The sequence below is a fragment of the Dermacentor variabilis genome, chromosome 9 (genome assembly GCF_050947875.1).
Source record: "Dermacentor variabilis isolate Ectoservices chromosome 9, ASM5094787v1, whole genome shotgun sequence".
Lineage (NCBI taxonomy): Eukaryota > Metazoa > Arthropoda > Arachnida > Ixodida > Ixodidae > Dermacentor > Dermacentor variabilis.
In genome coordinates, this window is record NC_134576.1 from 114053335 (window position 1) to 114122178 (window position 68844).

At 45.3% G+C, this 68844-nt stretch overlaps 2 protein-coding genes across 3 annotated transcripts; both read right to left on the reverse strand.

Moving 5' to 3' along the window:
• Positions 1 to 24780: 24780 nt before the first annotated feature.
• On the reverse strand, positions 24781 to 47385 carry LOC142557313 (uncharacterized). 2 transcript variants are annotated; one of them, XM_075669049.1, is made up of 5 exons: positions 46867 to 47385; positions 31650 to 32037; positions 29218 to 29464; positions 26082 to 26274; positions 24781 to 25034 (listed from the first exon to the last, which is right to left on the reverse strand). In XM_075669049.1, the coding sequence occupies exons 2-5, from the start codon at positions 31904 to 31906 to the stop codon at positions 24829 to 24831; spliced, it is 903 nt and encodes a 300-aa protein (XP_075525164.1). In that variant the 5' UTR covers positions 31907 to 32037; positions 46867 to 47385; the 3' UTR covers positions 24781 to 24828. The 2 variants fall into 2 exon arrangements, with proteins under 2 accessions (XP_075525164.1, XP_075525163.1); XM_075669048.1 differs by lacking the exon at positions 46867 to 47385 and adding an exon at positions 40371 to 40518.
• A 938-nt stretch (positions 47386 to 48323) lies between these two features.
• Positions 48324 to 59837, reverse strand: LOC142558148 (uncharacterized). Its single transcript, XM_075670308.1, has 6 exons — positions 59655 to 59837; positions 55488 to 55633; positions 53328 to 53405; positions 51841 to 51879; positions 51071 to 51121; positions 48324 to 48618 (listed from the first exon to the last, which is right to left on the reverse strand). Exons 1-6 carry the CDS (start codon positions 59809 to 59811, stop codon positions 48589 to 48591), a joined length of 501 nt encoding a protein of 166 aa, XP_075526423.1. The 5' UTR covers positions 59812 to 59837; the 3' UTR covers positions 48324 to 48588.
• Between the last annotated feature and the right edge of the window lie 9007 nt (positions 59838 to 68844).

Sequence of the window (68844 nt, forward strand, 5' to 3'; positions counted from 1 at the left end):
AACGATCGCCGAGGAACGAGTGCAGCGATTGAAGAACGTTAGGATCAAGGTTAAGTTTACTTATTAGTAAAAAAAAATCTGTTGATGAGAAACCTTGTCAAACACTTTCGAAAAATCTAGGAATATACAGTCAACAATAGAACCCCTGTCAATTATGGAATTTAGATCATGTGTAAAAGATACAAGTTGAGTCGCACAGGAAAATGACTTGAGAAATTCATGCTGATTTTCTGTAAAAAAAGACGTTTGACTGTAGGAATGATGCAAGGTGGGAGCAAATGAGATGTTCCTTAATTTTACAGAGAATGCACGTAAGCCAAATGGGCCGATAATTATATGGCGAATGGCTATCTCCAGACTTGTGCAGGGAATGACATTCCCGACTTTCCAGTCTTCCGGAATGCAGGTTGTCTGAAGAGATTGCTGGAATAGATTAGAAAGTATTATAGCACTGTACACTATAGTACTGATTAAAAACTTCGAATTTATATTTTCAATGCCATATGGTAAATAAACTTGCAGCTTATCTATTATTCTTTCTATGCCAGCAATATCAATGACAATAGGGTCCATTGGTAAAAAGTCAGTACCGGGATGGGTAGGGGCTACGGAACGCACGTTTTTTTTGGAAAACGCTGAAACAAATACAAAGTTAAGAACGTTCTTGCATTGATCAAGTTGGATAAGTTGATCACTTGAGTCTTTAAGGAGGACAGCGGAGTTGTTGTTGTTGTTGTTGTTGTTGACTACGCTCCGAAATTTCCTAGGGTTAGTAATTGGAAGAGATGGTAATGAAGTATTGGCATGCTTGAGAGCTTTTTTTTGGTATTCGGTAGCCACGGCCTGATAAGTCGTCCAACGTTCTTGGTTACCAGTTAGTTTTGCAGAGCGAAAAAAAGACTGAATGCCCTCCCACTCTGTGAAGAAGGATGACCAGCGAAACTGTGTGTGTGGGCCTTTCAATGGCGAACTGCATCTTCGCCGCGGGTCGGCGCTGCATTGCACTATGTTCGGAATCGGCGCACGTATGCGAAGTTTTTTGCTCACCACGCCAGCACCGACACGAAAACTTTCTTGGACGGTAGAGGTATACGTTTTCGCTGTAAAGTGTGTTTTTTTTATTACACAGCTTTATTAACGATTTAGCGAACCATGGCGATTTCCAGTTTGACGAAATGACTGTGCGGGGAACGTATTTCTCAATGAGCGATGAAAATTCTTCTCTGAATAAATTCCAGTTAGTGTTCACGGAGCGATCATGAAAGTTACCCAAGTAGTCAGCTAAAAAGTCATAGAGCTTATCGTTAATAGCATCGTAATCAGGGTGTTTATAGTCAAGGATATATTTTTTGTGGTTGCTCTTAGGATACACACTGCAGGCAAAAAGAAAAATGAAGCAGTAAGTGATCGCTCAGCACCGGTAGGTATGATATGGGACGAGAAATATCAGTACTAAATCGAGTACTAAAGTACTGAGTGCTAAATCGAGGGTGTTAGAAGTAGTAGACGTAATTCTAGTGACCTGCATTACAGGGTGGGACAAGTTGAAATCATTGCACAAATTCAGAAATTTGTCGCATTCACTGAAAAAAGATGACAATAGGAATGCACATTAGATCATACTATATTAGGAAAATTAAAGTCATCTACTAAATTGAACAGGCTATTCGGATACCGCAGTGCAATCATATGGATGACATTATGAAGGTCGTCAGCAAAGGCGGGTGAACAGGCCGGTGGACAATGACAAACGCCCAATACCAATTTCATAGAGTACGTTTGTATTTAAACGAAGACAAGTTCTAAGTCGGTAGTAAGATGGATATGAAAAGATAAAATAGCGCCAGAGACTGCTATAGGCATGCCTCCGCCACCCCTGTCACATCGGTAAATGTTAGTGTTTTTTTTTACAATCAAACAAATTGCTACTATCAATCTTCGCGGATAACCACGTTTCAGTAAGACAGATTATGTGGGCGTCAGAAGCATCAATGGCAGAGCAAAGAGCGTCGAGTTTTGGAAGTATGTTTCGGATACTTGTGAATAAAATCGAAAGTTGGTTAATGACCGGTAACTTTGATCCACTGCCCTTCGCGTTGTCCTATTCAGTGGTGGGTGCCGCAGAAGCTGCACAAGATTCCACCGATGGCATGAAGGCATTAGAAATTTCACGCACACAATCATCAGAGGGATTGTGGGTGTAGTACCTTTTATTTATGTACAGTTTGTTGAAGCTGTAAGTTGAAGTTCCGTAGTAGCTTATTCAAATTTCACAGGTACATAAATGCATCAGGGCTTCCAAAGGTGTGGCTAGAGAATCCATTTCTGCAGTTGGTTCTCATCAAAGGGTATTTTGTTTTCGTAAACATAGGTACAGCTTTACCTTAACATGGCGCTTTGTGGCCTTCACTTTTCATCCTTGATCCCCGCGTCATTTAGCACCGTTTGAAAATTATAACAAATTTATTTCTCGCCGTAGATGGCTGTGACGCAGCCATTCGTCCCACATAAAGTGTCAGTTTTCTCTAAAACCAGTGGCAACAAGGTTATATGCGGACTTTAGATGTTGCGTTGCCTACGTGTACATTTTTGTTACACCGCTTTATTCTGGCTTATTATTCCCGGCTTAATTTTGATAACGATAAAAACTGTTCTCCACGGAGGTGGACACAGGGTTTGAAATTCAGTAACTGATTTCCATCACGTCCGAGTGGGAACAGACGCAACGCCACTTGGGCATTGACTAACAGTGCTCCTAGTTATTTTTTTATATTACTGCGACAGCGGTTAAGGAAGCTTAAAACTGGCTTTGCTGTGTATGTCCACCTTTCCCGTTCTGCCATTGCCGTGTCGTGACGTAGTCAGGACACGGTAATGGACACGAATGAAATGACGTTCTCAGATTGTTAGGGCACGTACAGCATTGCGAAACTTACTCTTGTGAAATAGTTAATAAGAAGCCTTCTACGCTGTATTCTTCGACGGTGGAGTGGCCGGCTCCCGAAAGAAGGCGATGTGAATAAAGCTGATGCGCCACGGGCCTTGCACACTATTTGATTTTTGAAGAGGTTGTAAAGTTTCCTCCTGGATGCTTGGTGCCTCTCTACCAGGTCGATGTGCGGAAACCTCCAGCGGTTCCAGCCAGAGAGGTTGAAGAGTGCCTGAGGGATCGTGACTCGCATTGGAGGAAGATTAACCTGGGTTTATTTTACGAATTTCTGGGCATTACGCCAAGAAGGAAAAAGAAATGACTGAAACAAATATGAACGCTCTCAAGGGAGCAGGAAAACGAGCGCTGCTCTCGGAAAAGGTCTCGGAATTCTGTCGCACAAACACGCGTTGCTGCTTTTAACCGCTTTTGCCGCCACCAGAGGGAAATGGGATTATCTTCTAGTGCTTCCTGTCAATTTCGGGTCGTGCCACTCCCCTGCACGTTCCCTCAGTCGCTCTGTCCCGCTGACGACGACTTTTTCGCGTGGTTCTAGGTCATTCACCGCTCACAGTGATGATTAACCATCTCCGCGATGGCATCGATGAAGTCGCTGTGAACGCTGAGGAATCAGCTTCTCTCGCGGCCAACCTTGCAGCGACTCGTCGAAAGGGAACGCGCACTTACGTGGACGCAAACAGGATCAACACACGCACGCGCACGCACACGCACATGCACACGCAAACGCACACATGCACAAGCACACCATTACCGTGCATACGTTCCTCGAAGATCTGTAGCGAGCAGCGCGACGTCGTTGCGTCGACAAGCCCTGCTGTCTTACACAAAAAGACCGCTGGCATGGGCTTGGGACGGCGATGGGTTTCTTGCGCGAAGCATTGAAAGCAAGCAAAGAAATTATATATATATATATATATATATATATATATATATATATATATATTAGTCATATGAGAAGTCAACAAACGCTGACACCAAGGAGAACATAGGGGAAATTATTGTGCTTAATAAAGGAAATAAACAAACGATAAATTAATGGAAATTGAAAACAAACATTGAAAAAGAGAATAAGATCACGTTCTCGTGACGCCTGCGGCAAAAAGGATGTTCCACGGCCGCCGCAAAGGTCTGTCAGTGGTGGCGCTGGCTAACACTCCCAGAGTTCTACTAGTGCACATAAATACCCAAGAAAGTGGATGGGGAAACGCCGCCGCGGTAGCTCAATTGGTAGAGCATCGCACGCGAAATGCGAAGGTTGTGGGTTGGGTTCACACCTGCAGCAAGTTGTTTTTTCATCCACTTCAATTTCCATTAATTTATCTTTTCTTTATTTCGTTTATTAAGCACAAGTAATTTCCCCCATGTTGTCCTTGGTGTCAGTGTTTGTTGGCTTCTCATGATTTGACTAATAAAAATCGGGCCCCTCGGTTAACTCCCTTTCTTCTCGTTTATATATATATATATATATATATAACCCGCCGGGGTTGCTCAGTGGCTATGGTGTTGGGCTGCTGAGCACGAGATCGCGGGATCGAATCCCGGCCACAGCGGCCGCATTTCGATGGGGGCGAAATGCGAAAACACCCGTGTGCTTAGATTTAGGTGCACGTTAAAGAACACCAGGTGGTCAAAATTTCCGGAGTCCTCCACTACGGCGTGCCTCATAATCAGAAAGTGGTTTTGTCACGTAAAACCCCAAATATTATATATATATATATATATATATATATATATATATATATATATATATATATATATATATATATATATACAACAAAATTCCTTACGAGCTGTTAGATAGGGTGAGCAAAGCGCTTGCTGCCTATGTTTCCGTCAGCAATGTAAGCATATATATTGTTATTTCGAGGGTTACCTTAAGAGGGTGCTTTAGCTGGCAACCAAGACCGATTTCGCTATTCAAACGAATGTGAAACATAAAACTGTTTTTATCAGACAACCAGCTGAAACTATTTGAGTGAAATCGTTTGGGCTTAAGGACGTTAATTATATCATCCTTGGAAATTCGTTTTGGTTTAGGACTTCCATTTAGAATTAAATTTGCTGAATATTACGAATCATTTTTTCTATATTTGAAGAACGAAATGTACAACTCCATGACTGTGCACCGAAATAGAGATATAGCAGTTCTGTAAACTGCATTAGTTAGACATTCGTGATATAATAATCTACAGCTTACGTGAGATTGCTACAATGTTTGCAAGGTTTTAGCAAAAATCTTGCCCTTAAGTTAGAGGTACATTTCCGAGAGTAGTACAACATCGATTTTCTTCGCCTTAGATATATGATTAGGGGAATTGCAGATAACCGTGTTATCGTTTTGTATTGTAGATTTACGGAGTTGTAGATAGCTCCTGGAGATTTTGTACATATTACAAAGCTCAAGAGTTTCTATTTAAAAAATTGAAAAACTGATGACGTACCTAAAGATTCGCTGTCTGTAGGCAATTCTAGATTACTCTTTTAACTTCAACAAGCGTCTTTAAGATCAGTGTGGTCATTGCCGAGAAAGACTATTTATACGTTCTCGTGTATTTAGACAAAAGCACCCAAGTAAAAGCATTCTCTTTATGTATAGTAGTAAAAAGGGCTTACATAAATGGGTGGAACCCGGATTAATTGCAAATAGTGATGGTTTGTGATGGATGTTTCCTCAAGCTCAGGTGCATAAGTCAGATTTACGGTCAGTGTGGAGGACGGACGCTTTGAGCAGGAGCTTGCAGATTTTTTGTGCTTCGGCAGGTGGGGATTGGCGTCTAGGATCAGGCTTATGGAGTTAGGGCAGCTTCCACCAATGCAATTAAAGGCTTTGTGTATGGTAAAGCCGGGAGTGCGAGCGGGAGATATACCAACAACCGCCTGCTTTTTTTTTTGTGCCTTTAGAATGACGCGTAAATAATTTAACACTTCAGTGTATAACTGTGAATTTCGTTTTAATCTAGTAGATGTAACGCCACTTCGCAATGGAATGAATCGCTATGCATACACGTCCGTTCATTTTTTGGTGTCTCCTTGTTTCGGGGTGTTCCCTATCAACACACCTTGCTTTTTAAGCTAAGCAACATCATTCACGTAAAAGTCTCTCCGGCACTTCCAGTACAAGTCAGGTATCTTGACATGACGCATCCCCGTAGACTGTCACATGTCAATAAACATGGGCTTAGCCTGGTAATGAATAAATGCAGTAGCATCGACTGTAATCCACTCGAGAAATACATTTCCCAGCAAGGGTACTCGGTAATCCTACAATTCGAAAACAGAAGGGATGTCGTTCGTACCACCTCACAGCTACAAGCACTGGCGAAGCATTATATTGTTTCGAATGCCATTGACCCGATTTGTTCGTTCTGTTTCGCAAAGCCACCAGCCCGTTCGCTAGCCTGCACATCAAAGGTGGTCTGATTTGGGCGCGCTGCGAGTAGCAGCTGATTAAAACAATGAACGCCGTCAAGTTATTGGGATCACTATAAAACAATAACAATAAAAGGAGGCGTGGTATGTCAAGGGGTCAGTTACATCGCAATCGGAGCTTGCGTACCATTAGTACGCGGTCTTTGCTGTCATTGCATTCCAAGCTGTGTGTTACTGTATGCGGATAAACGGCTGTATTTTGTCGTCATGCAAGCTCCTAAAGTAGACCATTACATTGCTATCAGTGATGTCAACTCAGCGATAAACAGCGTGTCCTATTGAGCTGCGCACGATAAACAACTCCACGCCCGAGTTAAGGCGATTGTGTCGAAATGTCTCGCTCTTGAAGTTTGAGCGAGGTAGTTGAACGCTGACACAAAAGTAAATTAATCAAAAGAAGAATACGTCTATCGCCTGCGCTGTGTCCCACGCAACTGTACAGAGTTCTGTGCGCACACGCATGTAACACTGTGTGTTGTGCCGCATGTGACACTACTGTCGTATCTGTGAACCACTGAACGCCCACCACAACATAGAAATCGCAAAGAGAAGCAACACGAAATATGCACGTACCCTAAAAGAATTACGCAGAAATACACCATGAAGACATTTTCACCAACCAACATTGGGCTAGTAAAGATGGCCCAGCTCCAGCTAGCAGCTGATGCGGAGAGTCACGTTTTGAAAGCTAAATGAGGCAGGCACGGCGGCGCCGATATACACGCTGCCGTTTTATATTCGATTCTGGTACGTAGGATCCCAGATGTTCGTTAAGCCAGAAGAGAAATGTAAAGAAACGCACTTGCGTAGTGTACGTATTCTCTCAACTACTTCTTGGAAAACCTTCGTGCGATTGTAATCTCGCCCGCAAGTTGTGGCCTATCAATGCGCCTACGTATTGAGCAACGAAATCGAACTCAAGAAGGACAGCCAAGATTTTCAACGAGAACGCAAGAGTACTTCACGTTCGCGCAGACCCGCCGTGGCTGCTCAGTGGCTGTGGTGCTAGGCTGCTGAGCGTGAGGTCGCGGGATGGAATCCCGGCCACGGCGACCGCATTTCGACGGGGGCAAAATGCGAGAACACCCGTGTACTTAAAGTTAGGTGCACGTTAAGGAACCCCAGGTGGTCAAAATTTCCGGAGTCCTCCACTACGGCGTGCCTCATAATCAGAAAGTCTGTTTGGCACGTAAAACCCCATAATTTGATTTAATTTAACGTCCGCGCAGTATTTATCGCAGCGAAATTTGCGTTCTGCAGCTTTCACATGGCGCTTGGAAAACGTGTTCCTCGCTCAGAATACGCGCTTAATTAGCAGGTTTCTCGAGCGCATGCGTACGTTGCTTGGTTCGGATAGAGCTGTTTGTGACGGATACCGGAACTATCTACCCTGGCAAACCTTATATGCGCCACTACATCTCGTAAAAGAAAACCGCCGCCGCCATGCCTGTTCAAACGCGCCGCACAAGCCCGGTGGCTGTGGTGTTGCAGCTCTGTTCGAAGTCGCTGGTTCAGTCGCGACCTCGGCGGGCTGAATTGCGATGAGGACGGAATGCAGAAACGCTCGTTTACCATTTATTGGGCGCACGTTAAGTACCTCCAGCTGAGGAAAAGTTAATCGGCACTCCTACGCTAGGGCGAGCCTCATAATGAGATCGTGCTTTTTTGAACGTAAAACTCCAGAACTTCATTATTTCAATAAAACTTCTCAGACTTATCAAACTTTGCGGAATCGCAACCCAAATTCCAAGGAAGCTGTTTGACTAGGACCAAGTTGTTAGTGCAAGCAGCAAGCTACAACGGTGGTTATAGGATAGATGCGTGACCATTTGGGAGTACGCACATTTGTTTGTGTCTCTTCCTAAAATTTCTGACTACTTCCTTTTTTTGCATTACGAATACTTTGTTGGTTTGCGAACATGGATTCCGTCTGCTCTTTGGTGCGCGAAGTGGTATTACCTATACTTTTGTGGGCTTGTGCAGATAATCTACGTATGAAAATGCCTTATGCCCAATGCCTTATGTCCGGTCGTTTCGTCCTGCTTTTAGTGCTGTTTACTTCCATTTCTTTCGAAGTAGCCTACGAACTAGCTCATCAACTCGCATTACTGCAGTAATCTTTTGCCACTGATCACCCTGCATACTCAAACATGGTTTTAGGTAGATGTGCATCAAATAATAGATTGGATAACTGTTGCGGGTATGTGGAACACTGGTGTGAATAAGGTTGCTCATTTCAGTGTAACACAGTTTCGCGTACTTATTTATCCGTTTACTTAAAAATTAGAAAGTTATCTAATATATGGAAGTCTGTTCCACATATATTGTGTTCTTATGTGGCATGGCACTCCACTTAGGTAAGTGGTACGGGCGTCGTCCATTTATGCATGCTTCATTTGAAAGCATTTAACGGCCCATTGAGCCTCTGTAGCCTCTAAGAGCGACACAGTACCTAAATTTCTATTGGCTGCCACGCCACGTTACGACCGCGCCTCGATGAAGCAGAGCGGGCGAAAGGGAACACCTGATGAAACCATAGCGCGCCAGGTATTGCGTGAGGGGAGAGGGTGTCGCCGCGGCGCCACGTCACCGTCACTCTCACAAGCCGGCGCACGGTACGTACCTCTCTATCACCCCACTGGGCTTAGCTGCTGCGCGCGCCTGCCGGCATTGTTGGCCGCTGGTGCTTCCTCGGTATCTCGTCGCGCAGGAAGTCCGTGGCACGCGGCGTTGGCACTGCCGGCTACTGCTGCTTGCTGGCTCGCGTAGTACGTGCCGCTATGGTACATTATTCTCAGCGCAATACTCGAAAGACGTCTCTGCGGCATTCAAGTGGACATTCATGCTTTCGCATTCACAGCTCATAAGATGTGCTTGCGTATCGACGGATTTTTGTATAGAGAGAGATAAAGAGGAAAGGCAGGGAGGTTAACCAGATATCAGTCTCCGATTTTGCTACCCTACACTGAGGATGGGAGATAGGGGTTAGAAAGAGGACATAGAGGAAAACGTTAAAGACACACGCACACACGGAGGCACACACGCACAAGAGGCGTTCCAGTTAACGACGTTCACAAAGGCCGGTAGTTCGCAAAAAGCGCAATAGTGCTTGCACGGTCTTTTTCTGTGACGGTAGGTCCTCGCGGCGGTGTAAAATTCTTTTTTTCCGATAGCGGTTGGTCGTCCAGCTGGTCAAGTTCGTGGCGAACGCATTCCCTCTGTGGACTGCACTGCGGGCAGGCGCACAAAATATGTTCAATCGATTCTTCATGGCCGCAGTGGTCACAGTTTGCGGTGTCGGTCCTCCCTATGCGGAATACATAGGCTTTGGTAAAGGCAAGGCCCAACCACAGACGAAATAGAAGCGTGGTGTCTCCACGGCGAAGTTGTGATGGCGCTCGAAGACTTAATGTTGGATCAAGTGAGTACAGTCGCATATTCCTTAAATGGGGTTCATTCCATTGCGACGCGGTGCACTGCCGAGCAAGTAGTCATAGCTTCCGTGCTGCGTCAGTTCTAGAAAGTGGAATTGGGACGTGGTGCTCTTCAGTATGGGATGAGCGGGCAGCTTGATCTGCCCGTTCATTGCCGATAATTCCGCAGTGACTTGGCAGCCACTGGAAAGTTATTTCATGGCCTGCATCACTTATATGGCGTGACGTCTCTATAATGTGAAATATTAGTTGTTCGTGCGGTCCGCGTCCTAAAGGTGACAGTAGAGATTGCAGTGTCGCCTTCGAATCGCAGAATACCGTTCACGTGTGTGGTGGTTCGTCACCATTGTGATGAAGGGCAGTAAAAAGCGCTGCGAGCTCTGCTGCCGTCGATGTTGTCGCGTGGGTCGTCTTAAGTTTGATTGTTGTAGCTTTCGCGGTTAGGACAATTGCCGCTGAGGAGCTGTTTGGAAGGACAGATCTATCAGTGTAAATATGCGTAGAGTCACGGTAGTTCTCGAACAAATATAGTAGCGTGAGCTCTTTAAGGGCTGGTGATGATAGATCAGCTTTTTTCGAGATGCCAGGTATGGTGAGATTGATTTTTGGCTGAGCGAGGCACCATGGAGGAATCGAAGGTCTCGCAGCCGGAGGGAAACAAGCTGGCAATGATTCATCATATGCGCTTATCGTTTGGCTGAAAGATGTGTGTGGTCTGTCCGCTGGTAGAGAGCCTAAGTGGAGACGAGGAGTCCTGGCTAGGTGTCTGATGTGGGTCCTGAGCAATTCAATTGCAATGTGGGTCTTGAGAAGGTGGCCTCTAGCGATTGCTATCGTAGCCACTGCTGAAGCACTCTAAGACAGGCCTATACAGACCCGGAGCGCTTGAGCCTGAAGACTGTATTGTGCGTAGAATTGTTTTACCTGTGCTGGTTATTACTGCCAAGCTGTATCGCAGAAATCCCAGAAAAAGCACCCTGTACAGTTGTAACATGGCACTTGTCGACATTCCTCACGTCTTGTCAGAGAAAAACCTGAACAGGTGGCAGATGCCTGTCAACCGTTTTTTCACGTATGATACGTGAGGGCTCCATGACAAGTCCCTGTCGATTATGGCACCTAGAAACTTGTACGATCGGACCCGTCGTATTATTTGGCCATTTATCATTACGCTGTAGTTTGCCATGGTTTTGCGCGTAAATGGCACTAGTGCGCATTTCTCGGAGGAAATTTCCAGGCCTCGATTGCGAAGGTAGATAGCAGTTTGGGTGGCGGCTCTCTGACTTCTTGCTCGCAACTGTAGGCGTGTTACTGCAGACGTCCATATGCAGATGTCATCTGCGTACATTGATAGCCTGACTATGGTTGGCACGTGCTCAAGGAGAGCAATTGGTGTTAGATACACCACCCTGTACACCACCCTGGGGGACGCCGCGGTGGCTATGATGTAGAGAAGTATGGCCTTCCTCGGTGCTTACAAAAAAGGATCGCATGGAGAGATAGCTGCGTACCCATTGAAACATCCGACCACCCACTCCTACCTCTGCGAGAGCAGGGAGGATGGCTTCATGCGTAACGTTGTCATGCGCCCCTTCAATGTCGAGAAATAAAGAAACGCAGAGACGCTTACGGCATTTGTCATGCTGAATGTAGGTGACCAGGTCGACGACGTTATCGATCAATGATCGACCACGTCGAAAGCCCGCCATGGCATCCGAGTCGGTGTTGTGGTACTCCAAGTACCACTCCAGGCGTCCTAGGACCATCCTCTCCATTACTTTGCCCACACAGCTTGCCAAAGAGATCGGGTGATATGATGAGTTCCAACGGCGACTTACCAGGCTTCAGCAGTGGAACAAGGCGACTTGTCTTCCAGGTTGTTGGTAGCGTGGCATCTCTCCAAGATTCATTGTACAGCTCAAGGAGAGCACCTCTCGGTCGCTCACCCAGATGATACAGAGCTCGGCAGGAAATTCCATCAGGTCCTGGCGCTGATGCACGGTCACACAAAGCTAATGCTGCCTTTAGTTCATGGATTGAGAGTGGTAGATCCATGCGGTGATCAGCTGGTGGCGGACTCAAAGGCGTTGGAATGTTGGAACGCGTCAGTTGGCCAGGTAATCTGGCGCAAATATCCTCTGCCAAGTCAATCTCCGAACTCTTTTGAGAGAGGGCAAGAGCCTTGAATGGGAATCGCTGTACGTGCAGTGTCCGGAGACCGCGTACCATTCTCCATAGTTGCGAAAAAGGCTTGCGTGGATCTAGCGATTCACGAAAGGCAGCCCAACGTTGCGATTGGAGCTTGTCTAACCGGCGCTGGATCTTCTTTTGCGTGCATGTGGCGGTCCGTAAATCGTTCATTGTCTTCGTACGTCGGTATCTTCGTTCAACACGTCGTCGGATTGCTCGAAGTCGTTCTAGTTCCACATCAAATTCCGTCAGTTTCGAAGAGCACGTGAGAGTACGCTTAGTGTCTTGCACCGCGCTCTTCATTGCCTCTTCCAAATCGAAAGATGGGTTGGTGTCGCACTGTTCTTCCGTGATAGACTGAAATTTAGACCAGTCCACTCTTTGGATCGTATCCCGCATATTGGAAGGGGACAATCGTCTGATCTTGACGTACGTGGGGATATGGTCGCTTCCGTGCGTCTCTATGTCCGCAAGCTACCCTGCACGTCTGACAAGTCTTCGCGATACGAAAGCCAAGTCAAGACAGCTGCTGTATGTGGCGCCACGTAAGAACGTACTTCAGCACATCATTCAGCAGCCAAAGTTCATTACTGGAGGCGAAAGATACCAGAGCTCTGCCTCTTGCGTTGATCTTCGGACTTCCCCAGAGTGTATAATGGGCGTTTAAATGTCCAATAATGACCCAGGGATTTGGGAGCTGTGGAAAGGATGTCTCGTAGTCTTTTGTGATCAAATCGATTTGACGGAGACATGTAGGCGGCCACAAAAGTAAAGGCCAAATTCTTTTTCCTTACGTTTAGGCATATTATTGATTGTCGTCATTAGGTGGTAGAGGCTGATGAACGTAGCTGAGGTCACGGCGAATAAACACCAAAACTGCAATGTTTTCACCAACAGTTGACGACATAAACGATTCATATCCAGAAAGCCTGATCGTGTTCGGCAAGTTCGGCTCACAAATGATGATAATGGGAAACATATCGGCATACACGAAGCGACGGAAATTCGAAAGGCGCACTTTGAGTCCGCGGCCATCTCACTGAAAAATGGCTGCTTGTTGGACCTCATCCCTAAAAGACAGTGGCTGTGGAGCCGTGATCTACTCAAGGGTTGCCAGCACCGGGCTCAGAGCGTCCAGTACTTGAAGCGCATTTCTGGCCGACGGTGTGTGCATGTTGCCTAGCAACACGTGAATGGCATTCATTAAAGGCCTAATAAGAGCTATCACTTGCTCATCTGTTTTCCGCGACTCCTCGGATACAACACCTTGCTTTACTGGAGACGGCTTCTTCTGCGACTCTTCTGGCGGTCGTGTACGCGGAAGTGGCGGCTATTCTTTTGTACGGAAAGATGTGGCATTTTCCTCCCTTCCAAATTCGGAGTTTGGAGTGCTGGAAACTTCCGCTGATGGTGCAGCTTGACGAGTTGACTTTTCTTGAAAATTTGATGTTTTCCGTCGTGAAGACCTTCAAAGGTGAAGTCGTCTTCGCCGAACTTTCACAGCGGGCTCTTTGTGGGAAGAGTTGTCTCTTCCCACATTTGTTTAAGAATAGTGATCTCTTTCTTGATCTGGGGACAGTCTTTGGAAGAGGCGCAGTAATCACCCTGACACTCCAACGTGGTTGAGTTGCAGTTGTCTTCTGAGTGGGGCTCGGCGCATCGAGGGCACACAGCCGAATTTCTGCAAACACCCTTCACATGGCCAATCTTCTGACAATTGAAGCATTGCAATGGTCTTGGAATAAATGGTGGAACCTGGTGGCGAAAGTGGCCGACCTTCATGTAGGATGGAAGGCAGTCGTCTTTGAACGTTATCCTCACACAACGCGTGTTTCCGAGGCGACCAACATACACAATGACGTTGTGTTCATTTGCTGTCTTTATGAGAACTGGGAGGTCTGCATTAGGTATTTCATTGTCAATGTCATAGATGACTCCTGTTATTGTAGCACCATTCGATGGCACGATGGAGCGGACCTTGATGTATCGCAGCTGCGTTACATGTTTTAGTATGTTCAGCGCACTCGGGTTCATCACATCGATTGCCAGGATGTTTCGCCTATTGTTTATACTGACATCCTTGATCTCGTTCGACACGGTGTTTTCTAGATACACGGAGAGTGCTTGCCTGTTGAGGACGCGCAGGTTGTCAGTAGCGTTCTGTGCCACAAACAGGATGGAATGAGGTCATTGTTGAGGCGCTGTTTTCACGCTGTTCGAGTTGCACGCCGATGTTGAGTTGAGAATTTTTCGTTTGGCCTTGCGGTACTGGACAAGTCGAAAGCTGTCTTCCGAGGACTCGTCACCTGATGCAGAGTACAGCTCTGTGTCCTCGCTATCACTCGACGAATTTCCTCGCTTCCTCGAACCGATGTCCGCGGGTGAACGGGCACCGTGAGGGTCCTTGGGGTGCTGTATATCCATCACCGCGATGTAGGGGGCGGTAGACCCCACAGGTGCAGCGGGAAATCCAGAAAAGCAGAGACGGGCGAGGTGTGTAATTTCAGGGTATCGCTGCGGCTCGCCTTCATTCCAGTATGTACAATGCTATTCGCGTCCCGCACGCAATGGTAATGGAGAAGATGGTTTTGCTGTAGAATCGGCGACAAGATTTCAGAAAATTCCAATACCGAGAGGAGCGTCTTGCGCCGAGCGATGTTTTTGTAATAGTTATTATCCGGGGAAAAAAAAACTGTCACCAGAGAAACTGTCACAGAGAGGGCCCACGATGCGGCGGTCGGGCAAGGCCTGACTGTCTCAACGTGGTAGCGGCCCGCAGCGCGCTGAGTCGCGTACCTCAGGACTTTATTAAAGTTTTTCATCCATCCATCCTACCTGAGAAAGCGAACCAATACACGTGCGTCAATATATTCAATGGTATCTGCAGCCTAAGTTGAAAGCAACTAATAGTGCAAGCCCATCGCATCTGGTAGCGCATACTTTGCTAAAATCTAAATACTAAAATGCTACTAGGGGGAACTCTGTGCTGCAGTCATCCAGCTACCATGGGAGCGATTCTTATTGAATTTGTGGGATCTTCTTGCTGGTGGCTTCAGACATTCTCGTGCTTTTGTCTCCAAGAGTTACGTCACAAGGGTCCACGCAAGCCTTTCCAAAGATGGGAGACGCCTGCGTCAGTCAGCCGTCTATTTTGTTGCCGGAAAATAATTACGCGTGCACGTGTAGCACATGTCGTGGCGTTGACTCAAATGTAATGCCGACCTAATGCATGTTTGCCTAGTTTAAAAAAAATCAGTTCTGTTGTTTTAGGCACCCAATACACGTTGTCATTATAAAGCTCGCTGTATTAAGGGGCTGCGAACTACTCTTAATCACCTGGTGTTCTTAACGTGATCCTAGGTACACGAAAGTTTCTGTATTTCGCCCCCATCTGGTGTAGTCGCTGCAGGCAGAATCGAAACCATTCCCCTCGAACTTCAGGGCGCGCTGTCATATCCACTTGTCTATCGCAGCGGAGGCGTAATTTAGATAATTCTGGGTTGCGTTGTTCGCTTAACTACCAGTGGTCCCTTCTAGTAATTTTTTTTCTTAAATAAGATCGTTCTTTGTATAAGAACACAGGTTGAGAGTTACCGCTCTTGAGGTCCGCACCATCTCGTCGGTGCGTCGTTTTTGCTATACCCCCAGTATGAGTTGCCCGATATCACTGAGTACGGTCCGCGTCTGGTCCGGTCTCATGAAGGGTGGGTCATGGCGGCGAGATAGGAAGATGCGTGAAAAGGTGGGCACGCGTATCCTGACGCAAAGACCGAGCCGTACGTTGCTTTCGTTGCGTGGCTGGCGACGGCGCCGCCATAGATGCAAGCGGCGTGTGGTTGGACTTATGCGGCCTACAGGCAAGCTAGCAGGGAGGCTCCTCAGTCAGCTTGACTGCAAAGGGAGAACGACGCCATCGGAGTGGGCGCACCGTGAAGCATTGCCTCCGGTATCGAAGTAGCGCACTCCGCCCGATCTCGCAGGCCATGCTTCAAGCTTACGGTTTCCTTCGAAAACTACTAGGGTGATTCACAGCGCTATAATACCTAAGGGAGCTGCAAGTACAACGATTCAGCCAGTTTGGAAATGTGAGCAGTGAATGAATTTCTCTAAGCTTCCCTTCATTTATGTCAACATAGCGCTTTAGCGTGTCCAGCTCACCGGTAAAGGCAAGGGCGTTTGCCTATTACTGGGCTACCGGACGCTGGTAGTGGCACCTTGTGACGCTTCAGCTAACCACAATGCCTTGAAGAGGCGGTTTTGGTGTTCTATAAATGCAATTGTTAAAAAAGAAATTCCCCGACGATTACGATACCTCCTAATCCGAAATTTGAGCGCAGCTCTATACGTGTTGTCATTCCGCGATTTCGCGATATATACATACAAATAAATAAAATTGGGTGGTGTGGACAACCTGTCTCGTGCGGCACGTTGCAAATGCATCAAAGCGCGGCGCGACCGCCTCGCTAATCGGGAGATCGCGAGAGCCAGCGTGTGGGTGAAGGCTGTTTCACATGCTGCGACTGCAACGACGAAAATCGGTGCTGTCGCACGCGTCGCAATGCGATTTTTAGAGGGCTCATTTCACATGATTGCGATTTCAACAATGCGACTGGTGCGACGCCCAGGGTTGCTTACTGCCAGGTTTCGTGGCACACGCTGCATAATCCTTTTATTGTAGTAAATAAAACGTTTACACTATAATATTATTGACTTCTCTTGATTAAAAGCAAATAATATGTACGTTTACTAATTTAAAAATGTTAGTTAAGATTTGTCTTGGGGTGCGCGACGGCGGTTTCTGTAGTTCAGTGCGACATCGCGCACGTAAACAGCTGTTCGCAGGTGGTTCAGTGCTGTGTGTTGTCTTATCGGTAACACTGAACTTAGTGTCACACATTACTTCCCCCCTTTTCTCCTTCTATGACCGTTTCGTTCTGCCTGCGCTACAACAGTCTACAAGATGACCTATCGACAAGTTCATATAGCTGCCCTCACCGTATATGCAGTATTCGGAATTCGGCTGCCACGAAGTTGTCGTGTCAGCCCAACAAGATCCTCGCGCTACCCGTGCTCGGCGTCAGCTTCTGGAGAAATGATGCGTGTATATTGCCCGTCATTGCGCATATGTGGTGCCTGCTCCTAGCCATATTCTTACGCCGAACGCAACAAGAAGCACCAACCCGAACGCCCGCGTGTGCCCCTGAACGAAGCCTCAAACGATCTGTGTGATTACGACGTGGAATGAAAATTGTGTCGTGAAATTCAACCTTAGCGCTAGCCTGGTTCGTCCATCGCCGTGCTTGCGCTGCGAATATATATATGGGAGCCCCCTCTAAATACTTCTAAAGGCGCAAAAGCCGACGCATCAAATGTTTCGAGCAGTTACCGTCACTTTTGTAGAAGCCTGTACGTTGTAACATAGCATTCTAAAAGACACGCTTCTCGTCCACTTTGTTGTCCCGTGTCTCGCGCTGGTAGTATACTCGGAACTTCTAACGAGAAGACCATATCAATACGCGCTGTTCATAATGCAGGATCGTAGGCCCACGGCAGGCGCACTTGCCGTAGAATATTTCAGCTTTCTGCTCAGCCTCGCACGCCTCTCACGGTTAGCCTGTTTTGTGGAAATAAATATTATTATGATATTATTAATGTTATTAGATATTATAGTTTCTTCACTGTAATTTATAGCAATCCTCCAGATTTCTTAAGCTAGTCATGCATTTAACCTGTATTAGATCAACATTGTTACGACATACTTATGAGAGTCATTTCAAGCTAGATTGCTCAGCCAGAGAAAGTACAAATGCAAGCCTCAATGTTTATTCCAATTTGGTATTCCTAAACAGATTATATTGGCAGAATTTTATGCCTGCTTGCACTTCCTGCAATTCAATGTTCAGAGCTGGAAAAACTGATTCCTTTTCTTGCTGTAGAAAGGCTGCTTCAATGTCCATAGCAAGCTATAATTGTTCATTTCGAAAGCGTTAAGCAATGACTATATGTCTAAGCTTATCAATGCGTTTTTGTTCCACGAACAAAATGAATGAATGACGTGCTTATGTACTAAATTTATATACCTCGCAGGTTACAAGGTTGGAGTATTATGCAAAGGGGAATAAAAAAGTTGTTACAAAAGGAAGAAGGGCACAACATTAAGAAAAAAACCAGCAAAAAAAGCAGTACCAATACATTGCATCAACTAGCCCGTGTTTTACTGGCACAACATTATACAATACTTAACAAACAATAACAGAAAAAGTTACTGTCCATGCACCCTGTACAGACGGTAAACCAGCGAAGCTGAAATGTACAGCCCCGGTGTTTATCACTGGGTTAATTCCAATGGTTTATTCAAGTCTTTCTATATTATTGGTTATGTCTGTGTTTCTTAATGAGGTTATGCACATGTTTGGCTTGGGTTTATCACATTGTTTATTTGGAATGCCACACATTGCACTGCAAGATCACCATCATGTAAAGTGAAATGAGTGGTTCATTGTGTTAATGCAGCAGGTCCACCAAAGTCTTTCTGAATTATGTTACACACTTGTATTTTGTAATGCGTTAATCATAATGTTTACGACTCAGTTATGCACTGTAGTTACGAAGTGACACACCGGGGCTGCACATTTCATTTAATTAAATACAGGGACACATTTTCAAACCTATTGGGAAGTCTGAGAGAGACTGCTGCGCGCGCGCACTGCTGCTAGAGAGAAACGACGTCACTATCGGTCTAGCCACTGGCCCACCACACCTTTGCTGTGAGATAATAATGACATCATGATCTTGTCTTAACCGCATCCCCCTCTGTGTCCCTTCCCTGCAATAATACGCAGATAAATGTATGTTTGAAATGCATAAGCATTTCTATGTCTACCCAACAAGAAATGTCTCCGTCCACCATGCAAGACAAATGCAATGGCTCACACCCCCTTAAACAATGGCTCATACCCCTACACTAGGGTTTTTGGGATCGGACCATGAGTGTTTCGCCTAGGCATATACAGCTTCACTGTAAAAAGAATGAACACCTTTCTGCTAGAGACCAAGACAATCATGGGGTGTATTAACAAATGAAAGTTTATTGAACATGCCGAGTAAATGCTGTTCGACAAGCAATAAATCGAATTTACACAAAAAGCAGAAGCAAGATCTGATGTGTGTCCATACAGATCCCAACAGGAAACGCATCCATCTCTGAAAGTGTAACAGCGGCCATGCTGACACAAGATTCTCCCAGTGTATTTGCATCTACAGTATCCATAATTTCTCTAGGCAGCCGATCTCCACAGAGTGCTAGCTTCTTCCTCTACAATGCACTCTCCACATCTGAGCGTGCATTGTAGAGGAAGAAGCTAGCATTCTGTGCAGATCGGCTGCCTAGAGAAATTACGGAAGCTGTAGATCTAAAAATGCTGGGAGAATCTTGTCAGCACAGCCTCCGTTAGAAATGGATGCATTTCCTGTCAGGAAACGCACATGAATTTTTGCTTCTCCTTTTTGTGTATGTTCAGTTTATTGCTTGTCAGCGAGCATTTACTCAGTGTGTACATTAAACTTTTGATTGTTAGATCATCTCGGTTTTCTTGTTTGTCCTATGTGTTCTCTGGTGCCATTTGCAACCAGGCTATTCGTTTTCTTTTTTTTTTTTTAGACTGCAACAAGTCACTTTGATGGCCCTCATGATACCTTATAAAATCCTTTATTTGGCCAATGTAGCAAGAATGTATAGTGTGAAGCAGTAAGAAAACGGTATGCTAACTCCTAGTTAAAAGGTTTATTGTGAAAATGCAGTGATCTATAAAGGTTACCAGAAAGTAGTACAGCAATAAAACCTGATAAAGACTAGTGGTTGATGAAACCAAACATAAAAGCAGGAAAGGCAGAAAATACATATAGATATACAAGTCCAGGGAAAAAAAAACATTGTGATCACCAAGTGTGCATGTGGCTGCATTCCAGGAAACTCATTTTTTTTTCCAATGGCATGGAACTGGAAGAATGTGCTTGCATAAGCAAGCTGTCAGTCTGTCTACTGGAATAACAACAGTGTTTCTTGAAAGGTACTGGCATGCAGGATTGGCAATTGTAATGCTTCTTTTCCTGCACTTGGAATTTTTCTGTATTTTCTTTCTGTAGCATATTTATTTATGTTTGGCTGCATCAAGCACCAATTTTTATCTATCCTTCAAAGATGTCTTTCTTTTTCTGGGGAAAACACAGCGAAGGCGGAAGATGGAAATTCAAGACGATGAGCAACACAAGAACAAGGTGAAAGTAGGAGCCAACGTTTCCACACGTGGACCTTGAAGAAGACAAGTCCACTTGTCGAAACGTTGGCTCCTGCTTTCACCTTGTTCTCGTTTTGCTCATTGTCCTTTTTTTTCTGGTAATTTATATAACTCGCCACATTTTTACAAATGAACCTCAGTTGAAAGTTCGTCCTCATCCATATCTAGTGTCATCCTGTTGATACTGCTTCATGCTATGCACTCTTGCAACATGTGTGTGTGTGTGTGTGTGCGTGTGTGTGTGTGTGTGCACACGCGTGGATTTGGATGTGAGATTGGGCCCTTGGGCAGAGGTATCATCCTTCTCCTGTGCAGCCTTATGAATTCATTAACTATAGTGCAACAGAAATGCAATGGACAGGAACGAAGTGAACACACAGAGCGCTTCGTTCTTGTCTGTTGTGTATCTGTTGCACTTTAGTTAATAATGAATACACACAAACTCATCTAGTTTTCAGTTATTATGTCGGGCTTATAAGCCTGCTTGTGTCCTGAAATATCTGCATGGCTATGTATCCTGTAATTTAATTTCCGGCCATGTGCTTACAAGCCGCGTGTCAGTCTCCTGATTTTCCTGACAATCTTGTGTGATGTGCAGGCCCAGACAGTTTCTGGTGAATCCATGCAGGGTGTTGTGCAGGGTGTAATCTGCACTACAAGTGCTGCTTTGATTGCTTTCAGTTCAGCTTTTCTAGGTGTAGGATGACCTGGAATGGTACTCACTTATATGGGGTTTAGTTTTACGTAGTGTCATACTACTGTTACACTGCTATTGCCAGATCAGTGTACTACATGTGCCTTATGTTTGCTTGCATCTTCATGATTAGCAACCTCCTCTGTGTGTTTGGCAGTTGCATATAGTCTCCTGGCCTAATTGTTTGCCCCCATATTCCACGGTATGGGCCTGTTGTGTTTCAAGTTCAGGTACTCCCGAGGTTGTGTTTCTGAAGGGAGGGGTAGTAGTCTTTGCATCTCATATGCTAGCTGGCATAGTATCTTGGGACGAGGTTCTGAGCTCTTGAGACAAAGAATTTGTGCTGCAGGCTGCAACTCTACTCTGTCTAGGTACTTGTTCGTTAGCTCTTTCTCATAGAGGTCTTCAAGCATGGTACAGTTGGAAAGACCTGTTATTACTACCCGATGCCTGTATTCGATGAGTTGTCTTTTTTGTGTGCTGCTGGTAATTCACACCGTACCATACCTTGGACACAAGCACAGCATCTGCGATTTTCTATAGTATCCACTCGTCCACCCCCATTATTTCGAGATTATTCTTTTCACCAGGTGTGGAAGTTGCGTCCAGGCATTGCATAATTGTTTCACCCACGTGCTGGCTCTGCCGTCATGGGCTTACACTAGCTGAGGATTTGTGGATGTTGACTTGCGGGCATATTTGTCTAGCTATGTGGATCACAATGTGCAATCTGGGGTAGTTCTTGATTCTAGTCTTTATTTTTTTTCCGACGTAGATATGAGCTGACTTATCAGAAAGCGAGAGGCCAGGCTGGCCAAGAAAGTCTGCAGTGTTGTCGAGGGCTTGTTGCATCATTCTTGATTTCTGTATACATAGCTTTCCCATAGACTGTAATACACCATAGGCTGTAGTGTTTCTTGTAGTATGCCCGTGTTGTTGGTGTGTGGGCCAAATGTACCTCCAACTCTCACCTGGAATTTTCTGTCTTTCAGAAAGTTACTGTTTAAGTGCTCTGCCAGAAATGTTTTTGCACATCGTTCCTCTTACTAGAGCAGCATGAGGTACTGCTGTTAAAAGTCTCTTCACTCTCTTCATTCTTTCATAAGCAGTATTACACAATGTCCTGCAATAAAGTTTCTGCTGCTTATGGCCCACTCATATCTGCCAGAAGGGACAACTCTTGAAAAAGGTTTTCTTTGTGCTATGTGTGCGACATAGTATGAGCATTCATGCCTTTTATACATCTGTAGAACCAGCTTCCTGACAGAGTACTTGTTATACCTGATCATGCTTATTTGTGCAGTGCTGTTGAACAATACATATTGATGCAATGAATATTTACACACTCGAATTATCACGAAAGATGGTTGTTTTACAATTCTGCCCTTTGCCTTCTATTGGTGTTAGATTTTGCATAAGCATGCCCCCCTATGCAATAGTATTCTGAAGTGTAAGAGTTCAATAAAAGGTGATGGACTAAATCTAAGTGCAAGAGCTTTTTTTCTCACCTATGACTCCCATCGAAATGCGACTTCCATGGCTGGCAAATCAACCCCTCGCCTTGTGTTAGCAGCAGAATGCTATAGCCACAGTGGCAGGTGAACAAATTGAAGAATATTTCTGTCTATATTTTTTTTCTTGCCTGTATGTAAGTAAAGTTTGGAATAAGTTTGTCATTGCAAAAAAGCCCAGTTTGTGGTCTTTTATTGAATAAACCACATATTGTGTATAGTTGAAATGCAGAAATTTGTTCTAAAATCCTCGGGTGATATATGTTCTTGCAAGTAGCATGGTATTTCATTACTTGTAAAGATAATAATCGCAGCGGATATCGTTATATGGATTTACACACTAATATATGTGATCACAAACTTATTAGAAACTTACTAGAAACATGTAAGGCATGAATGTTTCTGCACACTTGATCCGCTGTGAACGTGCAAGAACTGCTTGCACTGGCTGACTTCACTGCACAGTTTTGATTTACTTTTCTTCAGCGTGTCGTTTTACACTGTTTTATCCCCACAAGAACAGGCCGTTTGCCTGCTTTTCGCATTGTTGCACGAGTTCTACATAATTGTGCAGGAGGGTACGTTGTCACTTTGCCACTATAGCAAGCAATTTACTTAATCTACTAGCTCTTGAGTTAATTACCTTTCAAAGCAAGTGTTAATACAGATGCAGTAAGGATACAAAGTCCGCAACATAGCCAATGTTTATTGGTTTCTGTGCAAGAAAAAAAAATTCTCCAGAGAAGAGGTGCAACTTAACGTGCATGTAATATTTTATTCAAGCCACGGATTTAATGCTATCGTAGCAAATTCATTACGATAGCCTACACTTTTGCTCTGTCAAATTTAATAAGAGGCAAGATAAGCTTTCAAGATGCATAGGGAAATTCATGCTTGAAAACCGACAAGAAAATGCAACTGAACGGTACCGCGTTCAGCGCAACGTTGAAACTTCGGGTACTTTGCTGTCTTGTCATTTGCCCTTGCCGAGGTTGAAATAATTCAAGCTGCTCCGTAAGCGCGATTTTTGCATGCTACTCAACAAAAGAAAATTGTGACGACCTCGTCGTCTGCTGGGGATCGAACACCTCCTAGCACTGACAACTCGCAAAGGCGCACGAAGCAAACGTGAAAATGTACTTCATTTGCTGTGTAGCGTGTCAACAAACGCATAGTAATCGGAGAATGCAATCTGTACAAGTTTTTTATTCTCCCTTCGCGTACGTACCGAATTCGACGATCCACGTCTCCGCGATTGCACTTTTCGTGCGAGACGCCATTTTCCAAAACAAACCGGCGAAATAGCTCCGTTGACAGCTCTCCGCGCAATTTCGACGGAAAATCGCAGCGATCGGTGCGACGGTGCGACTGTGCGACCAACCGGTTGGTCGCAGCCGAAAATCGGGGGGACGGCACTGCGACTGCGATTTTCATCGCAAACGACGGAAATCGCACTTCCGGTGCGACGAAAATCGCATCATGTGAAACAGGCTTGACGCGTGGGCGCGATTCATAGCAACCGCCGCCGACAGACCTCTCAGACGACGCGTGCTACTCACGCGCCGTCTCGTAGCCGTTCTCGCCGCACTACGCTTTCGTTCTCACGCTTTCGCCATACCCTCCTCCCCGCTTTCCTCCTCGAGTCTTTCATTACCCGCTACGCCCCGCGTTCACGTTCATCTTTCGCTGTGCTCGTTCGCTCAGCTACGCCGAGGTACAACGCCCACACTCGCCACAGGAAAAGACCCAATGAGAGCTGCGCTCTAAATATGCCTTTTAAAAAGGCAAGGCATTCACGATTACACCGTGGCTGAAAATTTACGCTAGTTATCGAAGTAGAACACGCTTGGTTACGGCATTATTAGCTCTGTTTTTCTCTTGCTAAGTTCCGTGCCATTAGGAAGCACCACCAATCCTGCCGCTCACACTCATGCTTCGGCTAACGTGGTAATCCGCTTGCGCAAACCAGAATGCCGGGCACGCTAAACTCTCCATTGCCAGGCGGCGGCAGTCGTATATCGATGGGGGCGAAACACAAGAACGCCTGTGTACTTTGATTTAGGTGAACATATAAGAGCCCCAAGCGGTCAGACTTATCCCGGACTCAGCATCTACTTCCGTGACTCATAATCACGCCGTGGTTAATGCGCGCAAAACACTAGTTAACAAAACAATGATCGCAAAATGTTGCTTTGGATCTCCATTATTTTTTTCTTCTTGCGCTCTCAGCATCAGTGTATCTTGATGCTCAAAAAAAGAGGCTCCAACACCAAACTTCAAACGGGATTGGACTTTCTTTGTCAACATTTATTCGTCACTTTCGCTAAGCCCTTCGCCCTGGCTTCTTTCCATTGTGACGTCGGTGTGTTCCCGGTGTGTCCTGAGGACAGCCGATGAGAGAGTTGGTCACGTTCCATACGGCCACTCTACCAGGGCATCTGAAGTCGATGAGCATGAGCATCATGTCGGGCCGGCCTTGCAGGGTCGTGAGCCAGGAGAAACCACAGCCGCTACAGGTGAATCGGTTACCTGTGCCGATGTTGTAAGAAACAGAAATGCCAGTTTAGCCAGCAGGGCGAAGCATTGATAGCGATTGCAAGGCTCAGCTTTGTGCTCGGATTTCTCGGACGTTATTCTAACTATACGCGGGTCCGACTAACGCGGATGCGATATACGTGTGCGCGCCAAAATTTCTGGCACCCTTTACCCTGCCGTGAACATCGCAGAGGCACCACTACGCTGCCTGTAAAAATTCACGCTAGTAAAATTACGCCACTTTCTGGTTTGAGCTTTGATATTCTTTTGTGCCTTTAATATTTAATAGTCTCAGAAGAGTTGAGGTAAAAGCGTGCGATGTTTGTATTATGTTTCACGACAGTTGCTTGTGGGCCGCCATTTTGAAAACTCTGAGGACAACTTGAGTCAAGAATGTAAGATCGGGTATCAGTAACATTAGTCATAGAATAGTGCAGAAATATAACCCCCAATTACAGCATCGCAAATAGCATGGCATGGAATATAGCATAGCTATACCTAAATGTATGCAGAGCCTGCATACATTCTTGGACCTATCTTATCTTTCTTTGAAATTGAAATTTTAAAATATTTAGCCACATATAAAGGTGGCATCTACTCCCTTCAAAACAACAGTAATAATAAGGCGAAACATAGCTTTAAGAATAAATATAACAGGCTCATAAAACCTAGAAAAGAATTAGAAGAGCGAATAAATGCAGTGAACATATAGTCCTAGACACATTGTAAAACACACAGGCAAAAGGCGAGGACATCCGCTGTTACACCGCTAAGTTCCACCGTTATCCTTCGAGTTTCCGCCTACTAACTTAGTAGGAAGGCAGGCAATTGGGAACGCCCTAAATTGCTTGTAGAATAGGCTCAGAAGAATCAGCACCGTACACCATGTCTTAATCTCATTCAAAGTGTGAGGGAGAAAAATGTCGCTTTTCACGAAACAGATGAGCAAGACTGAGATTACAATTTATGTGATTACTGAATTTTCTGCGGTATCCGTAAGTGATAACGAAAGTCGAACAAACAACCATAGCACGGCCTCACCTGCGGTGATGATCCTGGCCTTGCCTAACTGTCGGTTGCGCTCCGCATTCAACGCCATTGCTTCCATCAGAGGCTGGAAAACCGGGCCGCTGAACTCTCGCAGTTTGTTCAGCGTGAGGCGCAGTGTAAGAGGCGCCACTCCATGGAAGGCCTTCTCCTCGATGCTCTCCAGTTGACCAGCGTTCAGCAAAATCTGCGTGGGATCACAAAGCCCGAGCAAAATGGTGGCTCTCGTGGATCCCCCCATCCTGTCCAGCATGGTCTCGCTATGCGAAATTTTACCACCACCAGAGTATTCGTGCATACAGCTCTACACTACGTTTCATACGTAGCAGGCAATGCTACCTAGTCTAGAGAAGAGACTCCTATCAGTGCTTGCATTCGCGGCCAAAGAAAAATAAAGTTTCACTCGAAAACGAAGCGTTGAAAGTGAAAGCGGCACCCATTGTTTTGCCGATGCGTTTGGGATTGAGCCAGATAGCCAGCCGCTGCGCAGTATAGAAACGGCACCCTGGCAGATACCAGGGGGGATATTCTGTAAGAGTCCACCTAGTGGACTGTCCATTTAGGCGGCTCCTGATTGGGTGCAGTTGTACGAGCGAGGAGGAGACTACTTGGTAAATAGATAACGCGGTTGACTTGAGGGGAAACCAAGCAATAGGAGCCGAGGAATTCTTCATAAACACTGAAGGACCACGGGAGAAATTCACGCACCACCACATGCGTGCGAATACTTGAGCTGTTGTGAAAGTTGACAAAATAGTTTGCTATGTAGCAGCCGGCCCGGAACACGTACTCGACAGCTTTCAGCCCCACCATTTCTCTTAGTGAACCACGCGTGAACCGGCAGCAGACGACGCCGAAGCCAAAACATGAAGCAGAGAGTTTAGCGCTGGGATGACGTAGAACGTAGGATGTGGCGGAACGTAGAACACTGCCACCATGGAGGAAGCAAAAATATGAGAGGAAGCATTAATTCACGCGGCCATCCTTGGCAAGCGAACGATCCGTGAAGCCACAGTGGAAGCTCACCGCGTGAACTGTTGCGTCGAGATCACGGAGCAAGAATCCATATTTGCTAAGACGCTTGATTCCCACTGGATATGCCAGTAGATTTTATTCGGTAATAGCGCTCTTTGGCCACACCTGGCCCTTGCGCCAATAAACATAAAATATTCATTCATTTTATTCGGTGCACGCTCGTTCAGGTGCCCTGCCTGCAGAGCGGGAATACAAAAACCAACCGCGCACTTTGACCTGACGATCACGTGTTGGGCCGACAGATTTGGCTCCAATCGCGTTGTGGTATGCTCCCTCCTCTTTTTTCTTCCTCCATGGCTGCCATGTTCCACTACAAAAATCTTATTGATGTAGGCGCGAGGGTGTGTTTATGTTTACTTCGTGTCGTTGTGGCTTGACAGCGAGGCTGAAGGCATGTCGCTGTCGTGTCTGGGAGACGCGTTTGGTAAACGAGCAAAGTCAACGTAGTTAAGCCGGGTGTGCGTAGAATGTGAGCAGAGCGGAGCGTAAGCAACTCTCTTCTAAAACTGACATTTATGCGCACTTCACCGCGTCGTTCTTGCAGCCCCAAATGCATTGCGCGTTCCTCGAAGCGACCTAACTCTCTACGCGCGAGCCGTGCAACCACCGTCCATACAAGGGCATAACGACGGCAAGAACGGCCCACGAGTAGACCTGTATTTGCTGCAACAATAAAATAGTGTGTCCCACACGGAAGAAAGGTATATGTATGTGTTACGGGATTCCATGTAAAAGTTAGTGTCACGTGTAGTTTCATGCCGCAAAGAACGGCGCCATTCTTTCAGGGATGTCCGGCACATGTGAACCTATTTTGCTACAGCGCCAGCTGTGACGAGATTCTGCGACCAGCAGCCGCAGCGCAAAACTTGCTCTCGCTAGAGAAACATGGCATGTCACATAGTGAAAGGACCAAGTGCCATAATATCTGAGTTGACGCAAGCTTGCGTCCATGTGTTGCAATATATCAAGATGTTATCCCGTAGAAAGAGCCCCAGATGAAATGCAACTGCTGTGGAAAGCACGCAAAGTGCGATTTATGTAACCAGACCCTTCGCGTGCTTTTCACAATGTTACCTAGAAATTGTGAAACGCCGCGTCTGAAGTACCCGGGCTATCACTGGCGTGCGCCTATGCGACATGGCAGATGAGTCACTTTGGATATAATGAACAGTTAGAAGCGTCCATTATTTAATTCATTATCAGGCCAATCGGTGAATATCAGCATAAAGTAAGAATGCGCAAATCAATGCGGACAGAGACAGAGTGCTTGCGTCTTCATCGGTTCTGCGCCTCATCCTTTCTTCGTACGCGGCACAGTTTTACTGGAAAAATGATGAGCGATTCATGGATTTGCGTAAACTTAACCCTCATACCTACAAGCGGCTTTCCTCAAGCTTACTTTCGTAGTAATGCTTTCAAAAGCCGATAAATCTTCCCATTGAAATTTAATCCCAGCCCATTTCTTGTATATTCAGATTCATGGCATCGTACAGCTGCACAAAAGATTAGGAATTTCGAATTTATGACTTAGTGTTCACCTCTTTATATGTTGTGTATTCCACGCGTAAGCCCTGAACGAGATACGAGAACGTCAAAAATTTCACGTCTATGATTCTTGGAAAGTATCTTTTCACAAATATGAAAAGTGTACCGAGTCATGTTGTTCGTTGTTTTGGCGTGATAGATTTCCTGGACTTCGGTGTGCAGCATTTGCTTCTTCTGGCAGCCTCATAAAAACACACGAGGCTATAATAAATCATGATGCCATATTGCTTGAAATTCGCTTTCAGACATCACAAATTTCGTACATGATATAATCCTGAATTCATTTTCGGTCCCACGAAAAGCTTAAATAAATGCTTTTCTATAATGCGTCACAGCCTCGTTTTAGCTATTAAAAAAGTGAGCTTTCCATAAGGTGAAGCTATAGCTCGAAGTTAGCACAGGTTCCCGCACCCAGCTTCATAGGAATACAGGCAAATGCTGAACGCAGCAAGCGTTTGCTAATGGCGGTGCCAAAATGGCTTTTATTTCAGTCGTTTCTACGATCAAGACACCTCCAGACGCGTCCTGTTCAGCCTGTTCATGTGCTTACCTGCAGGTTCGGATGATGCCTGGGGATGGTGAACGAGTAAGCGGCCAACTTCTTTACGCGAATGGATCGCAGCTGTAGAGCCTTCAACTTGGGCAGGTTTCTGAAGGCGAACGCTCCGATGCTGGTGATGGGATTCTCGTTCATTACCAGCGTCTCCAGTGAAGGGTTTTTGAACGCGAATGCGGGCACATTCCCCAGGTTGTTATTGGCCAGGTTCAACACGCGCAGTTTCTCGAAGTTGGCAATCCTGCGTCGTTAGGACGAGACGGATATTTCAGAGTGACTGAGAGATGAACGTGCTGGTAAGGTTTGACGCTGAGGGGAAAAAAGATAGCGCGAAAAACCCGGGGACGCTGAAAGAAAAGGTAGGAAACACATGAGCTGCATTCGCAACAAAATGTTAATTCTAGAAACAACTGACGTATACCATGTGTCCAGGGCCTCGTCTGTGCTTCCCACGCAATTTGTGACAATGAATAACTCTTTAACTGGCAGCTCAGCAATATTCTTGACCTTACAAAAATATCTGGAGACACTATACAAAACCAAATATTATTCAGTGCCGTTCAATTTACCTTAACTTACGTACCTGTTCAACAACGGTAGTCACAAAAATATCGAGCGTGAGCAGCAGCAGATGTTTTAAGGTGTTTCAGCGGACGTGGTGGTCATGTTATTGCTAATGAGAATATTATTCTCTTTATTTAAGATAGTTATTTTTTTTCCATGGAGGTTCATCTCAAGAACACACATTTACGTAGCCAAAGCAAGTATCAAACACAACTTTTGGACCATACATTTGCCTCTGACGAGCTGGTCAACAATATATTCGACCTGCTGTATCTTACCTAGTTTGCAGAGAAACGCTTTCATATTTCATTTGGTATGTATTTGAACAACATTCACAAGAAGTCAAGCAATAAAAACACGTCATGTGAGGATGTCTTTCTTATCTTGCCAGTTAAAGGATTAAAAATGTGTAAGTTTCACGTAGCTCGGCAGAACCAAGGTGATGTTTTTGTCCTTCGCTTGCAGCTAGTCATACTCTTTTTGTATCTTGACTGATTGTCTAATTAGTTATTATTATTTAATGAACTGGAATATTATACTTAGAGGAAGAGCGTTAGCGACATAATTGTGGACCATCTGGAAAATTTCCCGATCCAACTTTCTCGTGCTCAACAGGTCTGCTCGGGTTCGCGAACTAAGGCTTTCCCATGACTGTTATAAATTATGTATACGTGATTCACGGTGCATGTGATAATTCCCTCTAGTCTCGTGTTGAAAGTACCTTTCAATTATATCTGTCTTTTAAATGAAGTTATTTTCTTAGTAGTACTCAGAAAAAACACGAGACTGTCGCACTGCATTTTAGAGGTGTCCTTGGGTCACTTGTGAAACCTTCCTTCTGTAAACAGCATCACTGTCAACGGCATCCTTTTTGACTTTGGTGTAGCTTCAGCACGCTTATGAGAATGTTCTTGTATCTGCCGGGGCTAGAATTACTATATATTCTGTGGTTACTGTGTAACCTATGTAGAGTACCTACACCAGCTGTGCGACCTGGCCGAATCCAAGAAAACTTGAGGTCGTACCATGTTTTAGGGTGCGTCTACTGAGCGTCAGTACATCACGCTTGCGATAAAAATAGCAGGTTAGGTTATTGCTTACCAACGTAGCACAGTGGTTAGCCTGTGTGATTCCATGTTTTCTTGTTTTTTTTTACTTCTGGATGTGCGTTACTTCAACCTCAATGACGGCACTGGAAAAATTTTATTTTCGTTATCATCTCCACTACATCACCTCAACCTGATTGGAATGCCAGCAACGTGCGTTGCTAATAGCCTTACATATCGGGTTCGTATGCGGTGACTACGATCGCATTTAATCGGTCGCACCACCTGCTGTCGTCCATTATTTCTAACAGCCTCCCAACGACGACGTGATAGCCACACGCGCTGAGAAAACAGATAGTAACACTTGGGGGACTATTTAAGTTGTTCGATGCGTATTGAGTGTTCAGGGCAGCGTGTCACGTGCTATAATAATGTTTGGCGCTTACTGTGCACGTACATCGTAAATAAGGTGTGTTGGCTAATACAGACGTCTACCACATGACCTTTGCGCTTACGCATAGGGAATGGCTTCCTGACAAGCTTTCTTGATACGTACCGTATTCAAGAACACCACGTTTCCCCCCCAAAAAATCGCGCTTGCCGTTCAGGAGAAGCTATACACATAGCGTCACGAACGACATGCACTGAACTTATCCAAGACAAGTGCAATGGTATGATGCCGAAGGCCAGTGATTTAATAAGCTGAGCGAGGACGGAAGGACAGCTCTGGCGCCGTCACGTGCATTAAAACGTATTCCCTGTGAAAGAAAAAAAAATATTTGCGATTGAGGCGAAAGATGAGCTGGTCACACTGACCCTTTGTAATCGATGCTAGTCAGCTGGTTCCCGTATAGGCTCAACTCCGACAGAAACTTGGCCGACTTTGCCAGCGCCGACAGCTCGAAGGAGGTCAGGTTGCAGATTTCGACGAACACTTTGCCGAAGACGTACTCCCCAAACGTTCCGTTGTCGATCTTGACGACGGGCGCCTTCTGCAGCCACAGAGTTTTGTGCACAGTCTCCTCCTTACCGCTGAACGCCTTCGCCAGTTCTGCGGCGCTCTTGGCCTTCATGCAGTTTATCCCGGTGAAGTCGCAGCCGCACGGACTTAGGGACTCGGGCGCAGGGCACGGGTTCAATTGGGCAGCAGCCAAAGCCGCGAGACAAAAGAGCAGAACGCACTTGCATGAAGCACGAGACGAACCTGCAACGAAAAGGAGCAGAGCCACACCTTACCAAGGCTACAGTTTAGTGCAATCGATTAGTTTATTTACCAATTTTAGTGCAATCGATTGGTTTATTCGCTTATTTTTCTTTGTGCAAGAAGCTTAGGGCTTCAAAAAAGGTCCGGTTTAGTTTTGTTAACATTACAAGTCCTGTATGGTTCTGAAACACGCATCGCAAATCAATGTTGTGCCAGATATTTGGACTATGTGGAGGCAAAGGGGGAAAAATGACATCCAGCGCATGCTCATATAACCGTTCAGAAGAGTACAAACCCAAAAGAAAAAAATAAAATTGGTTTTATAGAATATGACGACTTGATTTGATCAGAAGTGGGTGAAGAAGAGCAGCGTCGGCATGGATTTATAGCGACAAGCAGTATTATATTTCACCCAGCGACAGCTATTTTCGTCGGCAAGGTTCATACTACAGCTACCGTTCCTCTGTGCGAGGATAGCTTAATGATTAACGTGAGGGTTAGTTAAAAGGGAGTTCTAAAGAATAACGTAAAAGGATATTGGTGGTTTATATCCTATTCAAACTGGAAGAGGCCGTTCACATAACCCAGATGTTTCATAGCTGTGCGTGCTCTCATTTATGAAAACTCGCCTGTTCATAACGTGAGCGCGAAGCCATTGACCATCATTTTTTTTTACATTGAGCATGGGACGTAACGATTTACAACGCAATCGGGCGTACAACGTCTTATATGTATGGACCACCTGGCTACACTGAGCTGCTGACCTGACGCGTGAAATTTTCACGCAATTCAATGTGGTCGACGAGGCTTACCCGCAGCTGCCGATTGCGACCGCGCATCATGAAGGCGTGCCCGGCCCTTACAGGCCCGAAATCTTGATGTGCAACTAGTTTGTACGTGTTGTTAGAGGGAGAGTAAAACGAAGCGGTGAATCATTTCGAAATAACAAGGCAGTGATTGAATACCTTATTTACGACGCTTCATTGCTGGTAGGCAAGTTTGGCACCAGTAGTTTCAACTTCTTGCGCTTTTCAGTTTTGAAAAAGAAAAATTCGGAACAAGCGAGGCTCACTTTTCTTGCCAAGTTTGGAATATGTTGTAGTTCAGTATAAGCAATTTAGTTTTAGCAATAGATAGCAAGCGCGGGTCTAGCTATCGGTCGGATACTGGGGGCCCAAGTTTGCCTCTTCCGCCAATAGAAAAGGCTGGACGTAGGTCAGGGTTCGTATGAAACGCAACAGGCTCTGTTCCCGAATGGCAGTGGAGGCAGAGGGGGTCCAGAGCATGTGGTTCCGGTAGGAAATGGTGGCACGGCAGAGGTTAGGCAGAGGAGCCGTCATGACCACAACGGGGCCAGGGCACATGAATTCCGACATGGAAGGTTCTGAGGTGCTAGGTACACCACAACGGTGTAACAGCTTGTCTCTATATGGGAGCGCGTCGTATCTACTGCAATTCTTTACAGAGCAGCGGACAATTTGAATATCAACTAGCCCTGGAGATAATCAATCCAATACAGGACAACTTTCTGTAGCAATGAAGGAAAAGCTATGGGCGCGTGGCTGCTGCACATATGTTACGGCGCCAAGTACTCCGCCAGCGTTTCACAGGGCTTTTGGTTCCTTGGAACAGACAATGAGTCGGCGCAGCTTCACGTGCGACGGTTTCGCGTTTTTCCAGACGCGGAAGGAAAAAGCCGCAAAATAGGCAAACTTTTACATTCAGTAGTGTGTTTTATATAACTTTACTGTTGCTAATAAGGCGTTTTATGTTTTCTCTTCCACAGCTTAAGCTAACGTGGATAAAAACATGGAACTCTTTTCAGAGGCGCTCTCACTTGTACGCGCTTTGCCTCCGTAGCTTTTCCTTCATTGCCACAGAAAGTTGTCCGCGAGTGTAAGCCCGTGCAGGTGCAGTAAGCATTTGTCGCATCACGGCTGACTAGATAATGCAGAATCATCAAGGCGTGCTTGTCATTCGTATTCTTTTTCGAGTGTTTTCTTGCTTATTGCGCCTCACCTTATCATAAAAAGTACTCTGGTTATCCCGGAGGGCAAATTATTATCTTCTCTCAACATTTTCCTCTTTACTGTCCCTCTAAGAAGTAAAATAGTAAAGAAAAAGAACGCGTTTCTATCTTTTTGTCCTTCTACCGCATTATTTTCCTGCTTTAGTTTTTAACAGGCCACCGACACGACGCTGACGCCAGCTGTGGGTCGAGTCGTCGTTGTACACAGTGTCACTGATAGATACATCAAGGGCCCGTACTACGTCGACAACTGCGCCATCACTACCCATAAGTAGTTGTAGTAGCCGTCAATGCAACTGAGCAGGCTTTCTTATCAGTTTATACGAAAAAGCAAAATACGATCACCATCGGAGCTTCTCCCATTGTCCTCAAACCGGTGTGGTCTGATATGGGTCTGCAAGCTCGCCACAAAGGAGAGCCGTGTCTCGATGCCAGCCCTTGTATCTACCTTACTTGTGCTTCAATAGATCTCAACAAGCTTGGGATCTTGGGAGCCTGGCCTCACAGTTCCTTAGCCCAGAAAGCAGTTCGAGCGCTTTTTCGCTACCTTTGGGCAACAGACTTGAGTGCCCGACTATAGACATCCTACCACCTAAGTTCTCTCTCTCTCTCTTTCACTCCCCATTCCCCTCCCCACGTGTAGGGTAGCAAATTGGACTCAGTCTGGTTAACCTCCCTGCCTTTCCGTCTTCCCTTCTCTCTCTGTCTCTCAACAAGCTTTTCCAGTTCAGACTTACGATCTCCTATATTCGTCGGACGCATACGCACGCATTTTTTTGCCGGTGCGCAGTTTGCACGAAGGGCGATAGCGAGGTATAGATAGCGTTACCCTGCACAGGCCTCCTCAGACGGTTTTCTAACAATATGCAGGGGCGGCATGTCGGCCCAACACAGCACGCAAGACAACTTCGGCTTCGCAGCGAAGTGAACGCCCTGACGTTTCACAACACTGGCATAGAGGTACTGTACATGGCTCCCGAAGGTACACTGACATAGCGAGCAGCGCCGCCAGTGGCGCTGTAGGCGTCACACATCATTGGTGCACGAAATCGGATTGAGGGGAAAAAAAATAACCCCCGCGTTTCTAGCTTGAGTTTTGCGGTCTGTTTAGATAGAACCAACACGTGCACACAGGTGTACAACAGGAGCACACGTGTTTTTGCGCACGACGTTCATGCCAGCTGCGGAAGGTGGAACGCTGCGCTGGCTTCGCTGCAGAGCCGACTGAGCAGAAGGCGATGGTGCGTCTGCTTGGCTTCGTCGTTTCTGCATCGCCACGCATCGATCATAACACGCCGGCGGAGAAAACACCAGCTCCAGTGTCAGTAAAATTGATATTGTAATAATGAGATATGTTGTATGTGTGTGCCTGTGGATGGAATACAAAAGGTAATGGCCGCAATGTGGTGGACAGCGTTCCCTCACAATTGTCGTCTTCGACGGCTGGCAGCTCACTGTTGCTTCTCGAAGTGATGTAACAGAGCAGTTCAGCGAGTTTGCGAGGAAATAAACGGACTGAGCGAAATTCAAGACAAGGAAGTAGTAATAGAAACGGACAATTTGTACAGTCTGCTAAGTTTAGCGTTATTTATTGTTAGCGAAATTCTGATTGCTTTTCTCGTCAAGCGAATCGATAGTGTCCCCTTCAGAGCTGCTATAGGTAAATTAATGTTAGCAGCTGCGACAGCAAAGGATGCAACGAAAGGGCCATCGCTAATGATCACAACAGCTGCGATTGTGCACCAGTTGCGAGACTTCAAAAGAATACACTAATAAATAAAAAACAATTATGTTAAATGTATCATCATCCTACAATCCACATCTATATCAGATAGTGGTCGTTTCAGGTACAAAGAACAGGTTGAGATGAAGAACTGAATTGTTAAAGTAAGGTGTCATGGCCGCTGAATTAGGCGCACATAGCACAACAGGACTAAACGTCGAGTGACCAAAGTTCTAAAGTTATAGAGCAAATACAACCGCGAAATCGTTGGAGACTATGAAAGAAAGGTGTAGGCGCGTTCTAATTTCACGAACAATAAAAACAAAGTAAAAGGAGAGTGCATCAACCAAGTCGCATTACATCCTGTCTCTCTTTCATCAATTCTGAACACTTGGCGTACCGACGATTTTATTCTTCCACGACCACCTTAGGTAGTCGTGGCAGCATGCGGTTCTTGAAACGACCAAATTGCATTGAGGCATCATAGACGCTAGAAAACTACGGCACCAGCCGCTAGGCGCTCATCCTCACTCGTCAAGTCCTGCGCTTTCCGGGAGTCTTGCACGTTTACTGGCCGAGCAGGCAATTCGCAACTGTCACCCTCCAGAAGCAGACGAGAAAAGTACATCTGGATTGTATTTTATAATAACCGAATAGACCTTGCTTACATGCTATAGTGTGCACGTTATCGAGGCTATAGAAATGATGAGCTCCCTTAATTAAGCACCAAATATGCGGTGATTGACCGAGCAGGCGAAGGGACAGCTGGCAAGGAATCTGCTTGAAGTTTCTACAATGGTTTCTGCGCACGACTTTCAAGCGCAGTCGACCACCTAGACACGAAGCATGCGAACACAAAGAAGTTAACTTGAAATGCCTTCCAAAACTATAGCTTTAGTTGTCTACTTCGCTCACTTAGGGTATTTCGACCAGAAACAGGTTCAAGAGAACTCTCATTGGACGGATGCCATTCTGCAGTTATAAACGGGAGAGGGTGACGAAAGCGGGGTGGAGGAGAGTACAAAAGCGAAGAAGAAAGTGCAGGTAGGTCAGTGCAGGTGAGAGCAGCCGTGCGCTGCGTGATGCCACCAAAATTAGGTGTGGCCCGCACCTCATCAAGGGTGCACGGCGTGAAAAATAAGGGACATCACGTGTGTAATAGTGTGATATTTAATTTCACCATATTGTCTGTTATCTAGGTGTTCCGCCCAGGGAAAGCCTACTGCATTGAGGTTTCTTGAATGTTATCGCTGATTCTTCAACAAAAGAGCCTTGTCTACTTACATATAAGGTTTGTCGTTAATCATGGAATGACATGCAGATAGGTAGCAGGGTCACATACAAAAGCTAGTAGTGATTCTGACTATTTTTAGTATGGTTGCTGCCGAAAAGGTTTTGATAGAGGCAATATCGTATTCGCAATAATAACTATGCTCGTTTTGCAACATTCACAAACACTTTTTCTAGTTTAGACTTGACAAACTTACTTCCTCGCCCAATCGGCATGCATACTTCGTACCTCACTCTCGCCAGTACTGTCAAAAGCGATCAAACAATTTTGTATGTCAAAGGTTGGGCTTAACACAGCAATCATTGGAGATCGGTTGGATATGCCTTCATCCGGCAGTAGACAGAACAAATGATGATGCTGATAATGACAATGATGTTTATGTGCAGTCGGAAATAAAATTTATTGAAGTTAGCGTATGTGTGCTAGTGCACTCACTTTCACCGTATACTCGACCACGGCTCAACATTTATCAATATGTCTTGCCTACAAGGACAAACGTCTGCTTTCGTTCAGATTTGAGTGATATTCGCTTGATTTGAGCGATGTCTATGAACTCTACAGCACAAGATAAACGCCTAATTTAGCAATGTTAGCGAGCTCTCATAAGTTCTCTTACAGATGCCTCTTGCGGTGTATGTTGTATGCATGAGATGTGCATGAATAGATTTTCGTCTTTTTTTTTTACAGTGGAGATTTCTATGGCTAGGATCCCGGGACTTCTGCAAGGCGTAACGTCGATAGAAAAAATCATGAGCCATTCCGTTCTGTGAAGGTGGTTGACCAGCGAAGGTGTTTAGCACACGACACGAAGGTGAGACATAATTTTGAACTAAGGTGTGAACTCATTTATTGTCTTGATGGGTCGTCATCGTGTCGAAAGGTATGCACACTCATTTATTGTCATCATTATTTCAATCTCAACCGCAATCACATTCTTTGATAATGTCAAATCGATGAACGTACGCCACTGGGTGGTCAGTTGGGCCGGATAGGTGTGGCATCGCAAGGGTAATGTATGCAATACGCAACGCGTAAACCACTCCCTTTTTGTTACCACCCATCCACATTGAAATCACCGCCAACGACAACAGAGGTGTCATATCAGCTAATTCACGCAAAGTGAGTAGCCACGAACCTTACGGGACTATGAGTCATTGCATGTTTTGCTTGCTTACGGTGGTATGAGCCATTGATGACGACAGTATTCGACCTGTTGTTCTGTATGTTGTATACGTGATTAGTAAGAATTTAAGCCCTATTCGCTTCACTTTTCTGAGTGCTTGTAGCTTCTGTCTTACGGGGCTATGAATCATTGCAGTTTTTGCTTGCTCATGGAGGTATACGCCATTGATGATGATAGTTTTGTTCAAGGACGACAAAAATGCACAGAACCATGGCCATATACAGATTCGCTGCAAAACAATGGTGGGCGGATCCCAGGGAGAGTGCAGGGCAGAGCAATGGCTCATACCCCCTTGAGGCTAAGGCTACAAGCAGTGACTCATCAAAGTGCTCATGCCCTCATCAGCAAGCAATACGGCAGAAGCTACAAGCACTCAGCAAAATGAAGCGAACAGTGCATACATTCCTTAGAATCATCCATACAACATACGAAACATTCATTTCAATGAAGAACAAGCTCAAAACAAGCATCCGAACCACAAAGTGATCATAAGGCGCTCCTCATAACAATCCGAAGCATGTAGCGCTCCCGCATACGTTTCCCGGTCAAAATTACTGTAGTCCAAGCTGCCACGGCTACAGAAGCTTATGATATGGGTAAGTGATGTCACTAGCTTTTCTTGTACAAATTAACCAGCGTAGCAACTGGTTTCGTTCTTCTTGCAGCACGCTATGGGCAATGATGTGCTGTCAACATTATGATTACTGCCATTACTGTAAGATAGTATTACTGCCATTACTCTAAAGCCATAAGGCATTGCATACCCCCATCAGTAGTTGTAGGGGTGGTTTACAACAGCTTCCTTGGACATCTACTTTCGCAGAGTCGGGATGGCGAGTTAATTTTTATACCTCGAGAAGTATTTTGTGCTGTAGCTAGCCCTAGGAAATGCTCTAGATAATGCCATCTATACATAGCTACATATAAGAGGTTGCTCCACCGTCTTTCATGCTTGAATGCAATCACTTTCAAGCAGCTTCAGACTTCTGATTCCTGAACCATAAAGCGCATGTACACTGCTCTCACATTGAAGTTTGTGAAGCAAAACTTGTTACATTATCAAGGACCAATGGGCCAGAAATTGCTATACAGTTGCCAAGAACACATGTGTTTATTGACCTTAAAGAGAACTACTGTAACAAACACTGCGCGAATTGTTACAGCACATTCGAAATGCCAAGATTCGGCTACTTTAGTGGTGAATATAGTGCATAGCAAAGCTGAGATCGTACGAATCACAGCATAAGAAAACAGATAGGACTGTGACAACACCACTGAGGTGGTTTTGCATCACCAATTCAAAAAGTTTGCTTCTGTGTCTTCAATGAAAGGCCGGTGCTCCGCCAGCTCCTTCTTTATTTCTCGAACTTACTTAAAATGAATCGCCGATGACACTTAGCGCTGTATATCCTTTTCTGGTGCACTTACTGAACAGGTGAAACTTACCTGCATGCTAAATCAGAATATCCAAATGGCTAATTAAGAAGATTTGCTCATTAAGATTCTGATTATTCACTTTACGGCACGCGTTTCAAGTGTGAAATTTAAATCGAGCAGTATTGAAATATGTAAGAGGGTTGGTAACACAAGCACCACTTTGAAGATGTGCCGCTTCAATGTTCGCGACGAAATACGTTGGTGTTTTGTCTAACAGTACACAAAGCGTGCATCAAACAGTTCGCGATTATGGAAACTGTACCCCTAATGAATGATATAGCAGATATTTGGGACGGCTACTTCGGATATGGTAGTAGCTTTAGGATTTTTGCTGAGCGGACATGAATTCACTAATACGCGTCTTCAGAGTCATGTTCCCTAAGTTCAATTAAAATCTTCCCTGTTGAATCTTTTTGAGCAGCCAAGTGGACATGGCATTTATCTTCTCCAAATAGCGCATACGTCTTTGGGTGAACCACCTAAACCGGCCATTAGCTTCATGCAGTATTTTTAAAACTTCGTACAAATTAGAAACAAAACACACGGAATTAGTATTTTCCTGCGCAAAAAGACAAAACATTACTCATTATTCTCATTTGAAACTGAGTAAATCCGCTAAAGCAAGCCTACTGTCGGTTTTACGTTTAAAATTGCGTGCGAAGTTTCTCACCCATGACTTTTCCACTAGCCTGATGTTACTGGCAGCGGATGGCCTCGGACTTGATAGACGCGTTCAGCTTCAAACGGAATTCTTTGCTGCAGTGACACGCAGACTGCTATTGCCACCCACAGATTGCTTAACGGTCATGCATCCATCATTCCCTACTGGCTTATCTGCATGCAATCGGCACACCTATCATTACGCTCGCCCATTGCCGAACGCTCCGCAACTATAAGACCTTATCAGAAGCATTGTTGTTTTTTCTTTACATTGTTCACCGTAATCAGATAATAAGTGCAAGGTTGTGACCATAGTGAGACTAATCTATATGCTGTTCATTAGTCTCGTGTTATCAGCTCCATTGTGAATGGACTGATTCGGCGGAGATAACACCTTCCACCTTCTTTGTTTCTTTCTTGTTTAACCCCCAACGCAAGTCGGTCACCGTTGCTTGCCTTGAGATCCTTTCTTCTAACAATGCGTATACTGATGCCCTCATTAAGAAGTGGATGACAAGACCAAAGTTCATACTTCTGTCGAATACCTCCCAAACATTGAAAGCTTACGATCCATTTTGTGTCCCAGCTATCACGAACGAACCTATATTGAAAGACGGACCATGCTACGCGAGGTAGTACAAATTCAAATTTCTCGGAGCCCAGTTGAGGCACCGCCAGTAATTTCTAGTCTCGGACATCCACATAGTTAACTAGAAACGATTAGCTAACATTGTATGTCTTCTAATAGTCAAAATGTGAATTAGGGGGTCATAGATAATCGTAAGATATGTCAAAAAGGTGTTTTCAGCAAGGTACGCACCACGTCCTCATTTTTCCCGTCCATTGCAGAGGGACCACGAAGTATAAATATGCTATGTGCCTAAGCGTCCTCGTTCAAGGTACAGCAGCGCCATTAATTTTGATTGGAAAGCAAGCTGTTCATCTGCTTCTGGGCCTAGGGGCGAGAACAGCGGAACATTTGTCTTTTCACATATCCCCAATTCCTCCCGGCGGTGTTTGAGCACCAAGATGGAGAGAGCTCGCGGCCATGACCGTGAGCCTCAGATGAACTGCTTGCTTCTCAACTGAGATTCTATTGTGGTTTTGCGAGCCCTTACACGGGAGTAGACAATCGGATTCTGGTTTTCATATTTCGCTTTCTTTCTTCGCTAGAAAAATAAACATATGGCCTTTACCTCCTTTAAAGCATCTATATTTTGCGTGTCTGAGGATCCTCTCAGATCTTTATATGGCATCTGGACACCAAGAAGAATTAAAAAGTTCACTAATTCATTTTAATGAACTAATACCCGGCTGTCAGCGCTTAGAAAAATACTGGTCGTTCAGCAAACAAACGCGAAAACATGTATTTGGTCGTATAATGATCCCTGTGTTTTAAAATATTGGTGTAGGGAAGCTGGGACAACCTGTATAAATACGACAGCCTGTACACTCGTTAGCAACGCAGGAACCAAACTCAGCAGAACCAAACTCAGCCGATATGGGCAATATTACATATGTTAGCTCTGTGGTACACACACCAAATATATGAACGTTTCTTGCTTCTTCAAAATTTGCAATTGTGCTTCTCCTCCATCTGCATCGACGACAGCCTTTTTAGCAACAAGGGTGAACAGATTACCTATTTTTTTAATTTGCCACATTTGCTAAAGCCGTATGACGGTATAAATCTCATTTCGCAGCTTCGCTTCTCCATTCATCGGCAATGGTTAGCCGCGGTAATGCGTAAATTATAGTGATTTTGATTGCACTCCGTAAGTAGCCCCTCTAGGATCGCTTCAGAAAATGACTCCTTTGAGAGACCACAAAACCGGAAGCGCACAAGAACTTCGCAGTTCTACGGGAAACGCGAAGCACCGATTGCGATAGCACATTAGTAGGTAGCAGTATGAAATAAGGATAGTAGTTTTCTCGGACGTATAAACTTGTAAACATTCGCCTACTAGCTAAATTAACAATGATAGAATATTAAGCGTGGCTCAACGAGGACGCAGAAAGAAACATAGGGAGACAGCGCTGTCTTTGTCTGTCAGCTTCTTTCTACGTCTTTGTTCAATCGTGCTTACACATTCTATCATGGATTCAAACCAACTGGCCCGTCAACGTGTGTTAACTAAATTAAGCAGCACGGTGTCACGCGCGCACAGGTAAACATGAACACACATCGCTCGATGACAGCGGAAAGTGTCTGTTAAAGCGCTGGAGCTAGGAATCACGGTAGCAGCCGCGAGGTAATTGACCTACTTGCATCTGTAGCTTGAACGCGTGCGAAATGTCGAAAGCACAACGCATACGAAGCTACCGGCACTACGCGCAATCTGCAAACATTGTAAATCGCTTTGAAGATGAGGCCCGCGCCGGCGCGCACTTTAGCCACGTCGGGGACCACTTTCAAGACGCGACCGCCGGCAACACGTCCATATGGCATCCGCCAAAGGCGTCTACTGCGGCGTCCGCAATTCGCGTGGCCAACGCCGTAGGAGACGCGGCGGTTGTCTCCACTCTGTACGGAGCGGCGGGCGAGGAGGACACCGAGGCACCGTAGCAGCCGCCGGATAAGAACGCCCCTCCTCCATCGCCTTACACCGCTGCCTCGCGCGCGGAAGAATAGGGCACGCATCTGGGCCGCGTTCCTCGCTAGCGCACGCGAGAATGAACCGCGTTCGCCGGCTCACCCCCACGCGCTTTCACTTATACAGAACCTGCCAACGGCGACGACAGAAATGCGCCTGGAGTGTCCATATAGTTGCTATAGCACTAAAACAATGTTCCCAATAGTGGTTCAGAAGTTGTCATGCTTGGAATGTTTTGTCTGTCTAAATAATAAAAAGCCGTCGTTTCACCCGAAAGGCAAAGCATCGATTACGATAGCAAATTATTAAACAGGTATAAGAACTAACGATAGTAAATTTTACGGCCGTATAAGCTTGGCAACATTTTGTTGCTAACTACATTAACATGCACAGCGTCACTTCCGAACAAGCAATCATGAGCGCATCTCACTCGACTACCGCGGAAACTCGCACTCAAAACGCGGGAGTGAGGAAGCGCGGAAGCTGCCGCGAGCGAATTGACCGTCGCGCTGCCTCTCGCTTCAACGCAAACTAAACGTTGAGACCAAAGCGCACGCGAAACATGGAGCCTTCCGTGCACCTAAACCACGGAGCAAGAAACTCTATACTCATCGCGGTTCGCTTTCCAGGTTAGGGCCGCGTGGTCATGCCATACGCAGAAGTCGCCGAATTACAACGCCCCCCCCCCCCCCGCCATCCCTCCCCGCCTCCCGGCGCCTTGCGCGTGCCTGAAGATTGTTTTCAAGGTAGGGCCCGCGTGGCCGCGCCATAAGCAGCTGCAGCGGGAGTACACGCCGCCCCCCCCCCTTCTACCTCTCCTGCCCCCAGTACCTTGAGCGCTACAGTGGACGGCACGCTTCCTCCCAGCATTCCTCCCTTGCGCGCGGGAGACAGCCGCCATCGTAGGCTCACACTGACGAAACGAAGAAAGAATCAACTAAAAAGAACCAACCAAAGAACAAAGAAAGAAAGAAGGAAAGAAAGAGAGAACGAATTAAGGAATAGGTAGGTAGTGCTTTAAGTGCTTGCATGTGTCGCTGAGGAGGTCGACCTACAGCGCCATACGTTTACTTCACACTGCGGTTTTGTCTTGCAGGAAGACTGACTCCTCCGATCGTATAACTTCCTGTATTACCACGTGTCAAGCAGGCTTTCGCCTTCAGGTGTTACAGGTGTGTGACGTGCTGTCGAACTTCTATCATCAGGCAAGGAATTACTTTAGTTCCCGGTACACATTATAACATGAACTCGTTTTTCCAGCTTCTGTCACTTTATTCTTCCCTTACCGCTGTAGTTGGCGTCACATAAGTAAAATGTTCACAAAAAGAAAAAATGCGTGTTGCATGCCCCAGGGCAGTTTCTTCAGACAATTAGGAATTGTAATAGGGTGTATATCTTAAAAGGCCCCTCACCAGGGCAGATAGCAAATTTCGGTTGTAAGTTGAAGTTATGTGCCCTATAGAGCTGTTAAGCGACAAAAAAAAATTTCATATTAGTTCAATAATAGCAGAGACAGCAACATTTGAAGTGGCGCCAACCCATCATTTCAGGAGGCGAGCGTCACCGCCAGCATAGACGCTCTTTCCACTGGCCCCGTCTAGCCACGGCAAGCGAAATTCCTTCCCTGCGTCATTCCGTACCAGAGCCGGAGTATCGCGTGACGCGTTCGTCACAGTGCCCGCCTTCTTTTTCTCTTGTTTTCTCTCGCTTTTTCTGGTTTTTTGCTGAGTGGCTCACATACGGTGACGGTCTCACGCGCGAACCTTTCTCTCGCTTCGCGCGCCCGACGGTTTTGCGCGCTCTGCACGAGAGCACCTGGTGGGCTATTCTGTATGAGTCCACCTAGTGGACTGTCCATTTCGGCCGCTGCTGATTGGCTAGGGCCGCCCGTCTCCTCCCCTCCGGTACAGCTGCATCCAATCAGCAGAGGCCGAAATGGATAGTCCACTAGGTGGACTCTTACAGAATAGCCCCCCTGATCCGTGCCACAATCACGAGCAACGAGTCAGGCGTAAGAGGACGAAAGAGCGCGATCGCGGCGACGCTGGAACACGATAGAAAGTGAGATAGTTTCGTTCTCTGCGCGCGCGACATCACGACGTCATCACGACGTGGGAAAAAGCAGACATCAAAGTACATCGTTCTTGCTACGGTACGAAGAAAAGCAAACACACACAGGCATTTGGTTTCTTCGTTTTATTACTTCTCCAAACTTTAATTCGTCTATTGAAGCAACAGATTGATACAAATAACTGAGCTTGCCTTGAATAATTCTCGAAGTCACGTGTCACCACATGGGCGACGTCACAGCACAGCTGCCATCTACGTAAGCACAGTTGCACGATATACGTCGACTCTACGGCTGGGAGCGCAGCGCCCGCGACGAGAAGGGAACACGGCGTTTGGCTTGAAATTTTAACGCGAAAGCCTTTAATGGCTCATACTCGCGGCGTCCGTCCGTCCGTCCGTCCGTCTGTCCGTGCCCTGGCACGGTGCCAGATGTGGACTGTCCCCCCTCACACTCTCTCAGCAATCACGTGATGGCACAGCGGCGCATAGCAACAGTTGCGCCGCCGCAGCTGTGGCCTCTCCCCCTCACACTCTCTCAGCAATCACGTGATGGCACAGCTGCGCATAGCAACAGTTGCGCCGCCGCAGCTGTGGCCTCTCCCCCTCACACTCTCTCAGCAATCACGTGATGGCACAGCGGCGTGCGCGGCAACGCTCCTTCAGGCCCCGCACACTCTCAAGTTCACCAAATGGCCACAGAGGGCGAAAAATCAATCGAGGCGCGTTTCAGCGTAAGCGCGCAAGTGGAGCTACTGTAATTTGGTCGAATACTTTAATTTGTGCTTTCTCTGCTAGGGGCGCTGAACATGCTGAATTTTTTACTTTACACAAACCATTGACATAAACAATCGAGGTGTCTAAGGATGCTTTTTTACCTCAGGCAAATAGGCAGTTGATTTTTTTTAAATTTGATTGTTGAAGCTGCTTTTTGGTCATAGCGTCAAGGTTTTTGTACTTGATTAACCACCGACAGCCGACAGCCTATTGGTATCGATGTGTTTTCCTGGCCGTTGGCGTTCGAATACTACGGCGGTAAAACATTTTCGAAAGCATGCTGGTTTCGTCTGCGAGTCACTACATAGACTTGCTGTAAAGAGGTCTACTCTTGGCAAAAAATAGTGCCTCATTTTGTTTAGGCGTTGATTATCATAACGAATGCGGCGGAGGTTGAGGGAGTACGCTTGAAGGTACGTTTTTATGCCGTTGATCTCCATAACACCGTAAGTACGCAAACCGATGTCACAGAACACTCGATGCATCATTGTGTGTTCTCCGTCATCGCTTGTTCTGTACGCCTACTAATTCTTCATTTCTTCTTCAAGTGTTGTATCCTCCTTTTGTCCTTGTTCTCTTGTGCTTCACTTACAGTATGTCGTTCCGTCAGCTGTAATGCGCATTTGCAAAACCAATACGTTTGATAAGACGCAGTGGTTATCATAATTTCACTACACATGTATTAAGCTGGCACATATGGTTCAGATACAGATACCTGTATGCGGACTTGCACGACGTTGATGCGGAGATTAGGATAATTATGACACCCGTAAGGAAGAGGCAGCTGACGGCCGTAAGCTGTTGCGTTCTTTCCGCCAAACTACCCGGCCTGGTAGTGCTGTAAAAATGCTGTATAAAAGTGACACGCGGTGACAGGGAAATTATTATACTTAGCAGCCGACCATACGTTTTGTAGCTTAGGTCTTCTTTCTTGTGCGTTTGTGCTACCCTTATTAATGAGCCATTTCTTGACTATGTTCTTGACTATGTAACCGCGTTTGTGTGGATGCGTAGACGTGTGCTTTTTGTTGTACTTGTAAACTGCAAATAAAATATTTTCAGGCTTACCCAATCTTTGGTGTCGTGAGCGTTTATTCCAGTCGAGGCCATCGTGCCACCTGGAAACCGCATTCTGTCAGTAGCCCTACACGAAATGCAACAGCTGGAGCGCGGCGGCACAACTCGGGGTAACGGCGGCGTAATAAACGAAAAACCGCTCGGGATGCCCTTAAAAGTCAGTTGAGGGTGTGCCTTAAGTCGATATGACTCAGTGCTACATGTATTCTGCTGCGCCTCGATCGTGCTCCCGCCAGTTTGGTTGCTGTGTGGCAAACGTAGCGCCTACATACATATGTAGGCGTTACGTTTGCCACACAGCAACTAAACTCGCGGGAGCACGATCAAGGCGCAGCAGCCAGAAACCCAGTAAAGCCACAGAACACCTGGTAAACTGTGCAAAACCCCGTTTCCGTTTCCTGTTGTACAGCGCCACCCGTGGTCGCATACTTTAGTTCACGACGCCACCGCTACGCTTATTTCCGTAGCACTGTGGAAGGTACAGTTTCCCTTCTCTAAGTTTGTATAGGTGTTCTGTGGCTCCTTCGTCAGACGTCTCGTTGCAGCAGTCGAGTTAGTCGGATGGCTCCCAAGCGGCCCTGTGATGATTCCACAGCAAGCAGGTTCGGAGAAGCGCCCCAAGAATGTGGATCCCCCCGATACCAAACGCCAGAAGAAGGATGAGTGAATGCGCATGCAGCGGGCTAACATAACTAACATAAAAAAAAGACATCGCACAGTCAGTCGAATGGGCACAGGCTTCCGCGGAACACACTTTGTAATTTACAAAGTATCCTTAATTTTTTTTAGCTCTTTCCGCGGCGCCTAGCGATGTAATACTCAGCAGACACGACCGTTAGCGCGCATTGCATGCGCTGCGCTTGTCACCTCAAAATGGCCACACCTTGTGAGGAGCCGTTTAAGAGAACTGCTAAGCTAATTTCGCTCTTTTCAGTGCACATTGTCTGAGGACTGGTCGTCCAGAATTTAAAGTGCGCGCAACACTGGTTGATTTTAGTCGCGGCCTTCATTCATCAGAAAAAGTATCCAAAAACTTCATCGGAAGTTCAATATGCAGGCTTTAAAACTTCGGTATAGCAAAGTGCACCCATGGACTAAAAGTTGTATAAACAGGGATAAACTGTCTCAGACAGGATGGTTGGTGTTTCGATAAATGGACCTATATTTGTCAAAGGCGACCTTGTCATCCTTGGCGTGCTAGATTCAGGTGGCTAGTGGGATGCCTTTGACAAAGATAGGCCCATCTATTCCAACGTTGGCCAGTCTGTCTGAGGCATTTTACGCGTGCTTATATTGCTTTAATGTCACACAGTATTTCCATATGTGGCCCCCATTTTTTTATAGGCAAGCAATTTATGGCATCGCATTCGCACTGAATTGTTAACCGCATGAACATCTATTTACGCGGTGTGTTTTCTTTATCTCAGGGAGGGAAACAAGTGCCTGCGAAAGTAGCGAAACATTTGTTTATTGAAGCACTTAAAAACACCAGAAAAAAAAATGACGCAAATGGTGCCGTGTCAAAGTGCCCTTCCCATTATACCGTTGCCTTGGTATTTAAATGAGTTTTTTTCTGCGCTTTATTCTTTTTTTTCTTTTTTGTGAACTTCTTCAGTCGGCCTCTCTATCCTGCTTACAGAGCTCTCTTTGTCGACTGATTGCTGGTGAATGGTGCAGCTTGAATTCACCACAGCCCGTCACGTTTGAAGCAGCTCACGTCAGGAAGCGTGCTTTCAGGCACTCCTGAAATGTTAAAAATAATGTTGTGCAAAGGCCTCACGGTAGAAGCAATAAATGCGCTGCTTTGGGGGCCAGTTCTGCAGAGGTATTAATTATATATATTCTTGGCAGAGCGTCCCAGGCCACCATTACTCCTACGTGAGTGCCACAAAATGAAGAATGCCATGCTGTAGAACGTCATTGATTGAGGAAATTAGCTTAATCAGGCATGTCGCGATGCTTCGATGTTGCATCAGCCAGTATCGGTTTTACCCTGTTTTCTTCAAAGCCGTATACACTGTTTTTGAGTCGATACAATCGCGATATATCCGACAAGGCCATGAAAGATAACTGCTTTTGGCTTAGCCTGAAATGTAACAATCCGGCTAAATGAAGTTGACTACTCGAAACGTTCTGTAGATCTCATGACAAGGACACCAAAACGGGATACACACAAAACTAAATTTCGCTCTATCGATAAACCGAATATTCCCGATAGCAACAGTTTTGTTTTCCAAGTGAAGATTTGCATGCGCTTTTTCTCAAATTGTGTTGCACCGGGAGACAATAAAGGTGCGTAATATTGCATTCCCTTACAAGTTACTACCTATAGTGAAGGAACTCTTATAAGAAATGTCACACTTTCAGCGCTGCAGTAATTAGGAAAAGAAGAGAGGTGACCCTTGGACACAGATATTACGACCCTTCATCCCTAGTATACTCTTGAAAGAAAACTACTTTGAGCTTATGTTTCTCAAGGCCAGTTAATTCCAACAGTCTTTTGCACCGTGGTTAGTCTTCTATATGTTCACAGTCCATTTCGAAATCAAATTCTCAATAAACCCATTAATTTACTTGCTGCAATACATATACTACTTTGACATTGTGATGTGTTTTCCCACGTCCTCAGCTCCACAAGACCACCTATTATTTCATGAACTTTGGTCTTATGTAAGTGTAATATGTTTAAAACGGTAACACTGGTACAATCTAACCTTTCCTCTCTATGTGACGCCAGTTTATTTCTATGTGACGCTAGTTTCTCTCCTGAAGCATATGATTAACAGGATATTTTCAATAATATAGGGGTGATGCCCCCTATGCCAGCAGTGTATCTAAAGCCATGAATAAAAAGAACAACTCGTGTCTCAAATAAGACAACGAAAGCGCCATACTGTCGCAAATCGACAAGCCAGTACTTTGAATAGCTTCTTGCTTCATCTAGCAACTTTGAATCCACACTACTGGCGCAACGGTTACATCCACCAATGATCAACCCCAGTTTGTCCATTTCACGATGAAAAACAAATGCCACATGACATCTTAGTTTTGTGCCTTACTGCATGAAGTAGGGACAGAGCAACTCACCAGAATTTAACAATTTTTCTTTGTACTCTCGGGATTTGTTATATCACTTTGATTACCAATGAAACTCTCCTACTTCGTAGCTTCTACGGCTTGATTCATGAGCGCACTTACAAAATGCCCTTGCAAATTACTTTCAGTTCTTCGCAACGCTCCTAAGTTTGCAAAAAGAACGGTGCCTCTTCGTGAGTATACTTGGCGTCTCGCGACGGCCTACTGATCCGTGTACTCACTTTCCCCTACGTATAGATACGCTTGAATGTGTGGGTTTCTTTTTTTGCTTCAGTTCTTAAGCAGCATATCTTAACAAATTTGTGCATCTTCTACATTTATAAATTGAAACAAAGCTGATTATCACATAGAACAGTGCGTCAAAAACCAGCCAGTAGCATTTAAGTTCGATCAGCGCACAACTATCAATGACAAGTCTAGCCAGTGAGCCAAGTGGAAGGACTCGCATTCCCGCAGAAGAGTGTTTCGCGACAACGTCATCGGTCGTCATCAATACGGATAGCGGTTAGAGCCCCCCTCCATATGACTCTAAAATGCAAGTGATGCGCGGTCTCCCATTACAGCATTGTGATGTTTCATGCGAGCCATTAAAAGGTGCTCAGATGGGTCTGACCTTCACTACGCATTCCTGCTTTTTGTTTTCTGCAGTTTTTCATCTGTTTCTTTTTTTCTGGAATAGAACGTTTTTGTATTCGCACGTTTCCTCCTCCTTTTTTTTTCTTCTTATTGTGTCAATGCTTTAGTTTTCTTTTTTTTTTTACGGGCATTGCAATGCACATGCACCAACTCACACGGCTGGTATGAGTTCGGAAATTTTAATTACTCTAATAGCGCGTTTTACTGTATGTTTTTAGAAAATATCAGAACACGAGGTGATTCGTAGACATAACACAAACGTTGGCATGTGCTGATGGTATTTCCTATCTAGAAAAAATGAGAACACGTGGCGCGCGTACTAGACAAAACATAAATTTTCTCATCTGCTGGCTAGAATTACTAATGCCATTGAAATAATGATATAGAAACTCACCATATATAGCGTGAGAATAAGTAACACGATAGAAAATATACATCAACAATATAGCGTAGTGATACGTACAATGGCGTCGACGACTTTCCTTACTTGATCCATCGGTAATCGCGTTTCTTTCTGTTTAAAAACACACATATTGTGATACTTATTATTTGAGCAATAATATAAATCAATATAATATAAATACGCTACTTCCCGTCTGCATAGGTACACAAGTTTAGCAGAGTGCAGCTCAAGCGATGGCTGTAATACACCATTTGTGACGTCCTACCATGGGCACTGCGATCTTTTAACACGTGACTGCGACGACATTGAGCGCGTTGGTACTCCCCGTCCTTATACCATGCCGTTTATTTCACAATCATAAAAACTATATAAAGATTGATATTTGTGCTCCTTGGCAGCATCTCATTTCACCTTTCCACATAGTTTGCTCGGTATATAATTTCCGATCTCCATTTCGAATTATCCATGCTATTTTTGGTCAATCGGCCGTAGCGCGTACGAGCCATATTTTTGCTGGTAACAACAATAAGCTGTCTAAAACTGCAAGAATGAAGCCAGATTATAATGCTAAGACCAAGCCATGATACAAATATATGTACGAAACCATCTTGCGCTGCCTCATTGACCGTATTTGAGCGATTCAAAGCGACTGCTAGGGCTAATATGCCGTGAGCCTTTTTCAGGTTTTCAGAACTCGTTTTGCACAGTGAAGTTACAATATCCCTCTTTTTTTCGAAATCTGAAGCGGTTGAGCTTTATCACAGAAGCCACGCCAGTATGCGGTTCAATTCAACACTGCGGACGCTGCAACGTTAAATCTAAAGTCTTACCTGGAAATGAATTATTTTCCTGACGAAGCAATTCGCTGCCTGTTAAAGAAAGCAACCAATATGGTTAGAACAGGTTTTACAAAATGGAAGGAATCACACACATGCACGGTAATAATTCTCTAAACTTACTCGTTATAGAAAGGGAAGAACCGAGTAATGGAGTGTACTTGAGAATATCAGAAGCAGCGTTGTCCGTATGACACATTGCAAATAGTTACGCAGAAAGACAAAACAGTGAGGGGGACAATATGCATATGGTAGCCACAATGTTGGGAAGATCAGCACGGAGACAAGTGAAAGGCCGTTTCGCGTATGCAAAACGCGAGAATGGTAAAGTCTCGGACCTTTTTTATGCTAAATACGCCAAGAATTAGTGCAAATAAACAGACGGACGGAAGGAGGGTAAAGCACATTCTCCGTTTACATCCACTGTAGGGTCCGAATATGTCAGTATATTACTTATTGATTTCTAGAGGGCCATCGGGAATGATACTAGGATGAACCACCGCTGTGGGTCAATGGCTATGGAGTTGCGCTGCTGTTGTTCGAGGTCGCGGGTTCGACCTCGTCCTCAGCGACCGCATTCCCACGGGGGCTCAATGCAAAAATGCTCGTGCACCGCATATTAGGATTACGGTGCAGCAATTAAGTATTTTCCCCCAAAGCGACCTCTTTCTTCGAAATCTAGAGACAGCCCGTTACCTCGTGTGTTTTTTATCTGTAGATACAGCTAATTCGCCAGCCTTTCCCATCTCTTGTATTTCTCTCTCGGATTAAGCACACTGTTATTCTTCGAAATCATCCAGTGCAATGTCTTTTTATTTACAGCGTACTTTTGTTCTTGATGTAACCTTAAGTGGGCCGAAAGAATTCAAGTGAAATAGTCAAGTGCTTATAGCCTAGTGCTTAGCCACCAATCTGTCCACCAGAGCATCTCATGCTGTGTTACCACCGGCGTGTCGCCAGACGCTGATCAACGTAGCATGGCCAAGGAAGGTAAATAACTGGCTTAGAATTACGTTCCGGGTTACTCCGGTTCAATCAGGGACTACTAGGTTTTGAAATCGCGCGCATACAAAACATTTCTTCTCTAGGCTGTCAAGCAACGTGCTTCCCTCCACGCCGAACTGCGCGAACAACCATATGAAGTGTCCCACATCACCGATTTCCACAAATAAGGCAGGAATCGGACAAACGAATCGCTCAGTCTTTAATATCTGCGCCTGGGCATGGCTGTCAATGTTATGCTATAAAGTCAAACCCAGATATGTCGAATCCGAAGCGTATCACAAAAAAGTCCAATGTAAAAATTTCGAAAATAAGAAAAAAATTATACAGAAATTTTCAAGGGGATTTTACAGTTGTCCCACACACACAATAATTCGTTATATGTGCGTTCGATATATGTGGGTTCGACTTATTAAGGGACTGCACAAATCGCTATAGTTTCGGAATTTGTTCAACACAGCACACATTTTAGCCGTTACCTTGTGTCGCTGTTTTTTGTTCCTTGCAGAGAATACCATGTCAACGCAGTCGAGTGCTCTGGGAATCCCAGCAATGAACTGCGACAGAAAGACCCAATGTAAAGAAGGTAGCAGTGCAAAAAAAAAAAATATGCATCAATGTCACCGCGCAAGAAGAAAGCTATGGATTTCATTTTATATGCACTCGAGTTGTTTCTGGCAACCACCCAAGATAGAGCTATGTCGAACACCTTGTTCAATGATCTAAGAAAACAAGTACCCCCGCGAGCGTAGCTTCCTCCAGGCATGTCATATTTTTCAAAGACTGAACAATGCGACGAATAAAGCCTTCAATGGGGAGAGCTTGACGCGAATAAGGGCCGGAACATGTGCAAGGTACACGACGTACGTACGATTTGACAGTCATGTGACAGTCATGGCGGGGGTGTCTCCTAAAACTGATTGCCGGAAGAAAGTTCGATAACCTAATCAAATATCTTTCCGATAGCTTTTGTCGAAAGTCTTATTCTAGCGCACCGAGGATGCACCTGTCGGGAGAGAAGCTGCGCAAGAGCAGGACAAGGCTTCTAGTCGGCTAGAAAAGCCACACTTGTTTTATTTTATTTTAGATATTATTTTCCTTCGCTGCCAAGTTATGCCATGGTTTTTTTTTTCCTTTCTTGTCGAAAGAATAAATGTTTATTGTTTACGAATCATAGCACAAATTTGCCCTTTCATACGCCGTGCATAAATTGGCGGACATTGCCGAGAGGCTCGGCCTTCCGGCTCCAACGTGGGAGCGGCCTCCTTTGTGAAGGCCCACAATCTGCCGGACTTCAATGAAGCTTTACTATACCATACCATACTCGAACAACAAATCGCGCAATGGAACTGTGGGCGTAATCAAGAATCACTAACTAATCTTAAATTTGAAATGCTTAAACGAACATGTTACAACTGCGTCAATAAAAACGGCCAGTGCACATGATGTGCTGGCTACTGAGAAAAAAATCTTGAGGCATACACAAGTTTCGAGGTATTTCTCCGCAAAATCTGCTATGCATTGTCGTTCTACTTAACTATGTATTGCAGTGCGGTAATGAAGCATTTTGGTGCGATATTCAGTAGAATTATGAATGCGATTTTGCAGTACGTTTTATCACCATCATCATCATCATCATCATCATCATCATCATGCTTTTTATTTTCACAACTGAATTCAAGGTGAAAAACGGAGAGCCGGAAAAAAAGCCGAAATTTCTTCCGCTTGACAAAGCTCCGGTCTCCCAGACAGGCACGGTAGCGGCTTCTGTGCAATACAATCACGCAAAGTCTGGATGCAACAGCATTTTAAATACAAATGTATGCAGATACTTTCATGTTATGGAAACTCGTTATAATACAGTTGTGTAAAATAACTCGCAGTATGCAATTACACTCTGTTATCTTCCATATTATTTAACACAGACTCAATCTCACATATCACAAGAATGCAAAAGCAACATACATACATACATACATGTACACACATATGTATGTGTATATATATATATATATATATATATATATATATATATATATATATATATACGTGCATACACATATATATACATACACATGCGAATTGTCGAATTGTCGCATACATTACACACATTGCACATACACATACACACATGACAGCGTAAGTCATTTCTCTACAGCAAACTTTTCGTAACAGCGTTACGAAAAGCGTCTTTCTTAGGCAAGGATAGCAAGAAGTTCCCGCTGTTACGAGAAGGTTGCTGTATAAAATTGACTTACACTGTCATGTCCCACCCAGTTTTGATTTCCCTGTGGTACTGAATAAAAAAAAAAGTGGCACAGCATTTTCACCGCGCAGATGCATCATTAACGCACCCCTTTTCTGTAGAGCATCTTAAGTCTCAAAAAGGAGCAAAGTCAATATGTCGAACTGCGAGTTTCTTTTCAACAACCGCCACTGAGAATTATTCTTAAATATCTTACAAAACAATACTGATGTTTGGTTTGTGACTGCGAACCGAATAAACCTACTTTTGACCTAATCCGTTTTCTTTATACCAACTCTCGCTGCTCCAAGAAGAGACAGAATGCCCTGGCTTGACCTATATTTTTTCTTTAACACTTTTAGTCTAGAACGATGAAACCGACTACGGAGCTTGCCTGGCGGATGAAGTGCAGCTGTAGGCCTTCGGCTTTCCTCACGCAGGTTGTGGCCGTCTCCAAGTGTTCGTGGAGATTCTCCCGCATATCGGGTTCTGGCACCAGCAAATCCGCAAGTGTGCGGATTACGCTCATGATGTTTCTCACTGCAGAAGATTTTTATACAATATATTCAATTTGAAATAGCACAACAGTTTCAAAAACCAAAACGAAAAATTCACCGTCCATCACAATACTCCCTAGTGCGAAATTTGAGCGCAGCTCCATACGTGTTTTGAAGAAGAAGAAGAAGATGATGACGATGATGATGATTTGAGTTTATTGGCGCAAGGGCCAGAAGTGGCCAAAGAGCGCAAAGACTGCGGTAATAGACTGTCACTGCTAAATGAGTAATGACTATCGAGATATGGATGAAACATGCCTACATAGAGGCCTAAAAATATTCGTTCGAAAGTGCGCAAATATATTCGTAATAAAACTAGACAGTGATACACGTCAAATACTATGGCAAAACGATGTAAAACAAAGAGATGATGTACTAAAATATGTCGCTACAAGTAGCACTACCGCCCCACCAAGGCCCTTAAGCACAAGAGCCTTGGTGCCGCGTGGTTTGCACAAAGTACTACAATATTCGCGTCGCGCATACAATCAGTTTACAAAGCAATCGCAAACCATGACGATCGGAACAAGCGTGAACGAGAACAAACGAAGCAAACCAAACAAGTTCGAGCAAGAGCTGACGCGAGCAGACGATAGTACGAAACGAGCGGTCCGGCTGAGACCACATACGAGTACGCATCGAGCGGTTGGGCGCGACCGCATGACACCAGTTTCCCGCGCGCAGGTCACTGAAGAGGCCGCTCTCATTGGTCTTCGCCGTTCGCGGCTCGCATCTTTCATCTCCCGCTCCGCGTTCGCCCCTTTCATCTTTCACTGTCCTCGTTCGCTTGCCTACGCCGCCGACGCCAACATTCGCCGCAGGAACGGGCGCCTGAGAGCTGTGCTCTAAAGGTATCTGTTAACGTAAGGTCAATGCGAATTGTCGCATACATTGTTAGGTTTTCAATAAAGTACAGCTAACAAGGATAAGGATAGCTAAATGTCATAACTATGCAGGAAAGCTAGCTTAGAAGTGGAACAATGCGCCACAATACTGCAACAAACGGTAAGAGCTTGTACAGTGGACGGTTATTTATAACACGAAATATGAAACATTGCGCAGCTAATTCCAATATGGCGCAACAAATGGTCACTGCGACAACCATCGCAAGTTGGTAGGGAAGTTACGGCCTCTTTTCGTGTTTTATTGTGTTCGTGTTATGGCACCAGTTAAAAGGATAGGTACCTATGTATACCACGTAACTGTCGTAACAAATTCGTTGCACCTCCTAGGAGCTCTAGGGCCATGATTATTTTTTCCCCGCATATCTGTAATGCACTGCATTTGATAGTGCCATCGTTTACACTAATGTATCCAGAAAAGCATTTATTTAGTACCATCAATGCCCCCAATCGGAGTTCCCAGCAATAACGCCTTATAATTATTTTCACAAGAAACAACAAACTGTGCAGTCGAACCGGTAATTCTGTCTACTAGCTGAGAACCCGCATCGATTGTGGACCTCTCGCTTTACGCTAAATGCTTAGCTGAAGTTTACTGAAGCAAAGTGCTGAATGAATATACACGTACGCCTATTTCTGCATGCATAATTTTTTTGTCAGGATTGCAGGCAAAGGTTTCGAGATTTTGTTCACGCCACCTCCGCCGCGAAGGAAAAGCCCAGACACAAACTAATCTGGATCCCAGGTCACGTAGGCATAGGGGGGAACGAAAGGGCAGACAGCCTAGCTCGAGGCGAAGCGTTCCGAGCAGGACGGTCTAATGTCCCGGAGACCCACCTACAGGCTCGTGAGGGGGGATACGCAGAGACCCTGAACTTATATAGAGGAACCGAATTAGATATCCGCCACCACACAAAGCCCTCACAAAGGAGGAAGCGACCAGCTGGCGCAGACTACAAACAAACTCCTTCCCCAACTTACACGTGCTCAATAGGATGTTTCCGACACAATACAGGGCCACCTGTCCTTGGTGCGGGGCCACACCTACACTCCACCACATCACCTGGGAGTGCGAATGCAACAAAGCATTCCGCAAGCATTCCCGAGTGCGGAGCAATGGGAGAGTCGGCTCGCCAGCAGCGCGCTCACGGCCAAAAGGGCCCTAGTGCAGCACGCGAGCGATGCAGCACGACTCAGTGGAGCCTTGGAATAGGGGCCCACCCTTGCTGAAGAGAAATCTCAAGTCGCCAGCGCCAAGAAGATGAAGACGACGGAGACCTCGTAACCGCGAAACTCTTAAAAGACTCAATAAAAGTTTTCACTCACTCACAAATCGAATGAAAGGCAATGCAAGAAGACTTCGTAAAGTGCACACATAATGGGCAAAATATGTAAAGCTTTAACATGATTACTTCTTTAGCGTTTCATGAAAATTGTATCTCAGCAGAAATCTGTACTCAGTCGATAAGTTGAAATGTTTGCCTAAGGAAATAGTTTGGTAGAAATGAAACTATTCGATACTGATTCTCAGGCTGCAGAAGTGATAACCACGCATAATTGTAGCGGAGCGAGCGTGTAACAATATATCGAGTAACTTAAGATCATTTCGAATAAGTGAGATGGTTTAGAGGTCTGGTTGAAGTCGTTCCAGACACTGCTTAGCGGTGATGTGAGCTTGTTAACTACGTTTATCAATATTTCTTTTTTTTTGTTCTTGTTGTTTGTCTTCGAATTCTTTAAGGTTTTGTGCATAGAATAAAATGTTAATAAATTTCTTTTGCAAATTCTCATGGCCTGGACCACCTACTTGGAAAACGTCCCGCAATTTTCGGTCGTAGAATTTTCCTCGCTGCCTTGACCTCAGTACGCTCGCATCCATTTACGCGCTACGCCTTGACTAGTTTTAAAAGCAGTTTGCAGAATCCTTCCAATAAGTATCAGCATTACGGCTATTCTCAGTGACGCCTGTGAGGAATGCGAATGATGACCGGCATTGGTGTACATAAATAAAGACGGAATCGCACACGTTCCCAGTCACATGAGTTAAACGCCCACTACATGAGATGCGACCGTTTTCGTGACTACTGTTTCGGAAGTCACTTTCACCGCTCGAAAGTTTATGAAACAAAACATAGTATCCTCAGGTTGCGTTCGCGCACGGCAAATCTAAAGGCCGCATTGTGTTGTGCCTTAATTGTAACGAATGGTTGTCTCCGAGCTCTTATTAGTCAGGCCATCTGGTTACATCACCTACTGCTTATACAAGGCTCCTGAAGAGGTGTTTGCTTTCTGTGAACCAAGCCTAGGTTACTCTACAAATGTAGCAAAGGTCATAACGAAGGCGCAATTCGAACTGTAATTAGCAGCCTGTTAAGAGGTCGTACGGGCACAGTTATACAGCCCCTGTAAATTTGAGAAAGGCCGCACTATTTCTAGTGCAACACGTGGCATATGTATTGTAGCTAGCATAGATACATTAGCTTCATTTACATGAACTTCAGGCGAGCGGGTACAGCCATTAGTTCATCTCGACTCGACCTCTTTCACATGCACCTTGCTACAGAGTTTGGGCAAGTCAACGCACTCATTTCGGGCTGATTGGTAGAACTCGCGTTGACGCACGCTCGACCCGACTGGTCACCATACAGCTCACGTAGACCTAGGTAGCGTTGAACAGTGGAAATGCACTTCTTTGAAACAGGTTCAGCAAGGAAACATAAGTATCCAGCCTTAGGTAAATACTCACTATCATTACCTGTGCAAGAAGTTGTATACAGCATTGTCATAGGCTCCACGTTCACACTGCCTTCAAGAGAGATCGCCTGTGAACTTTTGTAACCGATAGTGCAACGTGGTATGCTCTAAGTTTCAGTGTACCATTGCTAACCAGGCGCTGTAGATCGCAGCATAAATTTTTAGTAAGCGTATGCGCATCCAATATTTGATAAATATATACCTACGCTAGGCGTCACATCAACCACTTTTCTCTTTCGCGAGAAGTAAAAGACATTTCAGACAACAGCCGTTCTGTTAGAGTAACCGAGTGGCGACCTAGGAAAGGACGTCACAATGTCTGCGGAAATATCAAGTGAGATCGCTTACCTACGTCCGGAGCTCTTTTTCTCCCTCTGCCCATGTCATCATTGTCATCGCCCTGTGCATAGGATGCAGCGAACAGCGTGCTGAAGCTCAGAGCCAGGACAAACGTAAACTTCATTCCTATTCTACCTGAGCTGCATCGAGGACCCCCCATTCCCATGCGCTGCAAACCAACAACCCTGGCTACAACCTCTGTCTATGCTTAAATAGCTTCATACGCATATAGAACCAGACAGGAAGAGAATGCGTGAGCGACAGCACCAATGTTCTTGCGTTTCTTTTGAAAAGTAGCAGAACAGCGCCTTTTCGTCGTTAGGGCTAGGAAACCCCTCGCCGCCTTTATTTTCGTCGTTCAAAACGGGTACGCTGCACCGCCTGTATAATGGTGCCCTTTGTGGAGAATTCTATGGCCGCCTCACTTCAATCGCGAACATACGGCGATTGAGAAAGAAATGTTTCGTCGCTGTGGTCTTGTTCGTCTTTGTACGCTTTTCGTTCCGCAAAAGTTACTTTTCAAGCAAGCGTACGCACACATACAACACCTACTTTCCTTTATGTCTCGTAGAAAAAAAAAAGTCACGTACGCCCGGCACACAGGATTGTTTTATCAGTCTCTGCAAATGCGGTGCGATGTCTAATGAGAAAAGGGCGTAAGTTGTCCTGTTTGTTTTCATCTACTTGTGGTCCACAGATTTACCAGCAGTTCTACTGCAAAGGGATCGCAGACTTCACTGGGAGAAATGTTTATTTCTTTCCTTGCAGCACACAATACAGATTTCCGGCGGAATCATGCAGAGATCTTCATTGGCAGTGCCTAAGTAAATGTTCGCGAGCATAGCCGTCCCATGTCTCGGTCACCGGTTATGTTGTTGCAAATAATGCACAAAATATTCGTTAGAGTATTTTTGTTTGGGGGGGGGGGAACAGTTCTTTTCTCTTTCTGTTTTTTATGGTTCGATGCCAGAGTGGAGTAGCCTGGATTATAATGTACCATCGTCAAAAGCGACAAGTCTTGACGCTCAGGCGGGGTCGCACGATTGCAAATGTTCTCAATCCCGATGACTGCTCGGTGGTGGTGGTGGTGAAAAACGTTTATTTGCTCTATTTACATATGGAGTTAGCGGTGCGTCAGATGGCTTCTTCCATCTTGATTTGCAGGGTTGGTGCCCCTAGTCCAGGGCCCCACTGAGGGTAGCTGCCGTGCGAGCACGCCTTACTAGCCCTTGCTGGACTTTCAGGATGTCGCTGGAAAGCATCCTCTCCCACTGTTCCGCACTCGGGTTTTCTATTACGGTTATTTCTTTTGCTTTTTGGCAGGCCCACGTGATATGATATAGCGTGGGCTTGTCCCCGCACCAGGGGCATGTGTTCTCATATTGGGTAGGGTAAATTTTGTTTAGAATGTATAAGTTCGGGTATGTGCCCGTTTGTAGTTGCCGCCAGATTACGGCTTCTTCTCTGTTGAGTTGTTTGTCTGGTGCCGGGTATCTCATTCTGGCGCCCCTGAAGTAGTTTAGCGTGTCAGCGTATGTTTGGCCTACCGGTTCTGGGTCCTCTATGGCGGCAGTGTTCTTGGACGCCCGGTTTGTTGCGTACCCTCGAGCTATCCTATCTGCCTCCAGATTTCCCTCGACACTCGTGTGTCCCGGTATCCAAACTATCGCGTGTTTGCTTTGCTTGTCTGTGGGTCGGCCGTTAGAGCGGAGAATGTTCAGCGCTTTGCGGCTGATCCTGCCATTCATGTAATTCCGGCATGCTGTTTGCGAGTCTGTTAGAATAGTTAGGGATTTGCCTAGTCGATAGCCCTCCACTGCCGCTAGAGCTACGGCCGCTTCCTCGGCTTCAACTACCGTGCAGTTCAGTATTGACGCGCTGGTGATTTCCCTGAGGTCCGGGCCAATCACCGTCGCCACTTTATGCTTATTGCCTTCTCCTTTGCCGGCGTATGTTGCGGCGTCAACATACACCGTTTCGTTCCGGATGGCCAGTGTCCTTTGCACGTACTCTGCCCTCGCCTCCCTGCGTGCCTTGTGCAGGTTCGGGTCCATATTTCTGGGTATTGGTGCTACCCTGATGGTACTGCGGTACTCGTCCGGGATCGTCATGTTATCTTGTACTTCTCGTAGGGTTGATTCGCCGCCGTACCTGACTAGAAGTCTTCTACCGGTTTCAGTTTGCTGTAGTCTTTGGAATTGTGCGATCCTTTGGGCTTCTTGCAGTTCCTCAAAGCTGTTGTGCAGCCCTAGGGCTAGCAGCTTCTCGGTCGACGCTGTTTGGGGTATTTGAAGCGCCGTCTTGAGTGCTTTCCTTAGGATGGTATCGATTTGCTGGATTTCGCTTTTGACCCAGTTGTAGTACGGTAGGCTGTACACCACTCTGCTGACTACTAGGCTGTTTATCAGCTTGAGTGTATCTGCCTCCTTCATGCCATATCTTCTTTTCGACACCCGGTTTATCATTCTGGCGACTTGGTTGACTGCAGTCTTGGTTAGTGCCAGGGCGTATGTGCAACGCTGGTTTGTTTGCACCCACATCCCCAGTATTCTGCATTGCGTCACTTCCGGGATCTGGTGTCCCTCCAGGTAGATTTTCAGGGGCTCGGCCTCGTCGCTGGCCTTGCGTCTCCGGCGTACTCTCAGGAGCTCAGATTTCTCCGTTGAGCATGCGAGTCCTCTTGCCCTGACATATGTTTCTACGCATGCTGCGGCCTCTTGCAACTTCAGTTCTTGGTATCCTAACGGAGCTCTTTGCGCCCAGATGGTGATATCGTCGGCGTACATCGCATGACGTATACCCCCAATTTCCTCTAATTGTTTGGCCAGTCCTATCATTGCCACGTTGAAAAGGATGGGCGAGATAACTGACCCTTGCGGTGTGCCTTTGTTTGGAGTGCTGAATTTTTGTGATCTTAGCTCTCCTAGCCCGATGGTCGCTGTTCTGCCCGACAGGAATGCTTTGACATAGCCGTGTGTCTTTCTGCCGCAGTTCAGGTTGTCTAGGCCCGTTAGTATGGCTTCGTGACTGACATTGTCAAAGGCGCCTTTGATGTCGAGTGCCATGATGATATTTTCTCCGTAGCGTGGGATTTCGCTGAGTATTTCTTCCTTTATCTGCAGCAGCACGTCTTGAGTCGACAGCTTGGCTCTGAAGCCAAACACGGACCGTTGAGCCCCTGCAGTAATTCATTACTAGAGGGAACCCCGGTGGTGCTGCGATTGTTCAGTAACTAGGGCGCCTAAGCGGACGCGAGGAGGCGAGCATTCAGGCACCATATCAGCTACTACGCATGGGAACCATGCTTAGCGTGTGGATTTGTCTAGACTTCGCGCTTCTGGCTTGAAACATTCTTGAAACGTGTTTTTATTGTGCTTGATCTTTCTAAATTTCTACGCAATCGTAGTTTTCTAAACTGAGCAATACAAATTGGCCTCACGCAAATTCTAATCGTTGCGATGTGTTGTATTTAGAAAGTAGTATTTTGTGAAAGATTGTGCATGGACAAATATAAAAAGCTGTTTTAAGCCAGGAGCCTGAAGTATACGCAAAACCATGTACCGCCCGTCACTCCCATGCTGGCCGAACCGTCCTAATTGCAGCTCCCGTAGAACTAGCACTTGAGTTTTCACACGTAAATCTTGTAAGAAATTCTACGCCTCCAAAACACGGTTCGGAACACGTGAGAGCGCTTCACGAGAAAAGAGAACAATCGAAAAGAACCAGCCTAGGGAAAGGCCCGCGCTCTCTCTCTCTCAACCAGCCAGAGATAACGCTTCTCTTGAGAGTCGTCCAGAGCCCTCCATAGCAACCAGCCGATGGCCTCACAGACCACAAAATGAGTTAACTGGCGCGGTAACGGTTCTAAGGGCACTGAACAGAAAGGGACCACATGTATGGACGCTGGCACATAGGCTTCTAAAGCGAAAGCCCTCGCATCGCGAAGATATGGACGGGTCTTCCACGACAACATCATGGACAGTTGCACTCAGAGACCCGTGTGCCAGATGATGACGATGGCACCACACTATGCCTATGCCTTGGCACCTGCTCAAGTTTGTTCGTGTTCTACAAAGCATGGCTGCATACTGAGACTATTCGTAATTTTGTGAGTTGAATAAGATAGATAGATAGATAGATAGATAGATAGATAGATAGATAGATAGATAGATAGATAGATAGATAGATAGATAGATAGATAGATAGATAGATAGATAGATAGATAGATAGATAGATAGATAGATAGATAGATAGATAGATAGATAGATAGATAGATAGATAGATAGATAGATAGATAGATAGATAGATAGATAGATAGATAGATAGATAGATAGATAGATAGGTTGGCTGGTTGGTTTATTGGTTGATTTATTAACTAATTAATTATTTTATTTGTTTATCTTCTTATTTTTCATTGCCTAATTCATTCATTTTGCTGCGCTACTGAAATACTCTAGTATAGGCAGAACACTGCCTCGTGCCGTTTTGCGCAAGTGGGAAAATTTAGACGTCAAGAACATTTACTCGCTGACGTCAGCATGCCAAACTCATTGGTATGAATGAGTAAGCATAAATACCTGGCGCAGGAATGCACATTTTCTTTGGGTTGCGCAGGGTTGTATTGGCCGGCGTTTTTGTTCCTCTTATTGCTCTTTTCGAGACACTTTGTTCCAAGCCCAATTTTCGTAGGACTGTGTCTTACTTTCTGTAATTAAGCACTTCACAACAGGACGTATAAATATGAAAAAAGTGCTTATTCTCTATCTAAATGTGTAAACCAAATTGAGAATAGGCGTAACGAACGAAAAGAAGCAAATATTTGCAGGAAGCTTTTCAGCGCTAAGACGGAAACATCAAGCAGAAAACTGGCAGTTGGCTTCACTCCAAGCCACCTATGGCTTCGTTTAGAATTTGTAGACAGCTCTTGTCATATGTCAATTATAAGTGTGCATTTCATTTTATTTGCATCACGTGTGTGACACAACTGAAGCCGGAGATTTCGCATCATCCTGTCTCCCATCACCGTTCCTTCGTTTGTTTGTTTGCTTGTTTGTTTGTTTGCCTCCATGAGTAGGCCAAACCCACTATGAGGTATTGACCAAGAACCGTGCGAGTTAAGAAAATAATTAGTTGAGCCTAAAAAGAAGCACTGTTGGAAAGTCTTTATTGCGCAAAAAGAATGAAGTAAGATACAAATTTAGGAAATTAGCAAGGATATTGTCCTCATTGAATTATCAAGAGCCATCGCGTCACGTACCAATCTTCTTCCTCATCCGGTGCCCTTGTTCTAAACATGCAAATAACGTTTACCGCCTGCCATGCAGTGTTGGCCGAAAACGGTTAGCCAGAAACTTTGTACTCAAGACTGAAATTAACCAGGAAAAGGATTCTGGTATGTTTCCTCAAGGCAACACTCGTCAAATAAGGGATCGAAATGTGCCCGAAAAGCGTTCGGATTTTTTTTTTCTCTCACGCATCTGTCTTATGAGCATTTTGTCAACCGAACGAAAGCGACACATTTGAAATATACGAGCAGACTTGGCGAATGCAGGAATAGATGAAAGGCTCGTCTTGCTATGCTTGTGCAGCCCCGCAGAAAGCGCTTCGCACAGGACTCAACGTCCCCTTTCATCTGCCAGCCAAAACGTAGCTTTCATATATATGCATTCGTAACGAGGGCATTCAAAGTAGCCAAGTGCTAACTCGCGAAAAAGAGAAAGGAAGGCATCACGAAACGACGCAAATGTATATCACAGGAGGTATCGGCCGTAGCGTAGAACACTAGTGTCGGTTATATCAGGTGGCCAAGAACACTGTTGCACGTGAAGTATCCACTTGAGGCTGAAGGACTACCTCGTTCATAAATGATCAAGGAGACGAGGTTGGAGTCGCTGTGTCTTAAAACGGTGGTCCGGGTGGAGGGATAGAATCCGGATGCATATGCCGAGCTGGTACGTGCAATGTACTTTTTTTAGTTACTCTTATTAGAGAAATATTAAGACTACTACTGAACCACTGGATCATTCTTATTTTTGCGTTTTTTTCTTGAAAAAGGAGAAGGCGTCCGTCTGAAAAGAACGTCACTTCAACGTCGCTATTGCAAAGTTGCAAGGTGCTATTTCATCTTCCCTTGAATGCGAGGGCTTTCTGTTTTCTTTTCTTTTTGTGATCTCGTTCAAACTTGCAAAATTCACCTGGGTTTCATAGTCATCCTAATCACGTGTTCATTATTCTTGGTATCATTCCATGGCTGCTTTTTAGAAGAAAGCTATCCATCATATCAATCAAGCAATCAATCAATCAATACTTAAATTTTACATGGACACTACACGCACAAGTTTTCCACGCTGGCAGCAGTGCCAGAGCCCATAGCCTAGCGAGCGGAGGAATCACATCGTGGTGTAAGTGGTGTTAGGAGTTCAGTGTCCTTTTAACCAGCCTTGATATCGAGGAAAGCATTTCAACACTGCATTTTAAACACACACACACACACACACACACACACACACACACACACACACACGCACACGCACACACACACACACACACACACACACACACACACACACACACACACACACACACACACACGCACACTCCTTTGAAGCGATGTCGCAGAAATTTTCCATAATTATTACCAATGCTAAAAATTTTATTTTGAGACCTGAGTACATTGGATGCGCTTTGCAAAGAAATAAACAGCTTCCGAGCACACAATATGGTTCGGGAGAATAAGCCCAGTGAGAGGTGGCCAACACACCAACTGAGTACTTGTGAGTGTTAAAGTGGCTTTAGGGTTGAATAAAATTGCTTTGCTATGGTTCAATCCTGTTAAACGCTTAAAACTTTCGTGCAGATAACTGTGCATAGTATAAAACACAGCAGGAACAACAGTTGGGAAACTTGAGCGAGTTTGTGGACGAAGGGGATCTCAACACAAGCGCTCTTGTAATCTCATCTCTGTTTCTTTTTCATACTCGTCTAGTCACCGCTCCTGCATCTCAAGCAGGGACAAGAAATTTACTAGGCTCCCATATAACTGGGCTAACGCTCAACCTGGAGCCCAAAGCGAGCGCGTTAGATTATATTCGAGCATACATTGATCACAACTCAGCAAGGTCATAAAAAGCGGTGATAGAAACAGAGAAGGTAGGCGAAAGTATGTACGGAATCGAACCACAACGCTATCTATTCAACTCAAGCTGTGGTTCTTTGGCGCCCTCAAACCGAAGTGCAGACGGGTCTTCGGTGATGTAAATGTCCACGTGCGCACAGCTGCCTAAATAATGGGAGCATGAATACTCTGTGCTTGTCCCGTGTCATTCATTCCACCAATGCAAATAGACACGAGGAAGGTTTCAAGTCCGCAACACGCAACATCGTGTGTGTACCATTTCAGGGTCTGGGGGATCCAATGAAGGTCAAGCGGTTTGTACCGGAATTGCGAGAATAGGCAACCATTGTGCTGTTTCTTTTAAGCCTGAACCGTGATTCACGGGCGACCGCGCGTTCACGCGCCCTGTTCTCTCTTCAAAACAAGGAGCCCTTCTCCATCATTTCTTCCCCCACATGCGTCGCACGCATAGCGGCGGCGGCAGGGTGGGACCCGCCTATTTCGTCACTCCGCAGCTGCGGCTTGTCGGCGTTCGCGAGAAGGAAATGAGAGGCTCGCAATAGAGTTTCCGTTGTTTTTTTTTCTTTTTGAGTTTCTACAATAACTAATTGAACCCGAAGCGCCGCCCTACGCGTGCTTGGGAAACTCGAATGTGTGGCACCCACGTGAAAATAAAAGGCAAAACACGCCTGCGAATCGGCTTTCCGTACGTATACTCCTATGGCACTGCTCCCGTCAATTCATATCTAATGAGGTTTGCAGAAAAAAAAAAAAGTGACTGTAAGTGAAAAAATCGCCAGCGATATTCACTGTAATAGTCCGCGACCTCCGTTTCTGGTTTGACGCAAAATTTAGGCGTTGTGCGGTATGACAAGACCTAATTTGAAACGTATCTATAGGTACTTGGGTTAAACGGCGAGGTTCCTAGATTAAAGCAACGACAGACACGGCACTAAAATAAACATACTTTATTACGTATCGCGCAAGGTAGCTGCGCCAGAAACAACACTGCCCAAGATACAGACAGCTATAGCCGGGCAAGAAAAACTACCGCATATAAATGGGAGATTGAAGGCAGTTTTTGAATGCTGCTATTCTTTGTACATATTTGTACTATATTTTTACAGGGATGCAATGCATCTCAAACGCAACTCAGCAAAACGCTTGTCTTTGATACAAGTAGTTATTTGGCCACATGTTCATTTTTGATAAAAATACTTTTAAACCTCTGGATCTTTATGCATACTAAGACCAAGGCCAACGCATGCCAAAGCTACGACAAGCAAGGTGGAGGTGAAGTGGTTTTACAGGAAATTGAGAATAATTATTGCCGTTCAGACTGGTGAGAGATGTTTCCTCACATGAGATAAGTGTAACAAGGTCACGCATAATATCGAAAAAAGAATCGGGCTAAACGACAATATAATATAAACGCTATGAGTCTTTACAAAGGTCACCGTTTACTGAATTGAAGGCAATAAATGGTAATGAAGTGTTCGCGATCTAAATGTGAACGCGTTTTCGTATAATTACAGAGAAAATGAAAGGACAGCGAAGGAAAAAGCAGTGGTAAAAATAGTTTGAGGAGCAAGGTGCCTAACTCCCGTAATGCAGACCGTTTTGTTTCTTCTGCAACTGTCATCACGCAAGCACAGTACATTAAGCGAATCACGCAGTGCATAACCAGGTTAAGGATTGATCTGACTGATCACATTACTACCGAACATGTCTCCAATCAATTTACGAAACTCGCTCGCACGCATCCAATGTCCTGAGGGCTGTTAAATTATGTGCGGTTTTTCTATGGGCTTTTCTGACGCCAGTCCTCGCTACATGTATTCTGTTTGGGCAGTGTAATATTGCAGTGCCCCCGTCCCCTTTAGTATTGCCTCTAGGGTGCAATATAAAACGAATAATAATAATATGTGCCTGAAAAAGCCAGAACAGTTGGTCCCAGTTTTCAACTTAGCTCCAGTGAGATCAATGCCGTGTTGGATTGCGTATCTCAGAAAAACTTTTTTGTGTTTCAAATTTCTGTTAAAGCTCGACATCGACTGCCAATTTTGGGAACAAGTGCCGATGCAG

What these genes read in the sequence shown, in the direction of transcription:
- LOC142558148 (XM_075670308.1), bottom strand. Translation starts at nt 59,811, where the DNA reads ATGGGAATGGGGGGTCCTCGATGCAGCTCAGGTAGAATAGGAATGAAG. An exon ending in ACAAAAAACAGCGACACAAG is followed by an intron (nt 51,880 to 53,327) that starts GTAACGGCTAAA and finishes TTTCTTTAACAG; the next exon opens with GCAGCGAATTGCTTCGTCAG. An exon ending in GGAAAATAATTCATTTCCAG is followed by an intron (nt 51,122 to 51,840) that starts GTAAGACTTTAG and finishes GTTTTTAAACAG; the next exon opens with AAAGAAACGCGATTACCGAT.
- LOC142557313 (XM_075669048.1), bottom strand. An exon ending in ACTAGCATCGATTACAAAGG is followed by an intron (nt 29,465 to 31,649) that starts GTCAGTGTGACC and finishes CTAACGACGCAG; the next exon opens with GATTGCCAACTTCGAGAAAC. An exon ending in GGCATCATCCGAACCTGCAG is followed by an intron (nt 26,275 to 29,217) that starts GTAAGCACATGA and finishes GATCCCACGCAG; the next exon opens with ATTTTGCTGAACGCTGGTCA.